General features: G+C 43.7%; 1 protein-coding gene, 1 long non-coding RNA gene and 4 other non-coding genes across 6 annotated transcripts; 2 read left to right on the top strand and 4 right to left on the bottom strand.

The window, feature by feature from the left end:
* Nucleotides 1–263: 263 nt before the first annotated feature.
* LOC140717535 (histone H2B-like) lies at nucleotides 264–841 on the bottom strand. The gene has a single exon (XM_073031108.1). It carries the CDS (start codon nucleotides 839–841, stop codon nucleotides 467–469), a length of 375 nt encoding a protein of 124 aa, XP_072887209.1. The 3' UTR covers nucleotides 264–466.
* Nucleotides 842–12,618: 11,777 nt separating this feature from the next.
* Nucleotides 12,619–31,705, bottom strand: LOC140717782 (uncharacterized). Its single transcript, XR_012096607.1, has 3 exons — nucleotides 31,573–31,705; nucleotides 13,390–13,501; nucleotides 12,619–13,165 (listed from the first exon to the last, which is right to left on the bottom strand). It is a non-coding gene; the product is annotated as an uncharacterized lncRNA (long non-coding RNA).
* An 18,173-nt stretch (nucleotides 31,706–49,878) lies between these two features.
* Nucleotides 49,879–49,950, top strand: trnag-ccc (transfer RNA glycine (anticodon CCC)). The gene has a single exon. It is a non-coding gene; the product is annotated as a tRNA-Gly (tRNA).
* Nucleotides 49,951–51,591: 1,641 nt separating this feature from the next.
* Nucleotides 51,592–51,665, bottom strand: trnan-guu (transfer RNA asparagine (anticodon GUU)). The gene has a single exon. It is a non-coding gene; the product is annotated as a tRNA-Asn (tRNA).
* Nucleotides 51,666–51,782: 117 nt separating this feature from the next.
* Nucleotides 51,783–51,854, bottom strand: trnam-cau (transfer RNA methionine (anticodon CAU)). Its single transcript has one exon. It is a non-coding gene; the product is annotated as a tRNA-Met (tRNA).
* A 13,319-nt stretch (nucleotides 51,855–65,173) lies between these two features.
* On the top strand, nucleotides 65,174–65,245 carry trnad-guc (transfer RNA aspartic acid (anticodon GUC)). Its single transcript has one exon. It is a non-coding gene; the product is annotated as a tRNA-Asp (tRNA).
* Nucleotides 65,246–72,089: the final 6,844 nt, after the last annotated feature.

Below are 72,089 nucleotides of genomic sequence, written 5' to 3'. Positions count from 1 at the left end.
AAATTATTAGAATAAATCCGATTGTCAGCGTCTGTTCGCGGTCGGTCATTGTGTAAACTCAAGTCAGTTTACCAGTGAACGAACCGTGACAGTGTTCGGCACTCGCGTTGGAATGGGGTCAAGAGAAGTCACCAAAATGGAACAAAACTTAATGAACCGCATTCCCCGCAGTAACTAAACCAGAAACAATTAGTGTTCGGGAAATTTGATGACCTAGCAGTAACAACGGGGAAGGGGTGCGTAACGATTCCGTGTCTGTGCAGAGGGCAGGAATTAACAGAGAAATCGGGATTACACTGAAGAGTGGACAGCAATTTCTGAGTAACGGAAATAAGATTCTGAATGAGCCAATCAACAAGAAATTTACAAATTTACCTCAATTCCATGTCTCAACATTGAATAACTCTTTTAATGAAACCGTGAGTGGCTCTTAAAAGAGCCTTTGATTTTCGGGTTTGTTTTGTCTTTACTTGGAGCTGGTGTACTTGGTCACCGCCTTTGTTCCTTCGGACACGGCGTGCTTGGCCAGCTCCCCGGGCAGCAGTAGGCGCACGGCGGTCTGGATCTCCCGGGAGCTGATGGTGGACCGCTTGTTGTAATGGGCCAGGCGGGAAGCCTCACCCCCGATGCGCTCGAAGATATCGTTGACGAACGAGTTCATGATGCTCATGGCCTTGGAGGAGATGCCGGTGTCGGGGTGAACCTGCTTCATCACTTTGTAGATGTAGATGGCGTAACTCTCCTTCCTCGACCTCTTGCGCTTCTTGCCAGACTTGCTCGCCGGTTTGGACAGAGCTTTCTTGGCGCCCTTCTTGGGAGCGGGTTTCGGTGCATCAGGCATTTCCCCGTCAGTTTCAAACACAACAATAGGCAGAAGTTGTTTGGAGCGCGGATTAAATAGGCAGCGCCCAAAGTGGTATGTTAATGAGGATGGGAATGCTAAGCATTTCCATTGGCTGTTTGGAGAAAGGAATCACCAATCAGAACGCTGGGGGATGGGAAACGGCGCCAATGTGTGGTGGTTGCCGCTGTCGTTTAATGCGGGAGGAAGTACAGAGAGGGCAGAGACAGGCGGGGGTGCGGGCTGACATTGAAAAGGGAAACGCAAATTTCAAAAGCAGAATGAAAATAAAATCAGATGAAATGTTGTAAAATTAAACACCAAGACATTCAGTTCATGACACAGGGCAGCAGGAGAGCGAAGGATAGATTTGGACATTTCAATGTAAAGTTCAAATCGAGTTTATTTATGCACAGGTGAGAGGAACAACGGATTTGTAGCAGCATCACAGACACATTGCATCAGACACAACATTGACCAGAAACACTGGAATTAAATATGAATTATACCAACATATTCAAATAGACAGAGGACTATCAGAACAAAATCAAAATAACAAAGAGATTATGCGGGCAGTGGGAGAATCATCCCTCTTGTGCTTCTTCATCTTGTCACTCTAGATTCACAGTCACGCAACGCTGCCACTTTGATCTGGCCCATGCCTTCATTCACCAGGTCCAACATTTGCCTTTACTGGATCTTCCTCCTCCTTACACTAGTCATCGGGTTTGTGGGTGTGTGGCCAGGGTTAGAATGAGTGGGTGCCCCTTCTTAGGATTAGGTTTGAGGGTAGGGCTGGTGGATGTATATGTGGGGCTGGGAGAGATAAGGCTGTGGAGTTTAGTATGGTGAAATATGTTGGGCTATGGTGGATAGGGTAGTTCAGTGGAGCCACTTTAATCTAGCCGATGCCTTTCATTAACGTGGCCTGACCCCCACTTGGCTTAAAGAACCGGGTGTGCAAAGGGACACATCATCAGTACTGCAACCTGGGGTCATTGGGGGTTTCCGGTCGTTAATCATGAGATCTCTTGCCCAGGTGACCGAGCCAGGGTTGATCAGGCCCAGCTTGTGTTTATCCCATCGACCAAGATAATGAGAGGCATGTAATTCTGCATGTTGTGGGTATTTTAGACCTTGTTACTTGGGTGTATTTTGACCATTTGGGTAGTACAATGTTCTGAGGCCTAGTAATCAGGCTTTACCTCCAAGTAAGGTTCAACTTCCCTACTTTAAATTTACATCTGTCTTTATTTTGCATCTGTGTGCCTGGGATTGCATGGGTTAAATTAACAGTGTTTACTGCAGTACAAACTAGTGATTAAGGTGTGCAGATTCGTCCATAATTCAGAAATACAAAGATCTCTGAAATCCAGATCTTTTTCTGCTGACATGACGTCACAAATGGAGAATTTTACCAGGATTAAATGGCTTGTCATATGAAGAGTGTTTCATGGCTCTGGGCCACTCTTCCCTGTAACATCAAAGAAAGAAGGGTTACTGAATTGAAACCTATCAAATAGTGTAAGGGCTTGATTGAGTGGATGTGGAGAGGATTTTTCCTGTGGTGGGAATGTCTAAAACCAGACCACACAGCTTCAAAATAGAGGGGCATCCTTTTAGAATGGAGATGAGGAAGAATTCCTTCAGCCAGAGAGTGGTGAATCTGTGAAATTTTTTGCCACAGGCAGCAGTAGAGGCCAAATCACTGTTTATTCTTTGCCATACAGGCTGCCTGTACTGATGAGTTCCTCCAGCATCTTGTGTTGCTTTGGATTTCCAACATCAGCAGATTCTCTTGTGTTTGTGATTTACGCCTCATTCTGAGGGTATTTTCCTCAGTTATGGAGATCTCATTCAGGGGAAAGATCCTCCTTGCCTACCGCCTGTCACATCCTAAAATAATCTAACAGATTTCCTCATTTTCTCATTAACTGCAGGGAATACAGACCCAGGCCACTCACATAACCAATCCTCCATCCCTGGAACCAGCCCGGTCAGTGTGGGGAACAGTCACTGCACTCACTCTATTGCAGGGATATCATTCCTGAGGAAGTGTGATGAAACCCGGACACTATATTCAAGGTGTGCTCTCACCAGGGCCCTATAGAATCCCAGTGAGACATCTGTACCCCTCTTCTCCACTCCTCCTGGATCACAGGACAAAACACTGTTTGCCTCTCTCATTACTTGCTGTATCTGCATGTTAACTCAAGTGAGTTGTTTACAAGGACGCCCAGGTCTCTCTGACCATCTCCATGTGGAAATAACTTACAGTTTGATCCTGGGAATAGGTGATCTCACATTTCCCCACATTCTGTTCCATCCGCCCCATCCTCAACCATTCACTCTCCTGTCTACATCCCCCAAACCTTCTCACTACTGACACTGTCCGTCCCGCTCTGCCACAGCAGCAGACATAGTCACTGAGTTATGCTGCACAGAAACAGGCTCTTCAGCCCAACACATCCATGCTGACCAAGTGGACAAACAAAACCATTGTCAGTTATCTACATTTGGCCCATGTCCCTGTGAAACTTCCCTCTCCACAGTGCAAGAGATATTGCAATGGTGCCCACCTATACCATCACTGGAGGTAGTTTGTTCCATGTAAATAGCGCATTCTGTGTACAAACCTGCTCCTCATGGTCCCATTTAAATCTTCCCTCTCTCACTTTATACCTGTAATCTCTGGCTTCCAACTCCATGAGCCTGGAGATAACAGATTCACTACTGACCATATCAATGCCTGCCATTATTTTATCAACCTCTCTAATGTCACATACACTCTGATGAAAATGTTCCAGCCTATCCAGCCTCCTGTTAAATCCCTTTTGCACCCTCTCCAGTTTAATGTCACCCTCTCATCACAGGGCAACTATAACTGTACGCCGTGCTCCAAGAGTAGTTTCCCCAAGGCTGGTAGAGCTGTAATGTGACGTTACGGTACAGGGTCCAATACTCTCCCGATGAATGCAAGTGTGGCAAACACCTTCTTCACCGTCCTGCCTACCTGTGTTTACACTTTGAAGGAATTCGATATTTGCACCCCGATATCTCTCTGTTTTACAGCACTCCCAGGGACCGACCATTCCCCACGGCAGTTCTGCCCTGGTTCGTCAATGACAATGGAACATCTCACATTTATCTGTCATTCCTCAAATCACTGACCTCATTCATCATCGTCCTGATGCATTGCCAGTTACATTTTTTCCCACAATCCACGATATCACCAACTTTAGTGGCATCGGTAAATTTGCAAAGCCGGTCATTGATATTGTCAGCCGCGTCTTTAATAAATGAATTGCCGCAGCAAACTTGACTCGATCCCTGAGTCACTCTATTGATCACAGGACTCCAGTCTAAACAATGACTTTGTCTCCTACCACCAGGCCAACATTGTAGCCAGTGCCCTGGATCACGTGATTTCTCCTTCCAGACACAAGCCTCACCAGTCTGAAGCTCGCAGGCTTTTCCTTGCAGCAATACACACAATGCCGGAGGAACTCAGCAGGTCAAGCAGCGAGAAAACAGCCGACGTTTCGGGCCTGGACCCTTCACCAGCATCTGCAGTTTCCTGTGTTCGGTTTTCCTTCGATCCCAAGTTATTGCATAACATAACCCATCCTCCAATCCTCTGCCTCTACTCCTGCCCGAGAAACGCGCAGAGAGACAGGAGGGGAGGAGACAGAGTCAGAGTGACAGACAGAGTGGAGACCGGCCTCTCATCTTCTACACCCGCCAATTTCCAACGGTTTATCCGAAACACAGAGCTCCTGAGAGTGGAAAAACTCCCTCACACACCACGTACATACTGAAGGAATTCTAGGAATTTACTGGCGGTCGGACTTCATCCAAATGGAATACAGCGTTTTTGGTGCAGGATTAATTTCAAATCGCCCGCCAATTTCAGCGCACCCAGCAACGGTGCTTGATTACATTTCTTTAAAATGATTTACCATTAATTGTATTACGGATTATACAATGTCGGTTTCATTTAATATCTAATTCCCTCAATTAAGATTTTAAATGCATAATTACGGAATCCGTTCTCTAAACGAGTGAACTGCTTTCTGTCCGAGACGGATAAAAGGATTTAGATCGATCTTAATACATTCAGGATTTACGGTAATCACTGACTGGAAAGGCAGAATCACAGGAATATTTCAAGCGGAACAGATTAATTTGTTTCAAATGTAACTCAGCTGACTGTATCGATAAAAATAATTAAAGGGTTGTGGACACGGCTCCCTCTGTGAGGTGGTGGGTGGCTCTTAGAAGAGCCTTTGTGTTCTCGGGAGGAAGTGGGAGTTTTTCAGCCGCCGAAGCCATAGAGAGTGCGGCCCTGGCGTTTCAGAGCGTACACCACATCCATGGCAGTGACCGTCTTGCGCTTGGCGTGTTCAGTGTAGGTGACCGCATCTCGGATCACATTCTCCAGGAAAACCTTCAGCACCCCGCGGGTCTCCTCGTAGATCAGACCCGATATCCGCTTGACGCCGCCACGGCGAGCCAGACGGCGGATGGCCGGTTTGGTGATACCCTGGATGTTATCACGGAGCACTTTACGGTGCCGCTTGGCTCCGCCTTTGCCCAGTCCTTTGCCTCCTTTCCCTCTACCAGACATGATGCTGCTTCACTCAGGTACCTGCTCAGTGACAAACCGACTGCTGCTGTCTCCTTTTATACACAGCGCCCCGACCTGCCCGAGAAACGCGCAGAGAGACAGAGGCGGGGAGGGGAGGAGACAGAGTCAGAGTGACGGACAGACCCGAGAGCGGCCTCTCATCTTCCAGCTCCGCCTTCACTTTATTACGCCCGCCATTATCCAATGGTCTATCCGCAACACGGCGCTCGAGCGGAAAAAGAAACTCACTCACACACCAAGATACACACTGAAGGATTTCTGGAAATTTGTTGATTCTCCTGCTTTAAATTATAGGAAGTGCTTTTCCATTCCGCAAATCCCCGAGGACCTCGGTCTGTCCCTCCCCGGGCCCATGACCAGTGCACACACAGCAGTTGGTGGACGAGGGTGCAGTCACTTCCAGTGATGAGAGGGTTAATTCATCAGAACAATTGTTCCTCTGGGTCGCGAGGGAAATGAAAGTCCGGTCAGATAAAGGAACAGGATACATAGGCAGATAGAAGGATATATAGACCGCGCTTCTGGCGCCTTCTAAAGCCCAGGTAAAGTGGTGGCTGAGGAGCTGGTGCGTGGTGGGTGGGGCTTCTGCTACAAGGCCTCTCGAAGGGAAGGTGGAACGGGTACATTGAGGAGAGAGCTTTCTTCCTGCTACACGGAAGGGGTTAAACGAGCAGGCATGAGGTCCTATAAAGTGATTTTCGGTAACTCGGAAAAAAGCAGGACTTCCAGGATTGCAATCTCGGAATTATGCCCCAAACCATGTGCTGGTGTGGTGAGAATTCGATAATGCCTGCACTTTAATATGTTGATGATGATCTGATGCAGGAGTGAGGGCTTCAGATTCATGGATCAATGGGCTCCCTTCCAGGCAGGTGGGAGAGTGGGACTAACAAGGCCATTTGCATCTGAACCAGAGGGGAACCAACATCCTCACCAGGAGGTTTGATGGTGTCACTTGACAGTCTGAAAAGAACTAGAGCTAATAAACATGCTGGGAGTGATGGGCTGAAATGAGTTTATTTCAACATTAGGAGTATTCTGTTGATGGAAGGATAGGGCTGGTAGCTCAACATTCCTGGGTTTCATTGTTTTACACGTGAGTTGGGGTAGGGTGGGTTTAACAGGAGCAGAGGTTACCCCACTGGGAATGTCACAACAAACTGGAGGGCTGATTTACAGAGGCAATCTGCAGTTACACTGATAGGATTATCATACTGGCCCCCAATGACCAGTGCGGGGACTTTATCTTCCCTAGAATTGATTGGAACTTGCTTAATACTCAGATGCACAAGATTTCTTCATTGAATCTGAAGAGTGTTTGAAACATTATGTACAGAGCCCAACCAGAGGAGAGAACAGACAGGAGGAATTAGTTTTGGGAAACGAGCCAGGCCAGCTGACAGCTAAGAGCAAGTGAATATTCTGCGATCTTATTTTTTTTCTTGGTGATGAGGAAGAATAAAATCAGATCTTGTATGAAGGTACTGAGTTGCAGGAGGGCAGGTTAGTACGGAGTAAGACAGAAGCCAAGGGTCATTGATTTGGAGCAGCCACTGTCAGACAAGTCCACATCTGACGTGCGGGAGTTGTTTAAAGACCAGCAGATCCAAGTTTGAAATTGAGGTACAGGGTTTATGCTCATTTGGAAAGGCATGGCCTGCTTAGGGACAATAAGCATGGTTTTGTGTGGGCAGATCACGCTTGACAAAATTGATCGAGGTTTTGGTGGTGGTGATACAGATTATAAGATACAGGAGTAGAATTAAGCCATTTGGCATATCGAGTCTGCTCTGTCATTTCATCTTGGCTGATACATTTTTCATCTCAGCCCCAATCTCCTGCCTTCTCCCTGTATCCCTTCATGCACTGACCAATCAAGAACCAATCAACCTCCACCTTAAATACCTAAAGTCTTGGCCTCCACAGCTGCCGCCTGTGGCAATGAATTCCACAGATTCACCACTCTCTCTGAAGAAATTCATCCTCGTCTCCAATCTGAAAGGAAGCCCCTCTCTTCTGAGGCTGTGTCCTCTGGTCTTAGACACTCCCGTGCTCTCCATATCAACTTTATCAAAGCCTTTCACCATTCGATAGGTTTCAATTAGTCATCCCTCATTGTTCTAACTTCCAGGGAATAAAGGCCCAGAGCCATCAAACACTCTTCATATGACAAGCTGTTTAATCCTGGAATCATTTTTGAGAATCTCGTTTGAAACCCATCCAGTTCAGCTCATCCTTAAAGGGCCCAAAACTGCTCCCAATACTCCAAGTGAGACCCCAGTACTTTATAAAGTCTCAACACTACATCCATGCTTTTATATTCTAGTCCTCTTGAAATGAATGCTAACTTCCTTACTTCCTTAGAAGTAACTGTACTTCCTTAGAAGGTTGGCGTCATTCAATGTCTGTAGTGAGATGCTGAAGATGTTCTATAGGTCAGTTGTGGAGAGCGCCCTCTTCTTTGTGGTGGCGTGTTGGGGAGGAAGCATTAAGAAGAGGGACGCCTGACGTCTTAATAAGCTGGTAAGGAAGACGGGCTCTGTCTTGGGCAAAGTGCTGGAGAGTTTAACATCGGTAGCTGAGCGAAGGGAGCTGAGTAGGCTACGGTCAATTATGGAAAACTCTGAACATCCTCTACATAGCACCATCCAGAGACAGAGAAGCAGTTTCAGCGACAGGTTACTATCGATGCAATGCTCCTCAGACAGGATGAAGAGGTCAATACTCCCCAATGCCATTAGGCTTTACAATTCAACCGCCAGGACTTAAGAACTTTTTAAAAGCTATTACCGTAGATTCCGGACTACAGAGCGCACATGATTAAAAGCCGCTGGCTCTAATTTTAGAAAGAAAATCAATTTTGTACTTGTACAGGCCGCACTGGATTTTCGGCCGCAGGTGTCCCACGTTGTAATATGAGATATTTACACAGAAAGATATTACACGTGAGGATTTTTTAACTTTTAATTAAATCCATATGGTAACATAAACAAATACATATTGCAAATGCTTTTTTTCGAACCGTGCCTGTAACGCGGCTACTTTTAAATATACGTTGCGTATACTTTTTTACTGAACAACATTCCAATATCTCCTAACGACTGGTAAAAAATATATATACTGCAGCCTACCAGGAAAAGTTATTGCCTTTAACTTAAAAGCAGCGTTTTCGCTCCGCCACTCGCCCCCCGCCTTCCCGTTTATCGCAAACCGGCATTTTTCCCACAAGACGCGGCGAAACCGGGTGTGACGTCATAGCATCCCGGGATGTAGTACAGAAAACAAATATAGTTAAAACAGTTCTAACTTTAACTAACAAATGAATTACTAAGCGAAAATATTATAAACTAAATAACTGCCATAAAGGCAGCACAATGCTTTTCTTCGAGTGTTTTCCATGTTGATGAGGATGAGTACAAATGACTGATTTACAATAATTTAATTGTGAAAGTGCGCTTGATTTATCGTACAATTTCATTGGACCTCTGTGAACTACTCATCAATTTTATTGGTCAACTGTTACGAGGCAAAATGTTTTTGGCGGCATGAAAAAAAACCATGTATTAGCCGCTCCGTATTAAAGGCCGCAGAGTTCAAAGCTGTTCAAAATGTGGGAAAAAAGTAGCGGCTTAAAATCCGGAATCTACGGTATTAATGCTTTTTGAGATAGTGATTTAGATGCATATCATATTTTTTACTGAGTTAAGTATTGTATGTAATTAGTTTTGCTACAACAAGTGTATGGGACATTGGAAAAAAAAAGTTGAATTTCCCCATGGGGATGAATAAAGTATCTATCTATCTAACATCATATTTGCCTTCCTCACCACAGACTCAACCTGTAAATTAACCCTTACAGAACCAGCACACTGATTCCCAAATCCCTCTGCACCTCATTTTTTTGTATCTTGTCTCCATTTAGAAAATAGTCAACCCTAATATCTCTTCAACCGAAGTGCATGACCATACACTTCCCAGTTCTGTATTCCATCTGCCACTTCTTTGCCCATTCTCTTCATCCGTCTGTCCTTCCCTATTTCCTCAAAAATACCTGCACCTCCACCTGTCTCTTCATATCATCTGCATATTTTGCAACAAATCCATCAAATCCATCATCAATTTGGATAGGTATATGGACAGGAAGGGTTATGGGCTGAGTGCAGGTCGGTGGGACTAGGTGAGAGTAAGTGTTTGGCACGGTCTAAAAGGGCCGAGATGGCCTGTTTCCGTGCTGTAATTGTTATACGGTTATAAGAGACAGGTGGAGTCACAGGTGTTTTTGAGGAAATAGGGAAGGACAGGCAGATGAAGAGAATGGGTAAAGAAATCATTGACATATAACGTAAAAAGAATCAGTCCCAACATCTTGGTGCTTGATGAAGGCAAGACTGTGGACATGATCTCTATAGACCTTAGTAAAGCATTTGTAAAAGACCCGTGGGATTCAATATAAATTGCAATTTCAATTCAGAAATGGATTCCTCATAGAAGGCTATGTAGGGCTGGAAGTCCGTGTGCAAAGGTGATCCACAAGGATTGATGCTGGGAATTATGTTGTTTCTGATATATATCAATGTTTGGATGAAAATGTTGACGGGTGGTTTACAAGTTTACATGTGCCAGCAAGATTGGTGGAATTGTGGACAGTGTAAATATTGATCAATGCACACAGTGGGACACAGATCACAAACATATGCAGAGAAATTGCAGAAGGAACTTAATCTGGGAGGGAATGTGGTACTGCACTTTGGGAGATCAAATGAAAGAAGAAAGTATAATGTTAATGATTGACCCCTTCACAGCATTGGTGAAAAGAGTGATCTTGGGGATCATGGGATCCAGGCACATAGTTCACAGAATGTGGCTACACAACGGGATAAGGTGTACAGAATGCTGGTCCCCAATGGTAAGGGTGTTGAGTATAAGAGTAAGGGAGTCCTGTATTAAGACAGGCAAACAAACGTACAGGGAATGGACCATGTCCAGGTATGTCAACTTTTGGCAGTGTGAAGGATAAGAGGGATCTTGGGGTCCGAGTCCATAGGATGCTCAAAGCAGCTGCACAGGTTGACTCCGCGGTTAAGAAGGCGTATGGTGTATTGGCCTTCCTGAGAGGTAATGTTGGAGCTATACCCGACCCTGGTCAGATCCCACTTGGAGTACTGTGCTCACTTCTGGTTGCCTCACTACAGGAAGTATATGCAAGCCATAGAAAGGGTGCAGAGGAGATTTACAAGGATGTTGCCTGGATTGGGAAGCATGCCTTATGAGAATAGGTAGAGTGAACTTGGCCTTTTCTTCTTGGAGCGAAGGAGGATGAGAGCTGACCTGATAGAGGTTGTCAAGATGATGAGAGGCATTGATCATGTGGATAGTCAGAGACTTTTTCCCAGGGCTGAAATGGTTGCCACAAGAGGATACAGGTTTAAGGTGCTGGGGAGTAGGTACACAGGAAATGCCAGGGGTAAGTTTTTTTACTCAGAGAGTGGTGAGTGCGTGGAATGGGCTGCCGGCAATGGTGGTGGAGACAGATATGATAGGGTCTTTTAAGAGGCTTTTAGATAGGTACATGGAGCTTAGTAAAATAGAGGGCGATAGGTAAGCCTGGTAATTTCTGAGGTAGGGACATGTTTGGCACAACGTTGTGGGCTGAAGGGCCTCTGTTGTGCTGTAGGTTTTTTTGTTTCTATGACTGAACTGAACTCCAAGGGTATTCAGTGACTTGGAAATTTTCTTGTATGAATCTCCTAATGTACTCTTCAATAAGCTTTTTGCAGAGCTGCTAGGAGTGTTCTTTTGTCTTCATGGTGTAGTTTTTGCCGGGATACTGACTACCAACAGTAGTGTAATTTTATTACAATCAATTGAAACACCTTGACTGCACATGGTGATCTCCATTTAACTGATAATGTAACTCCTAAAACCAATTGGCTGCACCAGTGATGATTTGGTGTGTTATATTAAAGGGGGTGAATACGTATAGAGACAATTATTTTGTGTTTTATATCTGTAATTAATTTAGAGCACTTTGTAGAGATCTGTTTTCACTTTGACACAAGAGACTTCTTCTGTTGATCAGTAAAAAAAAGCCAAATTTAATCCACTGTGATTCAATATCGTAAAACAATAAAACATGAAAACTTCCAAGGGGCATGAATACTTTTCATAGGCACCTTACATGTAGGGAGAGTGATGAGAAAGGGGGAGGGAAAGAAGACACAGGAAGGACTGGTCTCAAGATCCTCAGGTGTTCCTCGCGATGGGATAAAACACAAAAGGGGAAATATCGAAGAGAGATGAGAATGGAGCTGTGATTGTCATGAGAGATTTAATCAGAAGCAGATTGGAGTACTGCTGCATCAAGTAACTTTGCTCTGAGAGCTGCAACAACCACGATCTACTGGTGGCAGCTCATTCCAACTGAGTTTCCCATTCACATACCGACATATTGGTGCCTTACAGCTGTCTTAACCGGTGATGGGGTGGTAATGGGACAAGCTGTCACTTGCTATTAAATGCTGTCAATGGTGTGCGACTCAAATTGCCTCCGTCAGCTAAATACAGCTCCTGACTTTAACATATGGCTTAGCTACTAAGCCTGACGGAACTGTTACTAGTGTCGGGGGAAGGTGCAAATAGGTTTACCAGCATCATATAACCAACTGCTATGAGCAGATGGGCTCGTCAACCATGCTTGGCAGCTCATCTAGTGGAAGGAAAACCCTGACCTCAAACCTGGACCCTGGTGTTCACCTTCAATCTGTGGTCTGGAGTTCTCCCTCATTCTGATCACTTCATCAGGGATCCTTCACCACAAGATCTCTCTATAATCCCACCTCATTCCACAGATTACATCTGAAATGGCCTGTTCCTGGGTAAGATCCTGCTGTAAGAAACTGTCTCTGACCACTCCACAAATTCCTCTTCCACTGTACCAGTTTGATTAGTTTAATCAATACACAGACTGAAGCAAACACACATAAAATGCTGGAGGAACTCAGCAAACAGTCGACATTTTGGGCTGAGAACCTTCATCGGGATGAGACAGAAAGGGACAAAAGCCAGAATAAGGTGGTGGGGGAGGGGGAGGAGGACCAGTGAGTGGGGGGGGGGGGGTGGGTGTGGTTTGTGGAGGGATAAGGATGTAAGGAGCTGGGTGACAGGCAGAAAAGGCAAAGAGAGGAAGAGAAAGTAATCTAATAGGTCAGAATGTTGGACCATGGGATGACATGAAGGAGCTGGAGAACATAGGAGAGATGATGGGCAGGTCATAAGGGCATGTGAGGAGAAGTGAAGGGGTTAACTGGCAACAGAATGGGGGAAAAGAAGTGGAATTGGGGTAAACAGAGTGCAGTGATATCCGGAATTTGGAGAAATCAATGTTCATGTCATCAGGATTGGAGGCTACACAGTCAGAATATGAGGTGTTGTTTGGCTAGCCTGTATTTGGCCTCATCGTGGGAAGAGAGAAGGCTACAGACAGACATGTTGGTGATGGCCCTCTGCTGGTCAGAGTCGACCATGGATATTGTACCCTCACTGCGAAAGTCAATATGCAAGCCAGGGTAGTACGATACGTAAAGCAAGTGGCTCCTGCTCTCCATGCAGCTGATGAATCCAGAGCAACAGCAAAGACCGATGGGGTCAGGCACCAGAGTGGTCGCATGATTACCAGCCTGCATTGAACATAGGACCGACAGGGAATTAGTGATCACAGTGGGGACACAGCAAACATCCCACAGATATCTGATGGTGACATTTCAATATTGTGCAATAATGTGTAACAACCGCCATCACGAGGCAGAAGCTAATGGGACTAAAAGCAAACATTACCAGGTCCCAATAACCGGCACTGAAGTCTGGAGAGAAAGTAGAGACACTGAAGTCTGTCAAAACTCACTGTTACAGTAAGGTCCCAGTGGAGTTGAAAACCATTGTTGAAGAAGGGTGGAAGATAAAAAGCAGGTGACTGTAGTCCAGTTAACTTCACTTCAGCCACTGGAGTCTATAATCTGTGAAGAAATGACACGTCATTTGGAAAAGTCCAATGCATTGAACTAAGTCAACAGGGTTCACAGTCAGATTCACACGGCACAGATACAAACCCCTCAACTCAAATGGTCCACGCTGACCAAAGTTCCCATCTGAGCTTGTGGTCAGTAACTCCCCTCACCACCACATTATGAACAAGGCTATCCTCCTCCTTGTCCCATTTCCCTGCATTTGGCCCATATCCTTCAAAACCTTTCCTTCCCATCTACCTGTCCAAGTACCTTTTTAATGTACCTGACTCAACCACTCCCCCTGACAGCTCATTCCATTTACTGATCAGCCTGTGTGTGGAAAAGTTGCCCTTCAGGTTCCTATTAAATCTCATCTCAAACCAATGCCCGCAGTTCTTGATTCCCCAACCCTGGCAAAAAGTTTGTTATCCTTGACCCAACCCAGGCGCCTTATAATTTTATACACCTCTGCAATATTGCTACTCATTCTCCAACATTCTAGGGAAAATTGTCCAAAACGGTTTCCACAAATCAGTCCTTTGAGATCCAGTAACATCCCCATAAATCTCCTCTGCACTCTTTCCAGCTCAATGGTGCCTGTCATATAGCACGGTCACAAAAACTAAACACTATTTATGAAATGCGGCCAAACCAACGTGTTGTACAACTGCACCATTTCATCCCAGCTTCTATATTCGGTGCCCTGACTGAAGGCCGGTGTTCCAAAAGCCTCTTCACCACCCTGTCCATCTGGAACCTGGTTTTTGTCCCTGTAACCTGGGTTACTGAATGTTAAGTCATGTTTGACAAACATACCAGAGATTTGAGACTTTACAGGGGAAGTTGGAGAAGTTGTGATTTTGGATTGTCAGGAGCCATTTGCCAAGGTGCCACATGAAAGGCTGGTGCACAAGACCAGATCTCAGTACTGGGAAGGAAGTGTGTTCATACTGACTGAAGACTGGTTATCATACTGAGACAGAATAACAGGTCTGTTTCAGGCTGGGATGACATAACTACTGGAGTGCCTCGCGACCTGTTCTGGACTCTCCATTATTTACTATTGATATTAATGACCTGAAGGAGTGGCAGAGAGTGAGGAATCCATGATTGTCAATGACGGGGAATGTGGTATGGGCATGTTCTGATTGGACATTTGGTCTCTACAACAGGATATGGGGAAGCTGGTGAGTAGAATACTTGGTAAATGGAGTTTAATGTATTAAGTGTGATGACGTGGTAGGAGGAATCAAAATTCACTACTATTTATGTGGAGATAAATTGTAAATGAGAGAAACAGAGAGGGGTCAAGGTGTTGCCTGCACAACAAAATAGAGACAGGTGCAGTGAGGGGTTCATAAGACCATATATGACCAAGGTTCAGAGGTGAATGGTTCATTGACATTTATTGCTGGGGCATTAGTGCAGAGAAACAGAGAAGTGTTGTTACAGTGTCAAACAAATGCACAATGATGGATTTTGGGAAGTTAAAGCAGGTCGGACATACCCAGTGAATGGCAGGGTCCTGCGGAGTGTTATTGAAAAGATAAACCTGAGGCACAGGTACATAGTTCCCGGAAAGTGCCAACACAGGTAGACAAGGTGGTGAAGAAGGTGCACAACATGCTTACCTTCATCGGCAAAGGCTCTGAGAGGAGTTGGGACATCACATTACAGTTGTACAAATCAGTAATTACACCACACCGGGAGTACCCTGTGCAGTTCTGGTCACCATGAAAGGAAGGATGTGATTAAGCTGGAAAGGTGCAGAAATGATTCACAGGAATGTTACCTGGACTGGGAGATTGAGTTACAAGGAAAGATCAGACCGACTGGGACTGTTTTCCCTGGAGTGAAGGAGGCTGAGGGGAGACCTGACAGAAGTTTTTAAAACTATGAGAGGTGCAGACAAGGTAGACAGTCAGAATCACTTCCCCAGGGTAGAAATATCAAATATGAGAAGGCACAGCTTTAAAATGCCAAGGTGAGAACTTAAAGGTGGATTTCAGGGCAGATAAGATTTCTGTTTCTGTACAGAGAGTGGTGAGGGCTGGGTTTGGGCTGCCATGGGGAGTAGTGGAAGCAGATACGATAATGACATTTAACAGGGTTTTAGATAAACACATGAATATTCAGAGAATTGAAGCACAAGAATTATACACAGGCTGAAGAGATTTAGTTTGATTTGGCATCGTGTTCAGCACAGACAGAAGAAGGGCCTGTTCCTGTGCTGTACTGTTCTGTGTTCTCGGTGAGCCTCAGTGACGGGGGATTCTTTAGCCGGGGTCACAGACAGGTGTATCTGTGGCAAGGAGAGAGACTGCAGGATGGTGCATTACCTCCCTGGTACCAGAGCCAAGGATGTAACTGAACAAGTACAGGCCATTCTGAAAGGGCAGGGTGAACAGCCAGAGGACGTGTCCATATTGGTTCTAACAAATGAGACAAAGTCCTGCAAAGAGACTTAGGGAGTTGGGGAAAAAGTTAAGTAGAGTCTCTTGGGGGGGGGGGGGGTGACAGAGGTAATCCCAGTGTCACCTGCTAGTATTGGAGTATAAAAGTATAAATTTACCAAAACTATGAAGTCAGTTTTGAAGCTTGCTATTTGCTGTGCATGTATCCTAAAAATGTAGAAGACAATGGTGTGTTAATGAGAAGTAGCTAAGTGATATAGATTAGAACATAATTAAGTCACCAAGTATTAAGAATGTAAACTATGCTATTTGCTAGAGAATGAAATCTTAAGAATGTAGAAGACAATGGTATGTTAATGAGAGGTAGCTAAGAGATGTAGATTAGAACATGATTAAGTCAATTGATAGAAACAATAGGGACATAATGTACGTGAGGTACGTGTAATACGCAACTATAGATCGATTACGTATGCTAATGCAACTGGACCAGGAGATTGCTATAAAGAATGCTGTGTCCGGGGATCAGTGGGCAATCAGCGACTAGCTCAATGACTGTCTCAGCTTTGATTTGCAAATTAAAGTTTAACCCTTCTTGAAGAATCTTCTGCGTCTCCTGGTCATTTGTGAGCCACGAAAAACCACATCAAAATTGGCGACCGCGGCAGGACCGGATAGAGACCCGCGGAAAGGAAACAGCAGATTGTGGATGCTTCCCAGTCCTCTAGGGACCCCCACAAGGCTAACAGAATTAAGGGTGCACCCAAACAAATGGTAAGCGCTTTTTGCGACAGTTTGGACCAAGAATTCTGTTGGCTTTGGGGAGATCTTGGAGTCTCAGAAGTGTGGAACCACTGCCGAAGGGTCTCTCCGGTCCAAAGAATCTGGCAGAATTGGGGGTTAACAGAGGAGGCTCAGAGGATTGCTCAAGAACACTGCAGTGAGGGTAAGTACAAATAAGTTAATAAGACGTTAAGAAAAAGTCCACGTGGTGTTGGTAAATCCCTGTGGGTACCGCTTCGTATGAAACGAAGGGCTGAACGGGCAGGGAAAGGAAAATAGAATAGAATTAGAGTAGAAAATCCTCATGGATACCGCCTTAAGAGATAAGGGTCTGAACGGGCGAGGTGTTGTAAATCCCTGTGGGTACCGCTTCATATGAAACGAAGGGCTGAATGGGCAGGGAAAGGAAAATAGACTAGGCGTAGAATTAGAGTAAGTTTAGTTAAGAAAAAGTCCACGTGGTGTTAGACTAGGAAGAAAAAGTCCACGTGGTGTTAGACTAGGAAGAAAAAGTCCACGTGGTGTTAGACTAGAACTAGGTGTAGAATTAGAGTAAATAATATTATCCAGTAAACAAACTGTGAATCTCTGAAATACCTTAAAAAGAGAGAATAACATGACAGGTAAAGGAACAGCAGTAGAGATTCTGAGCAAAAAATTCCCGTTAGTTAAAAATGAGATCACAAAAACTTCAGAAAAATGGGAAAAAAGAACCAAAAACCTGGTCACAAAGTGGCCAAGAGAAGGAACGTTTGATGAAAGTTTGTGCGAAGAAATGGAGGGACTAATTAAAAATTACAAACCAAAAGATAAATCTAAGAAAAGAGGGCAAAAAGTGCTAAAACTCTTCAGAACGGAGGGAGAAAGGCTGAGGAGGGCAGGTAGAATATTGATTACAAGCGAGGAAAACACTAAGGTGCTGGAGAAACAGCCTGTTAGAGAGAGAGAAGGGTACGGTGAGAAGTTGGCTTCGGCTCCGTACCCGGATGCGAAAGAAACAGAAAAACCCCCTCCCTATAATGAGGAAGGAACCCCCAAGCAGTGCCCCCTGCTGACGGGAACAGTAAACATACAGGGAGAAGTACAGGTTTGGGATAATGAGGAGGAAAAAAAAACAATACGAGAAGGAAAAAGCGGTGATATGGAAGGAGATACAGGCAGAAAGGATAAAGATAGAACAGGTACAGAGAGAAATGGGAGAAGAGATTGAACGGATGAAATACTTGAGAGAGGGAAAGGAATATGAGGAGTATTGGTTATACCATAGAAATAAACAGACTAGAAAAGAAAGTGACTCATTGGAGGAGCAACAGTTAAGTGGAAAGAGAGAGGATACAAGAATTTGTGGGGAAGAGGTAGGAGGCAGAAACCTAGAAGAGGAGAAGGAGGCAGTAGGGGAGTGACTTGCGGAAGTAGAGAGAGAGCTAGATAAGTTACTGAAAGGGGATTGCCTGGAGAGATGCGAAAAATACTCCAGGGGCCAACCAAGTATTGAATCAAGACAGAAAGGAAGGACTCCACAGGGAGACTGAGGGAAGAAGAGGACCCCGGAGATATTTGTGTGGGAGGCAGTAAAGATATACCCTGAGACAGATGGGGAGTCAGGTGAGGAGAAGAGCCAGGGCAGGTGGGAAGAAGGAGGAAGAATGATGCCGTTGTTAGTTAAAGGATCAGGACAAGTGCAGTATAACCCTTGGGGATCCCAGGACCTAGAAGGGCTGAAAAACACTCTGCCCAATTTACATGAAGGAGCAGGGAAATGGATTAGAGCCTTTGAAGAAGAAACAGCCTGAAGATTATTGGCTATGGGAGATTTGAAGGCACTGTTGATAAGGTTGATGGGAACCTCCAAATTTAACGAACTAATGGAAATGGCTGGCATAGTAAACTCAAACGACCCAAGAACTGATGGAGATGGGTTTGACAGAGTGAGGCAGAGGGTATGGCAGGCCCTCAGAAAGCTTTATCCACCCAAAGTGGACCCCAAAGCCTTAAAAGGGGATCCACTGGGAGACACTGAAAACCCAGCAGCCTACGTAGAAAATCAGTTGAAAAGGTGGAGACTGGAGACTGAGCAAGAGGTGGAGAATAGCTTATTTATGACCTCACTGTTCCGACATAGCTTTTTGGATGCAATGCCTCCACAAGTAAAATCCAAACTGGAGGAAGTGGTTGGGCTGACGTCAATGACCCCACAAGAATTTAGCGACCATGTAGTCCATGCGGTTGAAAAATACCGGAAAGACAAATGAAGGTTGGCTGAGCAGCAGGAAGAGGTGCAAAGAAAGTTAATACAAATGCAGCTCGAAGAACTCAAAAAGAAGGAAAAAGAGAAAAACAAAAAGATGCTGCCAGCAACCACCAGTTCGAGTAGAGCCATCGAGCTGGACAAAGCACTGCTATATGAAGGGACCGATCATACTGTAAGACAAGGGCTGGAAAACCCCATGCAAATAATTGTCTTTGAGGGAGCATTCCCACAAATGCCCTATCAGGAACAGACTAAATTCAAACAGCCCAGACAGGACTGGAAGTCCCAAGGAGGGGGACAGAGGAGCTATGTGCAAAGGGGACCAGTGAGGAAACAGTGGGAAAGAGAGGTAGAGAGATTGTGCTGGGAATGTCATCAGCCAGGTCACATGAGAAGAGATTGTCCGTTTATAATATGGCCTGTCACACACCAGCAGGAACCGATAAGAAGGGAACTAAAGTTTAGTCAAGGACCAGCCCCCACAGGCCCAAGCGGACCTGTGAACCCCTATGTGAGGTATTAGGGGTGCCCCGAGAACTTGAGTGGGAAGGGACATTACCCAATGATAACAAGGGAGGCAGATGAGGAACCCATTGTTCAAGTTATGTTAGAAGGGCAACTGACACCAATGATGATAGATACTGGAGCCACGTACACTTGCGTACAGCCACAGTATGCCCTTCACCTTCCCAGGTCAGGAAAGTTTATTAAGACGGTAGGGTTCTCAGGGAAAACACAGTTGACACAGTGCATGGCTCCAGTGCGGTTGAGAATGGGAAATAAAGAAATTGTTTTGCCGGTGCTAGTATTTAAAGGAACTCCGATTAATTTGTTTGGCAGAGATGCCTTATTGAAACTGGAATTAAAATTAGAATGCACCAGAAATGGGCTGAGTGTGAAAGGAGCAGGGGCTCAATTGATAGTGCGAGAAGACAAGAAGGCTAATGTCTTTTGGATAGGAGACATCGCAGATCAGATTCAGGAAACCTGGGAAAAATGAAAAAAGGGCATGTAGGCTATATTACCCAGGGCTGTAATGCCCAGATCTGAGCTACATTGTACAGTGATTTTTGACGAGACTCAGAACAGGGAGTTAGAAGAGAAATGGCACCTGGAGGTATGTACCCAACAGCACCTGGAAGGGGAGGCTGTGATAATTGGAAAGCAAGGGGCAGCTTTACAAGTTAATTGGAACACCTTTTTAGAAAAATGGTACAAGATACCGGAGGCTGCGCCCCACGTAACATTATTGGTAAATAAGGGATATCAGTCTAAAGACTTAGGACCCTTCGTTAAGAGTGCTGAAACCGTAACAGTGTGGAGGGAAATCACGTCAGAGGTGTGGATATCAGAAGACAACAATTGTATTAAAATAATGGTAAGTGTAGATATGGTAGGGACAGTGAGAGAGGTCGAAATAACTCCCCAACCACACATGCCCTTGCTGGGAAAGGAAAGAGGCCAGCAGAAAGATAAAAGGTTAGATGAGTTGCCGTCTATTCTGTGGTCACAGCATGACACGGACGTAGGGAAAATAAAAACAGCTAGTCCGGTGGAAATAAGGCTGAAAAAAGGAGCAATTCCACCCAGGAGACCACAATACCCACTAAGACCAGAAGCAGAAGAGGGAATAGCGTCAACAGTGCAGGGGTTGCTTGAAATAGGAGTGCTTAAAAGAACAAACAGTCCATGCAATACCCCGTTGCTGCCGGTCTTAAAAGCAGATAAATCTAAATGGAGATTGGTGCATGATTTGCGAGAGGTAAATGATGTGGTAGAGGACAGGCCAGCGGTAGTCCCCAACCCACACACGCTTTTGACTAATGTTCCACCAGAAGCAAGTTACTTTTCAGTGATTGATTTGTGTTCGGCTTTCTTCAGCATTCCTCTAGCCGATCAGTGTCAGTATTTGTTTGCATTTACTTACAGAGGTGCTCAGTATACCTATACCAGAATGCCGCAAGGATTTAAACATTCACCACATGTTTTTAATCAGGTATTGAAGGCAGACCTAGAGGGCATGCCGTTGGAAAGTACATTGTTACAGTATGTGGATGACTTGTTGATTTGCTCCCACAGTAAGGAACAGTGTGAGCAGGACACTATAACTCTGTTAGAGAAATTAGCGCGCGGAGGACATAAAGTATCCAAAAAGAAACTGCAATTTTGCACGCAGCAAGTGGAGTACTTAGGCAGGGTAATATCCAAGGGAGTGAAGGCGATAGCACCAGATCAGATTGAGGCAATAACTAAGGCCCCCAAACCCCAGACTGTAGGGCAGATGATGACGTTTTTGGGAATGGCAGGGTACAGCTCAGATTGGATAGGAGAAAATGCTGAGATGTCGCACCTTTGAGAAAGATAATGAAAGAAGCAGGACATACAAATTTGAAGAACGGCTTACAGTGGAATGGAGAGGCGGAGATAGCTTTCAATACTATTATGCAGGAATTGCAGTCAGCACCAGCATTAGCTTTGCCTGACTACGAGAAGGTTTTTTATTTGTATGTATCCAACCGACAGGAGGGTTATGTCACAGCGGTTCTAACACAGGAGACAGGCACAGGAAAAACAAAGCAGCCGATAGCATACTACAGTACGAGACTAGGTGAGGTGGCTCAGGGGTATCCACCCTGTTATCAGGGATTGGCGGCGCTGTACTATGCATATGAAAAGGCATCATCGGTAACCCTGGGCTATCCTGTGACTCTGTACACACACCACAAAGTAGCAGAATTGCTGGAAAGAGGGAAATTTGTGCTGATGCCAGCCAGGGTAGCAGCGTATCAGATGCTATTGACATTTCCTGACATAACTATACAGAGATGCACTACCAGTAATATAGCCGATTTTGTCCCTTTAGACTATGAAGGAGAACCCCATGATTGTGTAGGGAAGACGATGGCATTAGCCAAATTGAGAGCAGATTTACGGTCAGAACCACTAGAGGATATAGATAAAAAGGTTCTGTTCGTAGATGGCTCTTGTTATAAGGATTATGATGGAAATCACGCAGGATTCTCAGTGGTGCAGCAGGATCTGTCGAGCTATAAGTTTATTAGGATGGAGTCTTGCCCCCAACCATGTTCCGCCCAACTAGCAGAAATCAAAGCCCTGACAGGTGCGTGTGAAATGATGGAAGGTGAGAAAGTAGATATCTATACTGATTCAGCATCTGCTCATGGAATATGCCATTTGTTTGGGGCAGTGTGGAAGCAGAGAGGTTTTAAAAAAGGTAATGGAGATCCCATACAACATTGTCAGCAAATTCTAGACTTAATAAAAGCCATAATGAAACCTAAAGCATTGGCTATAGTAAAATGCCAGGCACACAAAAAGGGAAATGATGTAATAACAAAGGGAAATCAAGCTGCGGACGAGGCAGCCAGAAAAGCGTCTGGGTGTACATCAGCTGTCATTGCCCCCCCCAGGTAAGCCTAACTCCAGAACCTGACGTAGAGGACCTAATTGAAATACAAGGTAAGGCAACTTTGGCAGAACAGACAATGTGGAGAACAAGGGAGGCCAAGCAGAACCTGGAAGGCTTGTGGAGCACGGAAGACGGTTTGTTGGTAGCGCCCACCCCTCTACTGACGATTCTGATTTCAGAAGCGCATGGGATGGACCATTGTGCAAGGGGGGAAGTGATAAGGAAAATAAAGAAGGATAGTTTTTGGTCACCTTATTTACAGGCTTCAGTGGACTTTGTCTTGTCACAGTGCGAGGTATGCGCACAAAATAATGTTCAGAAGGGAATTACAACCCCAATAGGTCACATTCCTGTACCTGAAGGACCATTTAAACATCTAGTGATCGATTACGTAGACATGATAAAGCCAGTGAGAGGGAAAAGATACATGCTGGTAGTAATTGATCGATTTAGCAGATGGGTGAAGGCGGTACCTTCAAGAGATCAAGGGGCAAAGACAGTGGTAAAATTCCTGACAAATGAAGTGATCCCAAGGTTTGGAATACCTACAGAAGCTAGCACAGACAATGGTTCAGCTTTTATCCAGAAAGTGGTCAAACTGGTACTACAGGCACTGACGATAAAGCAAAGATTTGGATGTGTATACCACCCTCAGTCGCGGGGCATGGGAGAGAGAATTAATGGAACCCTGAAAGCCAAACTAAACAAAATTTGTGCAGACACTAAACTTAATTGGGTCGATGCTTTACCGTTAGCATTGATGAGTTACTGCATGCAAACTAATCGAATGACATGCCTGACACCGCATGAGATGCTCACTGGGAAGCTATCATACCTGTGATAGGGGTAAGCAAAAATGTTGAATGGATAAACTATATATACTACAATCAACAGAGGTTCATCAACTACACCGATGATGCACTGGAGGCCTTAGGGCAACAGCTAGATGCAACTAGCAGGGTGGCGTGGCAAAACAGACAGGTACTGGATTGGCTTTTGGCAGAAAAAGGGGGTGTGTGTGTAATGTTTGGAGAACAATGCTGCACTTTCATACCGAACAATACTACCCCAGAAGGGTCTTTCACCAGAGCAATGAATAAGTTAAAGAATCTGCGGACGGAGGTCAAACAGAATGCAGGGTTCGGACATCAGTTCTTTGATTGGTTAGAAAGTAGACTCGGAGGATGGGGAGCATGGCTGACTAAAATAGCAATAACTGTCAGTACTATATTGTTGAGCTGTGCGTTTGTGCAGTGCTGTTTTCTTCCTTGTCTCAAATCTCTTATAGTGCGTGCTGCAACCAAACAATTTCCAATGCTCGTGGCAATTACTGAAGCAAGCTTAGTGGAGAAAGAAACACCGAAAATGTATCATTACAGCCTACAACACCTGCAGGATGAACAGGAGCAAAACGACAGTGTGGGAGTAGATTGTAAGGGCTGCTGAGTCTTTTTCCCTGTCTCAGATACATAGGGACAGTTTTTTGGCTCAGCGGCCCAGGGTAACAGGGAGAGAAATCTTTGAGGTCTTGGCGCAGAAAATTTTAGTTAAACCCGAGATTTGGGAATAAGTGCTTGAGTTTATTGGGGCTTTTGTGCGCGAACTCTTGGTCTTCCTTCTCTGTGTGAGACTCTCTGGGTCTCAAAGGGGGGATATATTGGAGTATAAAAGTATAAATTTACCAAAACTATGAAGTCAGTTTTGAAGCTTGCTATTTGCTATGCATGTATCCTAAAAATGTAGAAGACAATGGTGTGTTAATGAGAAGTAGCTAAGTGATATAGATTAGAACATAATTAAGTCACGAAGTATTAAGAATGTAAACTTGCTATTTGCTAGAGAATGAAATCTTAAGAATGTAGAAGACAATGGTATGTTAATGAGAGGTAGCTAAGAGATGTAGATTAGAACATGATAGATCGATTACATATGCTAATGCAACTGGACCAGGAGATTGCTATAAAATATGCTGTGTCCGGGGATCAGTGGGCAATCAGCGACTAGCTCAATGACTGTCTCAGCTTTGATTTGCAAATTAAAGTTTAACCCTTCTTGAAGAATCTTCTGCGTCTCCAGGTCATTTGTGAGGCACGAAAAACCACGACACTAGCGAGGGAAGAAATAAAAAGGTGGTACAGTTTTATGTGTGGCTAACAAGCTGGTGCAGGTTAGTTACATGGATCATTGAGTTTTTTTTCAGGAGAGGAGATGGGAAGTGAAAGGTCAGTAGTGGTGTTGACGGATGTGGATTAACACAGAAAGTAAGTCCAAATAGACAAATTACCGTGTCTCAGTAGCACTACAAGTGCACAGATAAACAAATATTAGAAATAAGAGAAAGAAAAAAAAGTTACCACAAACAGTCTAACATGAGGGGCGTCATCACTTCCCCGGCTATGGGTTGACTCATTACGGAGACGAGGGTCGGAATGACTTCATACAGCGCTCCTTGGAGCAGCGCAGTGGTGTTAGTCTGTTACTGAAGATGCTCCTCTGTTCAGCCAAGGAGGCACGCAGAGGGTCAGAAACATTATCCAGAATTGTCAGGATTTTCCGTCGGGTCCTTTGTTCCACCACAGCCTCCAGTGTGTCTGGTTTCACTCCAATAACAGAGCCAGCCTTTCTAATCGGTTTATTCTCAGATGGCATCACCCGTGTTGATGCCATTGACCCAGTACACCACTGCATAGTTAGGCCCAGTTAATGAGCACAGTGGCACAGAGGGGCTGAAGTTTGTTTGTATCAGTGCTGGGTGTGGAACAGTTAATGCAGATGTACTTAGAGTCTGAATTAGTACATGGCATGGAGATTCAGCCATTACAGAGAAGGGTAGGACTGGTAGCTAAACATTCCAGGATTCAGATTCAGACAGTCCAGAGGGAGGTGAATGAGGCTGGGGGAGCTGTACTGCTGATTAGGCAGAATGTCACAAATTCAAGGTCATCCAGTGAGACAATGCAGGTAGAACTCAGGAATGAGAAAGGTGAAATCACTGTGATGGGATTATACTGTAGGGCTCTCGATAACCAGTAAGAGCGAGGAACAAATATTTTGGCAGGTTATGGACTGATGTAAAAACAACAGAGTATCTATAGTGAATAATCACCCCAGAGTGACTGGGACTCCCTTATCACCTGAGACTTGGATGGGGCATTATTTGTTGAGTGTTTTCAGCAAGGTTTCCTGAAATAGTATGTAGATGGTCCACCAGGAGGGAGACTTTCTTGACTTTGCCTTGGGAAATATGGGACTCACCAGTTTGTGGTAGGAACAACCAGTGTTCAAAGAGGAATTAGACATGTCCTTCAGGGAAAATAACCTGCAGAGCTGTGGGGACAGAGTGGGGAATGGGACTGTGGAAATGTTGTAGCAGGAGCTGGTATAAACTTGATGGGTCAAATAGTCCAGATCATCCCAGAATGATCCTGTGACCTGTAATAGTCTGAAAAAAGTACTCTAGTCTCCAGTGAACCTTCTAAGCTCCTGGTTGGACAAGATCAATTGTGTAATAAGGACACACTTCTGTAAAATCACTGACACCATATTCCAAGCACACTGCGCTGCCAGAGCACAGCACCGGCCAGTGAGGACACAGACCAGAACAACACCCGGCGCTCTACTACAAAGTTCAAAGCTGAAAGTAAATGTATTATCAAAATACATTTCTGTCATCATATGCAACTCCAGGATTTATTTTCTTTTGGGCATACTGCTGGTTTGTTAGAGCTGTTGGACAGGGTATAAACTAATTTTGATGGGCGTGAGAACTGGTGTGAAAGGACTCAGGATCGGACAGATGGTAAAGAAAGAAAAGATAGCATGCAGTCACACTGTCAGGAAGAGTGAGCAGATGATAGGACACAACTGCAGCCAGCAGAGGGATGCAGAATCAATAAGGGTAGCAAATCCAATACTTGAAGTGTTATACATCAATGCACAGAGTATAAAAAATAAGGTGGATAATCTTATTGCCCTGTTACGGATTGTCATGTATAATGTGATCATCACGGAATCACAGATGAAAAATATGTATAGTTGAGAGCTAAATGCCCAATTTCACATATCAGAAGTGACAGGAAGGTAGGCAATGGGGTTAGCACGGTTCTGCTGGTAAAGAATGGTATCAAATCAGTAGGAAGATGTGCCATAGGATCGGAAGATGTTGAATCATTGTGAGTAGAGTTTAAAAAACACTGCAAGTGTAAAAGGACGTTGATGCAGATAAACAGGCCATCAACAGTTGTTTGGATGTGGACCACAGATTACAACAGGAAATAAAAAAGGCACGTCAAACGGGCAATGTTATTGGAGATTTCATGGGAGATTTCAACATGCAAGTTGACTGGGAAAATCAGGTTGGAAATAGATCTCAAGAGAGTAAGTTTGTTGAATGCCTAAGAGATGTCTTTTTAGAGCAGTTTGTCATTGAGCCTACTAGGGAATCAGCTATACTGGATTGTGTGTTATTTAATGAACAGGAGGCAATTAGGGAACTTAAGGTAAAAGAACCCTCAGGAGGCAGCGATCACAGTATCATTGAGTTCAACTTGAAATTGGATAGGGAGAGAGTACAGTCTGACATAGCAGTGTTTCAGTGGAGTAAAGGTAGTAACAGTGGTATGAGAGAGGAGTTGGCTAAAGTAAATTGGAAAGAGATGCTGGCAGAGATGGCAGCAGAGCAGCAATGGTGAGAGTTTCTGAGAAAAATGAAGGAGGTACAGGATAAATGTACTCCAGAAACAAATAAATACTCAAATGGCAAAATAGTACAACTGGTTCAGCTCGCTTCTCCACTCTGCACTGAACTAAGCATCTGTGCACAGACTCTCTTTGAGCATTTCAGTTCAAAACGCTACAGAATTTGCTTGTGTTTATTGTTTGCAGGATTTGTCTTTCTTTCTGCACGTTGGGTGTTTGATGGTCTTCTTATTTTATTAGTGGGTTCTTTTCGCTTCCTTTGTTTTATGGCAACCTGTTTGAAACAAAGCTCAGTTGTAGAATGTATATGTACTTTGATAATAAATTTACTTTGAACTTTGATTCAAAAACCTGATGCTTGAGGGATAAAATAAGGACAAAAAATTAACAAAACTTAAAACTGATGCTCCTTTAGTTACAGGCCAGGATGCAGAAGAGTGGAAAATGATAAATATTCTTCCTCTTTTTAAGAACTGCAATAGGGACAAGACAGGAAACTATACCCTGGTGACTCTTACATTAGTGGGAGGGATATTATTGGAAAAGATATTTAACGATAGGATCAGCTGAGACTTTATAAGGCATTGGTCCGATCACACTTGGAGTATTGTGAACTGTTTTGGGTCCCTTATCTAAAAAACTACATGCTCACATCGGAGAGGGTCTAGAGGAGTTTCACAAAAATGATCCTGGCAATAAGTGTTAAGGAACAAGGATTGTTTGATGGCTTTGGGCCTGTACTCTCTGGACTTTAGAAGAATGACGGAATCTCACTGAAACCGATCAAATATTGAAAGGCCTAGAATAGAGTGGGGAGGGTATTTCTGATAATGGGGCAGTCTAGGACCACAGGGCACAGCTTCAGAATACTAGCACATACCATTAGAACGAAGATATGGAGTAATTTCCTTAGTAAAGAGCAGTGAATTTGTGCTGCCTATGTCAGGATGTTGTTCATTGACCAAAGTTCAGCGATTAACACCATCATTCCCACAGTCCTGATCAATAAGTTACGGAACCTGGTCTCTCTGCAATTGGATCCTCAACGTCCTAACCGGGAGACCACAGTCTGTGCAGATTGCTGATAAAATGGGCTAACCCCTATTGACATCAATGGATCTGGGGTTGAGAGGGTAAACACCTTTAAGTTCCTTGGCATCAACATACCCGAGGATCTCACGTGGTCTGTACGTACCTGCTGAGTGGTGAAAAAGGCATAACAGCATCTCTTTCACTTCAGATGACTCAGGAAGTTTGCTATGGGCCCCCAAATCCTAAGAACTTTCTACAAGGGCTCAATTGGGAGCATCCCAACAGGCTGCATCACTGCCTGATATGGGAATTGTATCTCCGTTAATCGCAGGACAGACCAGCGCATTTGTAGTTGTGAACTTCCCATGATTCAGGACATTTACAAAGACCGGTGTGAGAAAAGGGCCTGTGGGATCATTGTGGACCCGAGTCACTTCAAGCACAATCTATTCCAGCAGCAACCATCCGGGAAGCGGTACTGCTGCATAAAAGACAGGAGCAACAGGCTGCTGGACAGCTCCTTCCACCAGGCCATCAGACTGATTAACTCACGCTGATTTGAGGGAACCTCTATGTACATTGGCTGTTCTATTTATTATCAATTATTATAAATTACTATGATTGCACATTGCATATTTAGATGGAGACATAACATAGATTTTTACTCCTCAAGTACGTGAAAGATGCAAGAAATAAAGTCAATTCAAATATCTCCTCTTCACTGATGAACAACACTGGCCCTGATGCACCTCAAGGATGTGTGTTTAGCCAACTGCTCCACTCCCTCTATACTCATGACTATGTGACTAAATATAGCTCAAATGCAATCTATAAATACGCTGCATACAACCATTGTCGTTAGAATCTCAGATGGAGATGATTGAACATACAGGAGTGGGATATACCAGCTAGTTGACTGGTGTCGCAGCAACAACCTTGTGCTTAATGTCAGTGAGACAAAACAGCTGATCGAAGGAAGGGTAAGACGAGGGAACACAAACCAATCCTCAGAGGGATCAGAAGTGGACAGTGAACAATTTCAAGTTCCTGGGTGTCAATATCTCTGAGGATCTATCGATGCAGCTACAGTATAAAGAAGGCAAGACAGCAGATATATTTCATCAGGAGTTTGAAGATATTTGGTTTATCATTTTAAAACACCCAAAAACTGCTGTAGATGTATTCTATATATATTATTTATAATATATTATTTCAGTTTTTGCACTATATTAATCTAATTAATATACATATCCACATATTCACACATACTGTAATTTATTCTTTCTATATTATCATGTCCTGCATTGAACTGCTGCTGCTAAATTATCAAATTCCCTGACACCTGCCGGTGATAATAAACCTGATTCTGGTTCTGACTCTGAATTCATCCCCAAAGACGGATGTGGCCAATTCATTGGGTACATTGAATGTGGAGGTTCTCGATTTTTGGGGGGGGGGGGTATAAGAGTGTTCGAGAGGGTTAAGAGATCTATCATGATCTCTTATTCCTGGCAGAATGGGGCAGCAGACAGGATGGGCCAAATGGCCTAATTCTGCTCCTGTGTCTCGGAGCAGCTGCAGGACATTTCAAAGGGAAGGCTGAGCAGCCGGACATCGTGGTGCACGGTGCATGTTGGTAATAGCAACGTAGGGAGGAGGAGGGATGTGGTCCTGTGCCGAGAATTTAGAGAGATAAGATAGACAGACATATTTTATTGATCCGGAGGGAAACTGGGTTTCGTTACAGCCGCACCAACCAAGAATAGTGAAGAAATATAACAATATAAATCCATAAATAATTAAATAATAAGTTAATAATGCCAAGTGGAAATAAGTCCAGGACCAGCCTATTGGCACAGGGTGTCTGACACTCCGAGGGAGGAGTTGTAAAATTTGATGGCCACAGGTCGGAATGACTTCCTATGACGCTCAGTGTTACATCTCGGTGGCTGAATGTACTCCTGTTCCTAACCAGTACATTATGGAGTGGATGGGAGTCATTGTCCAAGATGGCATGCAACTTGGACAGCATCCTCTTTTCAGACACCACCGTCAGAGAGTCCAGTTGCACCCCCACAACATCACTGGCCTTACAAATAAGTTTGTTGATTCTGTTGGTGTCTGCTACCCTCAGCCTGCTGCCCCAGCACACAAAAGCAAACATGATAGCACTGGCCACCACAGCCTCGTAGAACATCCTCAGCATCGCCCGGCAGATGTTCAAGGACCTCAGCCTCCTCAGGAAATAGAGACTGCTCTGTCCCTTCCTGTAGACAGCCTCATGATACTTTGACCAGTCCAGTTTATTGTCCATTCGTATCCCCAAGTATTTGTAATCCTCCACCATGTCCACACTGACTAGAAAGTAGTAAACTCTGTATCACTCCCAGTGACACTTGTTAATGGGGTGAGATATTGAGAGATACCACTAATGAATGTGTGGCTGAGGAGCTGGTGCAGGGGGCAGAGTGCCAGTTTCATGGATCAATGGGACATCTTCTAGGGATGGGGAGGCAGAAACTGTTCACTACCTAGGGTCTGCTAGGGAAAGAACAGTTTTCTCCATCCTAAAACTGCACGGAATAGTTTTGTTGTGACAGGGCGGAGGTTGAAAGTAAATCTGAAGGGTGAGTTGATGGATGTGCATAAAATTACGTGAGGCATACAAAGGTTAGAGAGACAGAGACTGTTTCCAGTGGTGTGGCTGTCTAAAGCTAAAGGGAATAGTTGTAAGGTGAGAGGGGGTGGTGTAACGGGGATTGGCAGGGTAAATATTTGACACAGAGAATAGCTGGTATCCCAAATGAGCTGCCAGAGGAGGGGGTGGAGGCAAAAACACACAAAGTCTCTGTTGATGAACACTTCCCAGGAACCTGTCATTACTGTGTTCATCCTGCCCTGGTTTAACTCCCCGATGCTGGGTCCATTGTTGTTTTCCATCTGTATGAACGATCTGGATGAGAATGTGGTAAACTGGATCAGCAAGTTTGCAGATGACACCAAGATTAGGGGGTATGATAGACAGCAAAGGCGGCTAGAAAATCTTGATGTGGGATGTGGAGCAGCTGGAAGAATAAAGCAGGTTACAATCTGGAACACACTGTCTGAGGGGTGATGCAGGCTGGTATTTCAGAACCATCAGGATGAGCATTTGAATCACCAGGGCAGGGTAGGAGACAGACCAAGGGCTGAGTTAGTGGAGACAGAACCTGGAACACTGAACTTCAGGAGGACTAAGTCTCTGTTCATTAAAACTGACCAGGAACCTGTCGTTCACTGTGTACATCCTGCCCTGGTTTAACCTCCCAAAATAGAGTCAGTGATTTATACAGAACTGAAACCGTCCCTTCGGTAAAACTCATCCACGCCGACCAAGTTGTCGACCTGAACTCGTCCCATCCGCCTGCATTAGGCCCGTGTCCCTCTCAACCTTTCCTATCCATGTAACTGTGCAAATATGGTTGAAATATTGTACCTGAGGCAGAGAGCCGGTGCGGTGAGGCGCTGACAGACACTCACTGTTCCGTGGGCAGGAAGAGGAGAGGCCGATTCCCACAGTGGAGCCGAAACCCAAAGTAGAGACCGACTCCACTTTACTACATCCCCGTGCCCACCATCCCGGACCGTTCCCCAGGAAACGACGTCGGTGAGGTGGGACCGCTATGACGTCAGCTCGTCACAGAACGGCAATCGCGCGGTATCAACATCCCGGGAGGCGGGGCAGAAAGAGCTGTCAATCAGTGGAGCCGCTGAGAAATTGCGAGCATTGTAACAGAATGGGTACAGAGGGGGATTTCCGGGAACGGTGACCCAACCCACTGGAATTGAGTGTTATAGACAGTAGTATTCACATTTTAATTTGACTCTTCGGTCTTATAAATATTTAATATTTGTATTTCGTATATTTTTGTGTGGATAATCTTTTATAATTTGGGGTAAAAAAAATCCATAGAACCATAGAACATTACAGCACAAAAACAGGCCTTTTGGCCCATCTTGACTGTGCTGAACCATTTTTCTGCCGGGTCCCACTGCCCTGCACCTGGGCCATATCCCTCCATACACCTCTCATCCATGTACCTGTCCAGGTTTTTCTTAAATGTTAAAAGTGAGCCCGCATCTACCACTTCATTTGGTAGCTCATTCCACACTCCCACCACTCTCTGTGTGAAGAAGCCCCCTCCTAATGTTCCCTTTAAACTTTTCCCCCTTCACCCTTAAGCCATGTCCTCTGTTTTTTTCTCTCCCCTAACCTCTGTGGAAAAAGCCTGTTTGCATTCACTCTATCTATGCCAATCATAATTTTATATACCTCTATCAAATCTCCCCTCATTCTTCTACGCTCCAGGGAATAAAGTACCAACAACATCCTTGTAACCCTTCTCTGCACTCTTTCAACCTTATTGATATTCTTCCTGTAATTCAGTGACCAAAACTGCACACAATACTTCAAATTTGGCCTCTCCAATGCCTTATACAACCTCACCATAACATTCCAACTCTCATACGCAACACTTTGATTTATAAAGGCCAATGTACCAAAAGCTCTCTTTAAAAACCTATCTACCTGTGAAGCCACTTTTAGGGAATTTTGTATCCATATTCCCAGATCCTTCTGTTCTACTGAACTCCGCAGTGTCCTACCATTTGTCTTGTATGTTCTACCTTAGTTTTTCCTTCCAAAGTGCAATACCTCACACTAGTCTGTATTAAACTTCATCTGCCATTTTTCAGACCATTTTTCCAGCTGGTCCAGATCCCTCTGCAAGCTTTGAAAACCTTCCTCACTGTCTACCACACCTCCAATCTTTGTATCATCAGCAAATTTGTTGATCCAATATACCACATTATTATCCAGATCATTGATATACATGACAAATAACAATGGACCCAGTACTGATCCCTGTGGCACACCACTAGTCACAGGCCTCCACTCAGAGAAGCAATCCTCCACTACCACTCTCTGGCTTCTCCCAATGAGCCAATATCTAATCCAATTTACTATCTCACCATGTATACCTAGCGACTGAATCTTCCTGACTAACCTTCTGTGTGGACCTTGTCAAAGGCCTTAATGAAGTCCATGTAGACAAAATCCACTGCCTTCCCTTCATCCATTTTCCTTGTAACCTCCTTGAAAAACTCTAATAGATTTGTTAAACATGACCTACCATGCACAAAGCCATGTTGACTCTCCCTAATAAGTCCCTGTCCATCTAAATACTTGTAGATCATATCTCTTAGTACTCCTTCCAATAATTTACCTACTACTGACGTCAACCTTACCAGCCTATAATTTCCCAGATTACTTTTTGAGCCTTTTTTAAACAACGGAACAACATGAGCTATCCTCCAATCCTCCGGCACCTCACCGTAGATACTGACATTTTAAATATATCTGCCAGGCCCCTGCAATTTCAACACTAGTCTCCTTCAAGGTCCGAGGGAATACCCTGTCAGGTTCTGGGGATTTATCTACTCTGATTTGCCTCAAGATAGCAAGCACCTAATCCTCTTCAATCTGTATAGGTTCAGTGGCTTCACTACTTGTTTGCCTTATTTCCATTGACTCCATGCCAGTTTCTTTAGTAAATACAGACACAAAATACCCATTTAAGATCTCCCGCATTTCTTTTGGTTCCATACATAGCCGACTACACTGATCTTCAAGAGGACCAATTTTATCCCTTACTATCCTCTTGCTCTTAATATACCTGTAGAAACTCTTTGGATTATCCTTCACCTTGACTGCCAAAGCTACCTCATGTGTTCTTTTTTCCCTCCTGATTTCTTTAAGTATTTTTTGTACTTTTTATGCTCCTCAAGTACCTGATTTGCTCCCTGTTTCCTATACATGTCATACATCTCTCTCTTCTTCTTTATTAGAGTTCCAATATCCCTAGAGAACCAAGGTTCTGTATCCTTATTCACTTTGCCTTTAATCCTGACAGGAACATACAAACTCTGCACTCTCAAAATTTCTCCATTGAAAGCCTCCCTCTTACCAATCACACCCTTGCCAGAGAACAACCTGTTTTTTTAGATCCTTTCTCATTTCTTCAAATCTGGCTTTTTTTCCAGTTTAGAACATAAACCCAAGGACCAGATCTATCTTTATCCATGATCAAGTTGAAACTAATAGTGTTATGATCACTGGAACCAAAGTTTCCCCTACACACACTTCCGTCATCTGTCCTAACTTGTTTCCTAATAGGAGATCTAATATTGCATCCTCTCTAATCGGTACCTCTATATATTGATTTAGAAAACTTTCCTGAACACACTTTACAAACGAAAACTTGTCTAGACCTTTAACAGTATGGGAGTCCCAATCAATATGTGGAAAATTAAAATCCCCTACTGTCACAACTTTATGTTTCCTGCAGTTGTCTGTTATCTCTCCGCAGTTTGCTCCTCCAATTCTCACTGACTATTGGGTGGACTACAAAACAACCCCATTAATGTGGTGATACATTTCCTATTTCTCAGCTCTACCCATATGACCTCAGTAGAGAAGCCCTCCAATCTGTCCTGCCTGAGCACCACTGTATCATTTTCCCTGACTAGCAATGCCAACAACCCCCCCCCCCCCCAACCTTCATCCCTCTGCCTCTATCACATCTGAAACATCGGAACTCTGGAACCTTAAGCTGCCAGTCCTGCCCCTCTTGTAGCCAAGTTTCACAATTGGCTACAATGTCATAATTCCACGTCATTTCACACTCTCAGCTCGTCAGCCTTCCCCACAATACTCCTCGCATTGAAATAGACACACCTCAGAAGATTACCGCTGCTCCACTATCTACTCTGGCATTCTGGTTCCCATCCCCCTGCAAATCTAGTTTAACACCTCCCCCCCCCCCCCATAACACTAACAAACCTCCCTGCAAGGATATTGGTCCCCCTGTAGTTTAGGTGTAACCTGTCTCTCTTGTATAGGTCCCAATGATCCTGCAATGTGAAACCCTGCCCCCTACACCAGTTCCACAGCCACGTGTTCATCCTCCAGAGCATCCTATTCTTACCCTCACAGGCATGTGAAACAGGTAGGAATCCTAAGATTACTACCCTTGAGGCCCTGCTTTTTGACTTCCTACCAAGCTCTCTATACTCATTCTTCAGGACCTCCTCACTCTTTCTTCCTATGTCATAACATCATAAAACATTGTAACTAGACCACTGACCCCTTGCTGAGAAAAGAAAGCTACAGAAAAATATTGTCAAAGCCAAAATTTTAATCTAAAGTCAGTTAATAGAAACATAGAAAACCTACAGCACAACACAAGCCCTTTGGCCCACAAATTTGTGCCGAACATGTCCCTACCTTAGAAATTACTAAGCTTACCCATAGCCCTCTATTTTACTAAGCTTCATGTACTTATCCAAAAGTCACTTAAAAGACCCTATCGTATCCGCCTCCACCACCGTTGCCAGCAGCCCATTCCACTCACTTACCACTCTCTGAGTAAAAACTTACCCCTGACGTCTCCTCTGTACCTTCTCCCCAGCAGCTTAAACCTGTGTCCTCTTGTGGCAACCATTTCAGCCCTGGGAAAACACCTCTGAGTATTCACACAATCAAGGCCTCTCATCATCTTATAAACCTCTACCAGGTTACCGCTCATCCTCTGTCGCTCCAAGGAGAAAAGTCCCTTGCATCCTTTCTATGGCTTCCACATCCTTCCTGTAAGTGAGGAAACCAGACCTGAGCACAATACTCCAAATGGGGTCTGACCAGGTTCCTATACAGCTGCAGCATTACCTCTCGGCACCTTAATTCAATTCCATGGTTGATGAAGGCCAATACACCGTACGCATTCTTAGCCACAGAGCCAAACTGTGCAGCTGCTTTGAGTGTCCTATGGACTCAGATCCCAAGATACCTCAGATCCTCCACACTGCCTAGATTCCTAACATTAATACTATATTCTAACATCATACTTTACCTACCAAAATTAACCACTTCACACTTATCTGGGTTGAACTCCATCTGCCACTTCTCAGCCTAGTTTTGCATCGTATCAATGTCCCGTTGTAATCTCTGACAGCCCTCCAGACTATTCACAACAACTCCAACCTTTGTGTCATCAGCAAGCTTACTAACCCATCCCTCCACTTCCTCATCGAAGGTCATTTATAAAAATCACAAAGAGTAAAAGTCCCAGAACAGATCCCTGAGGCACACCACTGGTCACTGAGCCCCATGCGGAATATGACCCGTCTACAACCACTCTTTGCCTTCTGTGGGGAAGCCAGTTCTCGATCCACAAAGCAATGTCCCCTTGGATCCCTTGCCTCCTTACTTTCTCAATAAGCCTTGCATGGTGTACCTTATCAAATTCCTTGCTCAGTTCTGGTTTCCTCACTACAGGAAGGATGTGGAAGCCATAGAAATCCTTGCACCCTATATCTACTGCTCTTCCTTCAACAATGTGTTTAGTCACATCCTCAAAAAATTCAATCAGGATCATAAGCACGACCTGCCCTTGACCAAGCCATGCTGACTATGACTACTCCTAGTTATTATACCTTTCCAAATGTTCATAAATCCTGACTCTCAGGATCTTCTCCATCAACTTACAAACACTGAGATAAGACTCACTGGACTATAATTTCCTGGGTTATATCTACTCCTTTTCTTGAATAAAGGAACAACATCCACAATCCCACAATCCTCTAGAATCTATCCCGTCCCCATTGATGCTGTGAAGATCATTGCCAGCGGCTCAGCAATCTCCTCCCTTGACTCCTACTCTACCCTGTGTTACATCTCATCTCGTCCCGGTGACTTAAAGAACTTGATGTTTTCCAAAATCTCCAGCACATTCTCTTTCTTAATATCTACATGCTCGAGTTTTTCAGTCTGCTTCACGTCATCACTACAATCACCAAGATCCTTTTCCATAGTGAATACTGAAGTAAAGTATTCATTAAAGAACCTCCACTATTTCCTTCGGTTCCATACACACTTTCCCACTGTTACACTTGATAGGTCCTACTCTTTCACATCTTATCCTCTTGATCTTCACATACTTGTAGAAGGCCTTGGGGCTTTCTTTAATCCTGTCTACCAAGGCCTTCTCATGGCCCCTTCTGGCTCTCCTAATTTCCCTCTGAAGTTCCTTCCTGGTAGCCTTATAATCTTCTAGATCTCTATTATTGCCTTGCTCTCTGAACCTTTTGTAAGCTTTTATTTTCTTCTTGACTAGATTTATTACAGCCTTTGTACACCACGGTTCCTGTACCCTACCATAAGTTCCCTGTCTAATTGGAATGTACCTATCCAGAGCTGCACCCAAATATGCCCTGAACATTTGCCACATTTCATCCGTACTTTTCCCTGAGAACATATCTTTCCAATTTAAGCTTCCAATTTCCTGCCTGATAGACTCATAATTCCCACTTACTCCAATTAAATGCTTTTCTAACTTGTCTGTTCCTATCTCTCTCCAATGCTATTGTAAAGGAGATAGAATTATGATCACTATCTCCAAAATGCTCTCCCACTGAGAGATCCGACACCTGACGAGGGTCATTTCACATTTGTTATCACAGTGCGTATATTTCACCATATAGTTCAAAGTTCAATGTAAAGTTTATTCTCACAGTGCATACACGTCACCACATTCAACCCTGAGATTCATTTTCTGCAGGCATTCTTTGCAAATCTATAGAACAGTAACTGTGAACTGCCAATATGAAGAACTATAAACTGTAAACAAACAGTGCAAATGCAGAAAAACATATAGCAATAAATAATGAGCATGAAATAACAATATAACAGAGCCCCTAAATGAGTCCTCGCATGAGTGCCGCTGTCCCCTTTACTTCAGGCCCCTGATGTTTGAGGGGTGGTAACTGTTCTTGAATCTGGTGGTGCAAGTCCGAAGGTACCTGTACCTTCTACCTGATGACAGCAGTGAGAAAAGAGCATTGCCTGGGTGGTGAGGATCTTTGATGATGGATGTTGCTTTTCTACGGCTATGTGTCATGTAGATGTGCTCAGTGGTTATGAATGTTTTACCCGTGATGTACCTCGGCTGAATCCAATACCTTTTGTACGATTTTCTACTCAAAGGCATTGATGATCCTAAACCAGGCCGTAATGCAGCCAGTCAGCACACTTTCCACCTCACACTTATAGAAGTTTGGCAAAGTTTTCGATGTCATGCTGAATCTCTGAGAACCCTGAGGAAGTAACGGTGCAGTTGAGCTTTCTTCACAATAATATTTATATGATGGGTCCAGGACAGATCCTCTGACAGTGACACACTGGAATTTAAAGTTATTGACTCTCTTCACTTCTGATTGTCCAATGATTACTGGCTCATGGATGTCTAGTTTCCCTCTCCTGAAGTCTGAAATCTGTCCCTTGGTCATACTGACACTGAGTGAGAGGTTGTTATTATGCCACTCAGACAAGCTTGATCTCTGGAGTCTTGCTCTTTAGGCTCTGTCTGTATGCAGGTAGGACGAGTACAGTCAAATGATCTGACTTAACAAAATACGGTCTTGGGAGCGAACAATAGACATTCCTTATCATAGTGCAGTGGAGGTCTAGTGTGTTAGAAACTCTGGCACAATAGGGTACTACTTTCAGATTCACTTTTGTCAGGTATTTACAGGAAAATAAATACAATGGAATTTATGAAAACTATAAACAGCAAAGACTGACAGAAAACCAACATGCAAAGGACAGATCATGCAAACAATAAAAAATAAATTTTACTGTAAAATTCAATTGTAGAATACTTGTAAGTGAGTCTGCAGATTATGGAATCAGTTCAGTGCAGATACCTGTGTCATTTCAAGACCATGACTGCTGTAGGGTAATAACTCTTCCTGAAGCTGGTGGTGTGGGACCTAAGGCTCCTGTACATCCTTCCCGATGGCAGCTGTGAGAAGAGTTCATGAGGTGGATGAAGGATTTTGTTGATGATGGATGCTGTTTACTTGTAGAAGTGCATCTTGTAAATGTACTGAATGATGGGGAGGGCTTTGCCTGTGACGAACTAGGATGCATCCACTAGTTAGAAACATAGAAACGCTACAGCACAATACAGGTCCTTCGGCCCACGATGCACTGCCAAACCTGTACTTATTTTTAAAATTACCTGTTGTTATCCATAGCCCTCTATTTTTCTAAGCCTCACATACCTATCCAGGAGTCTCTTAAAAGACTCTATTGTATCCGCCTCCACCACCTTTGCCAGCAACACATTCCATGCACTCACCATGCTCTGTGTAAAAAACTTGCCCCTGACATCTCCACAAAGTTCTTGTAGACCTTTCCTTTCCAGTCCTGATCATTGTGTTTCCATATCAGGCCATGATGAAACCAGTCAGGTTTCTCTCCACTGTGAATCTATATATGTCAAAGTTTTAGATGTCATGCTGACTATACGCAGGTAGAGTCGCTGCCTTCTTTATAATGGCACTTACTGCTAGTCCCAGGACAGACATTCTGAAATGACAATGCTGAGAAATTTAATGTTACTGACTCTCTCCATCTCCAGTCCCTGATGATGACTGGCTCATGGATCTGCGGTTTCCTCCTCCTGTCGTCCGTGATCAGCGCTTCAGTTTTGCTGATATTGAGTGAGAGGTTGTCGTTGTGGCATCATTCAACCAGATCGTCCATCTCCCTCCTGAGGGCAAATGTTTCACCACCTTTGATTCATCCAACAACAGTGGTGTCATCTGCAAACTTAAATATGGCATTGAAGTTGTACTTAGCCACACAATCACAGGTGTAAAGTGAGTAGAGTAGTGGACAAAGCACACAGCCTTGTGATACACCAGTGCTGATGGTGATTGTGGAGGAGATGTTGTTGACATCTGAGAGAGAAGATTACATGAAAATCAGCAAAATATAATAATGAAAATTAGTTACTTTTTCCACAAAAATGTGAAAAATGGGGGCCCATTTGTCCATGCTGGAATTTGTCCATCCGCAAGGAGTATTGTGAGCAATGCTGGACTCTTTATCCAAGGAATGATGCGTTTTCATTGGAGAGGGTACAGAGCAGGTTCACGAGAATAACACCGGGAATGAAAGGGTTAACATAAGAGGCGCATTTGATGCCTCTGGGCCTGTACTTGCTACAGTTTACAAGAATGAGGAGAGAGTCATATTATAAGCAAGAATGACCGCAGGAGTGAGTGATCCCTGCTGAAAGTGGAGAGTGGGGTGAATGGAAGGATGTGCTTAGTACTAGAATCCCTTTGAAGACGGTGGACTTCATGTAGAATGTTGTGCTGAATACGAACACTCATGAGGTAGTATGTAAGGACAAGGGGAACTGTAACCCTGTTATGGCAATGAGAAGATGGGGCAAGGGCAAATGTCTGGGAAATGGGGGGATATCTGAGGGTGAAAGCTGCAGCAATGAGAGAGGAAGGGAAAGCCTGTTCTTTGAAGAAGGAAGTCATCGCTGTTATTCTGGCAAGGAAAGCCTCATCCTGGGAACAGATGTGGTGGCGATGAATAAAAGGATGACATTTGTACAGTAGACAGGGTGGGAAGAGCGATAGTCAAGATAGCTGTGAGAGTCAGTTGGTTTATAGAAAGATATCACCAGCCTGTCTGTCTCCAGAGACCAACTGCTGCTGTCTCCTTTTATACACAGTGTCCCGCCCTTCCCGAAAAATGCGCAGAGAGAGGCGAGGAGGGGAGGAGACAGTCAGAGTGACAGACAGAGATGAAAGCGGCCTCTCGTTGTCCAGCTCCACGTTCACTATCCCTCAACTACCAATTTCCAATGGTTTATCCACAACAGAACAGAAACACAGCGCTCGGATAAACCTTCAGACGCATGGTGTTGGTATTGGTCAGTCTGTAAAGTTAACACCTAACACTCTGGATACCTGACACATAAACTCTCTAAATTTCTGCTGAAATCTCCTAAAACTTAACAATGATAATCTGGAACAATGATTGACTCAAAGATGGGAATTCTGACATTCCAGTAAAACCCAGAGACAGCTGGAAACACACAGCAGGTCAGGCAGCGCCCATGGACAGAGAAACAGAGTTAACGTTTCAGGCCGAAGCCCCTTCATCAGATACATTCTGTTCACATTCCGAATTTCATCTGGAGCTGCGAATGGACTTCAGTGGTTGATGCAGCAGGTCTCCAAGTTCCCTCTGCACCGCCAGACCCTGTTGCCTTTGAACAATTAGAGAATGCCCTGTATTAGTTATTTTTCCTGTCAAACTGTACAAGTTCACACCCTCCCTCCTCCACAGTATCCCAGCTGCCAGACCTGTGTCTGATCACGTCATCCTTTGTAGACTCCTCACCGCTCTTCACAACTCAGTTCCCATCTCTGCTTGTCATCAGCAAGTTCAGAAATCACGGTCAGCTCACAATTTCCCAATCCCCTGTGATGGTGCAGCTTATCAAACGTGTCCTGGACATTTCAGTTCAGAGTGTCCCTGGGTCCCTTTATCCACAGTTGGTGTTACTGCTCCAACCACTCGATTGTACTTGTTAAATGTGGAATCACTTTCACCAAACCTTGTTGATTTTGCCTGATGGTTTGAAGTTTTGTAGGTTTGCAATAATTTCCTGCTTTGCTGCAGCTCCAAAAGTTTTCCCGGTACAGGTGGTGATCTGACAGGTCTGGAGTTTCCTGTTTTCTGTTTTTGCTTCAGACTACAGAATCTGCAGCTTTTATTGTAATTTTTATTTCTTTTCTATTTGCTTATTTTTCTCCTATTTGGAGTGAAGGAGTTACTCAATGTGGTCTCCCTATGGACATGGACTAGTTTATTGGTCCTGACCATCCTCACCCAGGTCTGCCGTCACAGATGAAGTTTATTGATACGGTTCATATGGTCCTCAGTCAGGCCATTTAGTAAATTAGATCCAGAATTGTCTTTGCAATAGGAGACAGAGTGATGGCAGAGAGCAATTTTATGATCAGATGCTGGTGACGTGCTGTTTCACTTGGATCTGTTCTGGGACCTTTGCTGTTTGTGATACGGCGAGTGATTTGGGAGTGGATGTAGGGACCGTGAGCTGTAAGTTCACACTGAGTGTGAGATGGATGGAGTTATCACTGTGTGGAGGGTGCTCTTAGGCTAAAGGGCGACATCGATGTGGTGGTGAAATAGGCTGCGAGCAAAACAAGTAGGTCAGTTTGTGTGAGAGCTGGGATTCCCCATTAAACAATCCCACAGCCCCCACAGGGAGAGGTCAGGGGGATAATATGTGTCAACTCTGCAATAGTGTAATGAACAGGAAGTGACAGCCCTTTCATCTGTCACATTAGTGGCACTTAAATGAGCCTTTTGTCCTGTTTGGTGCCGAGGCCAGGCTTAGGCTCACTTCCTGCAGATGCAGTGGGCCATCTGAAAGTCTTTGGGCACAGGGGTAACTCGCCTGGTGTGGATGGTGCAAAGAGCCTCTCCAGGTAAGCCTCACTGGCCTCCTGCAGGCCTTTGATGGCCGAGCTCTGGAAGCGTGGATCGGTTTTGAAGTCCTGTGTGATCTTCTGCACCAAATGCTGGAAGGGAAGTTTGTGGATAAGCAGCTCGGTGGATTTCTGGTAGCATCGGTTCCCCCCACCCCTCAGAGTCACGGTGATGGGCTAGTAGTGCCCCAAGAATACGTACACAGACACCCAAGGATATGCAGTGCTCCTTTACATTTAGCAATTATTTTACAGGGTGCTTCATTAACCAGCCACATGCCACAAAATCATAACACTGACACATAGTCAAGAGTTTGACCATAACATTTCAAATCAATTGATATTCAGGATGATATGGATCAATAATATGGATCAATGGTCTATTGATCCTCTTTGTAAAACACATAAAGTATTTTAGCTACTGAAAGCTTAAAACTACATCTATTCGCTCGCTGTTCAACATTATTAATCACAAATCACATTCCATTTACAATTAAACTGAATTTTTTACCTCTAATCCATTAAGATCCATTCATCTGCAAAAAGTGATTTTCCCACCCCAGTACCTTTCTCAGAGAAAATATCAGTAGTCATAATATTAAACAATAAGGGCTACAATCTGGGGTCTCATTCTCCAGCACATAGAAGCCCAAGTATACCTTAACCACCCTTACCTGCCTGGAACATACATAAAAAAACGTTGGAAAAATGTACATCCTTCCCCTCACTCTGAATTTCCATAATTTAATCCTCTCATAACATATCATATGATTTTTCAATATCAAAATATTGCATTTTGCAACCTCCTTATTTACCTGTGCTTTCCTAATACCATCTTCCAAACATAATGTCATTCAGCCCTTTTGAAATCCACACTGATAAAATGCTATATCACCTCTCTCTCCCAAAATAAAATTCAATCATTCTATTACCATACATTCCATAAGTTTACCCAAATGATGTTGGGCTATAACTAGAAGGTTCTTATGGGCCTTTCCAGGTTTTGGACAATTTTCTATGAGGAGCCAAGATGGCCTAAGCTCCAAATATGATCCAAAAATGGTAATATTATCTCAAGAGTTGTAAGCCATCTGCTGAAACATACAATAACATATATCACCCTTTCCTGCAACCGTCTGACCTGTACTATCAAAAGCTTTCTGAAATTCGCACAAAGAAAACTTTACATCACTATCACTGCTACAGATTGCTTCCAACACATCAGCGTATTCACTTAAAACCTCATCCTTACATCATTTAGGCTCTTAAAATTAAATTATATTGATTATGAATTGCAGAAAATTACTAAGTCACTGACTCAGTCTTCTCTTGATCAATACGGGAATGTTAACTCTATGAGTTAATAACCCCCCCCCCCAATTTTCTTAATCATTCCCCAAACATCTCTAAGTTTAATATCGTGTCAACACTATCACAAGATGACCTCCAGTAAACCTCATTCAGAACCTACAACAATTTCCTCACCACAGCCTGTGGCCTTTCATACTTAAAAAGATCACTTGGAGAGTGATGATTCTCAACTCTCACAACCACCTTATTTCGCTCCCTAATTGCCTCTGCACACTCCTCCGTCCTCTATGGTACTGTATTCCTCCTACTGATGCCATTTTTAACAGGAGACATTTCCACAGCAGTTTGATGAATAATATGACATAACCATTCATTGCAGAAATCCATATAATCTTCAATGTTCAGCCCTGACAGACATTCATCACATAAAAACTCTCCCAGTTTGTTTTACCAAAATTCCAACTCCCAAAAGCAGATTCCGGTCCACTATATAACTCCAAACACAAGCTTAAAAATATAGGATAATGATCACTCCCCAATGTTTCATCACCCATGACATCACACACTCCAGCCAGAATGCTTGAAACTGGAGTTAAATCTACAGCAGTTTTCAGACTATTATAAACATTACATCTCATAGCCCTCCCATAACTAAGGCACAAAGATTAGAAATAACTAAAAATTCTTCTTCCAACAAACCATTCCATGAATGGCCCCACAGTGAACTATGTGCACAAAAATCCCCACACCATACCACCCTTAGTGAGCTGGAGCTAGAACTGAATTGAAAATACACTTGGACTAAGATGTTAACTGGCCTGTGCTATCACCAGTGGGATCATCAGTTGATCTGCAGCCTGTCCTCAGGAGTTTCAGCCAGCTTATGATCAAGATTCCCTCAAGGTGGAGGGCCAGCAGTGCTAAAGCATCACCTCCCACTGGTAAGCTTAAAAACTTGGCAGCTGTCTCTATCAGAATTGTTGGTCACTTCCATCCAACAGATAGTCTACTCTTCAGGTGTCTATGCAACTACTGAAGGGTTTGCAAAAGATGGATACACTGTCCGATTATCTGCCACTCTGGACGTACTTGGTCCACTCCCATGATGATGCTGTCTCTTCTGCCTCTGTGACAGCCCTGCTGGTTGACTTGATCTCTCTTCTAGTGAAGCCAAGGTCACGCAGCCACTTCTGGAAAGTGAACACAATAATGCCATGGCAACCGACTTTGAATGGATAGCTTGAGACCTTCCACCCTCTGTCTCTACATATACCTTCCAACAAATCAATCCAAAGCTTTCCACAAGAGATTTACCACTTTAAAGCCCCTACGTGTTGAATCAAATACATCTACTACAAGTGCCTCACACTTTATTTACATCCAAATCTCTATATCCGATCCCTTTCCTTATTAAACTTGCAACACCACCCCCTCTACCGATTAACCTAACACATCTAATTACAATATAATCCTGCAAAGGGAAACATAAACGTGGTAATAGCCAGGTTTCCTGAATAGATATGATATTGGGTGAATTTGATAAATCCGAAATAAATGTCTTAATGTCTTGACAATCAGACTTCTCGCATTCCACTGCAATATTCTTAATCCCATTATTTATCCGCAGAAGGAGACTGAAATAGAGATACACCACCCATTAAAGCATCATTTACAGTTTCCCACATAACGCCAGTTATGAATAGATACTTTTCAGCAGCTTTCACAATAACTTTAATTTTCTCAGTAAGATAACTGGGCAGTACAAATCACCACACCTTTTATAAACATCACAAGCTTCAGTTTATCAACAAGTAAAATATGTTTAGTAATGGAACTTTAGTAATGCGACATATAGTCACTGAATTCACATTCTGTTTTCCGACTGGTAATACTTGATCAAAATCTGGTTTAACTTTTTGCAAGGCATCTGCATAAGACACACTTAACTTTACTTTAACCTGATCAACCAGCTGCCTTCTTAAGCACCTCACATCCTTATAAACTGCACTATGTTCTCATCGCAATTACAATAATTTAACTTTCCAGCTTCACCTTCTTCATACTTATGTTTCCTCCACACTCCCTACAACTTAGTTTCCCATGATATACTGCCACAACATGCCCAAACCTTTGGCATTGGTAACATCGAAGCAGAGGTGGAATATAAGCTTGTACATTATAACCAATATATCAATACAGTTAAACACTCCATCCTTTCTTCATTTCTGACAACTTGTGATTTCTTTACCTTCTCTACCTTGCCTCCCAGTAAATGAGATTTAATGATTTCATCTCCTCTATCGAAATCTCCACCAGAACACCGGTTTTAACACCCCTAATACCTCTATTTTCATTAGGCAACATAGATTCTAACTTACTTTTACCCAAATAAAGCATTCAAATGCAATGCCTTCTCACACTTTCTTCCCTTGACTCATGATTAGCACATCACCTCCTCTTCCTTTCTTTTTCAATCCTTTTATTACATTTCAAATTAATAAGCTTATTAATATTGATAATAGTACATAGAGATCAGGATTACATTAATAATGCTTGACATGCAAAAACACTATATCTTTAAAATAGCAAATAGTGTTTTGCCTCCTAATCTCTTAGTAATTAACCATGAAAAAAAGATATTTATAAAAAGGGGAAAAAAACCTAGACTAAGAAAAACTAACTTAAAAAAACAAACGAATGGGCTGCCATGTTTCATTGGTTAAAATTTTAATTTTCTGTTAACTCTGCTCCTATATACATGAACAAAAACAATCTAAAAAGAGGATACAGAAAGAGTCGAATTACATCATATGAAAATATTGAATAAATGGCCTCCAAGTTTCTTCAAATTCAACCGAAGGGTCCATAATACCACTGCTAATTTTCCCCAAATTTAGACATCTTATCGTTTGGGAAAACCATTGAGGAGTGGTAGGGCGGATTGGAAGCTTTCCATTTAAGTAAAATGGATCTTCTGGCTATTAATGTCACAAATGCAATTAAACGACAAGCTGATGAGGATATGTGACTGGAGTTTATCACTGGTAGTCCAACAATTGCCGTAATAGGATGAGGTTGTAAATCAACGCGCAGAACTACTGAAATAATATCAAAAATATCTTTCCAATATTTTCCTAGAAGCGGACAAGACCAGAACATATGTTTCAAGGAAGCTACTTCAGAATTACATCTATCACAAACAGGATTTATATGTGAGTAAAAACGAGCTAACTTATCTTTGGACATATGAGCTCTATGAAGCACCATCAATTGTATCAAAGTGTCTCTGACACACATTGAAGAAGTATTAACTGGTTTAAGAATTTTCTCCCATTTCTCTGTAGATAAAGATATTTGAAATTCTTTTTCAGGTTCAGATTCAGATTCAGATTCAGTTTATTGTCATTTAGAAACAACAAATGCAATGCAGTTAAAAGATGAGACAACGTTCCCCCAGAATGATATCACAAAAACATATGACAAAACAGACTGCACCAGAAAATCCACATAACGTTTGGCAATCCCCAATCCAGAGTCCGGAGAGGCTGCTGCGTATTAATATCGCGCTAGTGCGTTCCCCAGAAAGGAGCTCTGAAATCCACCAGACAAAAACAAGACCAAAAACTAAAGCTACAAGACCTGAACAAAACCACATAATTATAACATATAGATACAACAGTGCAAACATAGCATAATTGATAAAAAAAACAGACTATGGGCACAGCAAAAATAGTCCAAGATGTTAAAGGACTGTAAGTTCAAAAGAAATCATCACAGTTTCCACAAGTCTCCAGGGTCCCGACAGACTCGCCATCCCACTCATTCTTAGTTTTATCAGATGTACCTAGACGTATTTTCGTAATCAAATCAGAAGTAATTGCTATTAAACTCTTCTTAAGGGTTGAGCACAATCTATATTCCCTAGAGTAGATTTCAACTCTGTGGTTAAATTGCTGGAGGAAATTGGGGCTGATGAATGGTCTCGGCCTGAAATGTCGACTGAACTCTTTTCCATAGATGCTGTCTGGTCTGTTGGGTGCCTACAGCATTTTGCGTGTTGCTACAGTTAATTTAATGGGATTGATAAAAGAAGGTTGTTCCGTGTCAAATTTAAACAATACTGTACCTTGAAGTGGAATTTCTTTTTTTTTTCAAAATACTTCCTTAGAAGGTTGGCGTCATTCAATGTCTGCAGTGAGATGCTGATGATGTTCTATAGGTCAGTTGTTGAGAGCGCCCTCTTCTTTGTGGTGGCGTGTTGGGGAGGAAGCATTAAGAAGAAGGACGCCTCACGTCTTAATAAGCTGGTAAGGAAGGCGGGCTCTGTCGTGGGCAAAGTACTGGAGAGTTTAACATCGGTAGCTGAGCGAAGGGCGCTGAGTAGGCTACGGTCAATTATGGAAAAACCCTGAACATCCTCTACATAGCACCATCCAGAGACAGAGAAGCAGTTTCAGCGACAGGTTACTGTCGATGCAATGCTCCTCAGACAGGATGAAGAGGTCAATACTCCCCAATGCCATTAGGCTTTACAATTCAACTGCCAGGACTTAAGAACTTTTTTTTTTTAAAGCTATTATTAATGCTTTTTGAGTTAGTGATTTAGATGCATATCATATTATTACTGAGTTAAGTATTGTATGTAATGAGTTTTTGCTACAACAAGTGTATGGGACATTGGAAAAAATGTTGAATTTCCCCATGGGGATGAATAAAGTATCTATCTATCTATCTATCTATCTATCCAGCCCTTCCTCTCGATCAGTTGAAATCATTCCCAGATTATGTTACTTTCTTCCGTTTTCAAGATCTAGATTCAACTTCATTCCAACTTTCACCCCCACTCACCAGACTCTTCATTTCCGGATCCTTTTCTAGACACTCGCCCCCCACCTGAACCTACATTATTTCCCAACATTCCCACACATTCACAACCAGCATCATCAACCGCCACTGTCATCAACTCGAACCCTCTTCATGTGCTCTGCTATGAATCAAGTCTAGGGGCGGAGCCACGCAACCTGTGTTGTATTATCGTCACAAAATTCAAGCGTACATTCCTCCAGTGCACTTTCTAAGCGTCTGTTCGGAGGGTCCTGTGTTGCAGGAGGGGCTGCGTGGCTTTAAACCCGGCGGTAAACACGTCGGCATGGTATCGTACTCTCCAAAGTGTTTCACCTGTTCCTTTGTCTGTCTTCTCCACACAGTCACCCAGACAAACTGAGAGAGTCGGCAGGAGTGCTGGGAAAGTGCGGGAGTTCATATCTCACAGCAACAGCCCCTGTTTAATGTTTCGGAGTGAAGGATTCGGTCTCCGAGTGTAACGCCGAACAGCGTTGAGATACAGTCACGATGATGGATGACTGAAAAAAAAACGCTGAACAGAACGTCCCTTGTTCTCGGGAAACTCTCCAGTTCCGGGCTATTTGCACACCAGATTGTCCCATCTTCTAATACCGGTTTCATTTGAAGCAGGAAAATGGTATCCCCATCGGTAAATTAAACCCCGGTCTCCTGCGTGACAGGCGGGGATTGAACTAACGAGGAATAAACAAGAGTGTGGAATCTCATACGGATGTCAGGGTTTAGGAGAGTTCATAAAGTCACTCTGATTTTTGGTCGTTGAGTGTCGAGCTGGCGCTTTTTACTCATCTCCTCCTCACTGTGTGACCGGAGGAGTCTCAGCATTCTTCAGCGATTCAGTCATTTACTGAGTTCAAGGACTGGCCAAAGGAAGGGTTCCCATTATCGTCCAACTGCGTGTTGTTTGAACGGATATTTATAATCAGCAGTTGTTTCCCACTTTCTGATACGTGAAGCAGGAAACCATTTGCAGCCCTTCGAATCTCTCGGGTCGATTCTCCCTTCACTCGGATCCCAGGTGCTGTGTTCCTCCAGTCTTCGGAATGTCGCGGCCTCTACTGGTCAGAGTAGGAACTGTAACGGAGAGAGGAATGATCCTTCAGAAAACAGCTCAGAAAATGATAATCGAGTTACAGAATCTTGTAGCACAAGAGAACATTCAGTAGCCGAATCTCGTTTGTATCACGGTGCGATGGTGGTATAGTGGTGAGCATAGCTGCTTCCCAAGCAGTTGACCCGGGTTCGATTCCCGGCCATCGCAGTTTGTACACTTTTAGCACTATGAACGCAGAATTCATGGGCAATTTGCTGTGAATGAAATTCACTCCAATGGATCAGATGGATCCCTCATGTACGATGGTGGTGATCCCTCATGTTGGATGATCCAGGACCCCAAACTGAATGAAAAACACAACATTAGACCCGGGAAGTCCGTTAGTTCCAAGTACTCGGCTCGAGGAAACGCACACTTTCTGGTCAAATCGAACAGGCAGAATCCTGATCAAAGACACAACGCGCCCCGGATATTCTCTCGTTCCCCTCGTTCATCTGGCAGAAGGTACAAAAGCCCGAAAGCACAATTCACAGTCTCAGGGATAGTTTCAGTCCCAATGCTGTGTCTATTGAATGGTTTCCCGTAAGATAGGATGGACGTTTGACCTCACAATCCACCTCGGTATGAAGCTGCACCTTATTATTTACCTGCCCCGTGCTTTCCCTGTCGCTGTTACACTTTATTCTGCATTTTGTTATGGCTTCACCTTGTTCTCTCCCAATACACTGTGTAATGATTTGATCTCTATGAACAGTGAGGATGAGTAGCGTTTCACTGTATTTCGGTATATGTGACTGAAACACGTAGAACAGATTCAATTCCCACTGAGCCCGTTGCGGCAACAGTAGGGAGCGCCGGCCTCCGGACAGCGCAGAGTTTCCCAGCTGGTAATGAAACGCAGCAGAAAAAAAGAGCTGAGATCACAGAGGGGGAACAGTGAGAGAGGGTTTCACTGAACTCTCATCGATGGGAAGATTCACACTTCTTCAGAGTAGGCATCCCCTATTGACATCAATGGATCTGTGTTGTGAGGGTGAACGGCTTTCAGTTCCTCGGTACAAACATCAGCGAGGATCTCACGATCGCCTCTTTCACCTCAGACGGTTGAAAAAATTTAATATGGATCTCCAAATCCTAAAGACTTTCTACAGGGGACCATCATGACTGGATGCATCACTGCCCGGGATGCGAACTGTAACTCCCTCATTCGTAGGAATCTGCAAAGAGCGGTGCGGGCAGCCGAGCGTGTCTGTTGATGTGATCTTCACAGTATTCAGGACATTTACAGAGACAGGTGTGTAAATAGGACCTGAAGGATCGTTGGGGACCCGAGTCACCCCAATCTCAAACTGTTCCCGCTGCCGCCATCCGGGAAAGAGTACGGCAGCGTAAAAGCCGGGACCAACAGGCTCCGGGACAGCTTCTTCCACCAGGCCATCAGACCGATTCATTCACGCTGATACAATCGTATTTCTATGCTATATTGACTGTTTTGTTGTACATACTATTTATTACATATGGCCATAAGTTGTACATTGCACATTTAGACGGAGACGTAACGTAAAATGTTTACTCTTCATGTATGTGAAGGACGTAATTAATAAAGTCCATTGAATTCAATTCCACGGAAGAAACTTCGCAGTGTAGCAGTCGAATCACAGACGGGAATATGTGCAGATGCTGGAAATCCAAGCAACATACACAAAATGCTGGAGGAACTCAGCACCCAGGCTGCTTCGTGATCCTGCAGAAGGGTTTCGGCCTGAAAAATCGACCGTGTACTTTATTCCATAGATGCTGCTGCACATTTTCTCTTGTACGAGAGAAAATAAACTACTGGAGCACCAGCGTCCCTGGGTGGGCTCGAACCACCAACCTTTCGGTTAACAGCCGAACGCGCTGACCGATTGCGCCACAGAGACGACTATTTAAAAGAGTACGAATAAATGATAAATTCCAATTGAAATGCGATTTCTTGCTAATGGTGTATAGTGTTTTAAAAAACAAAGTTGAATACCTGCTGCCGCCAACAGAGAATATAGCAGAGGATGGTTTCGATCCATCGACCTCTGGGTTATGGGCCCAGCACGCTTCCGCTGCGCCACTCTGCTACAGGAAGTGTAATCAATTGTTGAACTGTGAATGCTGTGCTTTTTTATGTGTATGTATGCATGCGTTTATGTCTGTGCCTGTATCTGTACATGTCAAAGTCTGGGTCTGTGCCTGTGTCTGTACATGACTGTGTCTGGTTCTGTGTCTGTATCTGTACATGTCAAAGTCTGGGTCTGTGCCTGTGTCTGTACATGACTGTGTCTGGTTCTGTGTCTGTATCTGTACATGTCAAAGTCTGGGTCTGTGCCTGTGTCTGTACATGACTGTGTCTGGATCTGTGTCTGTATCTGTCTGGATCCATTCCGTCTTTTTCCCGTTTCATACTCACGTTCTTCACTTTCCTTTGTTGATTCCCTGTTTCTCCTCTTTCTCGTTTTCTCCACCTTCCCTACTCTCTGACCCACCCAGTTATTCTCTCTCTGCCGTTTATGCTCTATCCGTCTTGCACCTCGTTCCCGATATTTCGCCACTGAAATGCGTTTTACATTATTTTACAGGACAATTAAATAATGTAAAACGTATTCATGGGTCAGACTCGGCTTCGTTTATCAGTCATTGGAAGGTACCACACGCTGTCTCAACGAAAAGGCATTAGTCACATGCATTGCACTGGCACAATGGGAATTGCAGGTTTACCAGCTCACTGTAACTGACATCAGGTGTTCACGTTCCAGGAATATTTCTCCAGCTGTCACAGATATCCCTGGAACAATCGACAATCCTGTGAATGGGAATAGAATTTTACCATTGTAAGAAAAATCAGACTGGCTTCACATAATTAGTTGACCCATATTCCGATATTAAAGGGAGGTTCTGAATACAGTTTTTGCTAATGTAACTATCATATGAGCTCCTCTTAATTCGTAGGTACGAGACCCATTTAATTACACTAACTATGCTGACTTCACTAGGAAAGGAAAACTACTGGCATTCGCTCACTTGGCGCCACGAGTATGGACGCGTTTACCAGACATATAAGCTATGTATAACTTTGTTTGAACTCCCGTCAAAGCTTTCAATTCGATTTGCATTTTATCTACAGAACCGGCCATCCAACGTAAACAGATGTTTGACTCCACTCTTCAACTCCTCCCTGAAAATCCTCTGTGACAGAGTGTAGATACACGTGTTGGTGCAGGTACTGAGAAACTGCAACATGATCCCACACTATTGCAGGATGTACCTCGGGGTATTCAAATATTTGTCTGTGTAGAAGTAATTCTGAATTTGTCAGTTAGAAGTAATTTCAATAAAGGGGATCCGCAACAATACCATGTGCAGAAGTTCGCTGATGACACGGCCATAGTGGGGTGTGTCAGGAATGGACAGGAGGAGGAGTATAGGAAACTGATACAGGACTTTGTGATATGGTGCAACTCAAACTACCTGCGTCTCAATATCACCAAGACCAAGGAGATGGTGGTGGACTTTAGGAGATCTAGGCCCCATATGGAGCCAGTGATCATTAATGGAGAACGTGTGGAGCAGGTTAAGACCTACAAGTATCTGGGAGTACAGTTAGACGAGAAGCTAGACTGGACTGCCAACACAGATGCCTTGTGCAGGAAGGCACAGAGTCGAATGTACTTCCTAAGAAGGTTGGCGTCATTCAATGTCTGTAGTGAGATGCTGAAGATGTTCTATAGGTCAGTTGTGGAGAGCGCCCTCTTCTTTGTGGTGGCGTGTTGGGGAGGAAGCATTAAGAAGAGGGATGTCCCACGTCTTAATAAGCTGGTAAGGAAGCCGGGCTCTGTCGTGGGCAAAGTACTGGAGAGTTTAACATCGGTAGCTGAGCGAAGGGCGCTGAGTAGGCTACGGTCAATTATGGGTAACTCTGAACATCCTCTACATAGCACCATCCAGAGACAGAGAAGCAGTTTCAGTGACAGGTTACTATCGATGCAATGCTCCTCAGACAGGATGAAGAGGTCAATACTCCTCAATGCCATTAGGCTTTACAATTCTACCGCCAGGACTTAAGAACTTTTTAAAAGCTATTAATGCTTTTTGAGACGGTGATTTAGATGTATATCATTTTTTTTTACTGAGTTAAGTATTGTATGTAATTAGTTTTGCTACAACAAGTGTATGGGACATTGGAAAAAAAAAAGTTGAATTTCCCCATGGGGATGAATAAAGTATCTATCTATCTCTATCTATCAATATAACATTGGCTGACAGAGCGAACAACAAAATCATCGACCTTCGCCGGTTCCCTCCCTCTGTACCCTTCTTATTCTCTCTGCTGATCCTGAGACCCCGGCGGACTCGGTTTGACGCTATAATATGCCAGACTGTTAAAGCATTAAACAACAGAATCAAGCCGATTGGCAATAAAGGTGTAGTGATGGTGTTAAACAACCGGTATGATTTTCACACCGGTAAATTAAGGTAATCCGCTTTCAAAAGGCATCGCCGAAAGTACAATGGAACACGCCTCGCACAACTCCCCAAACCCACAATTACTATCATCACGGTCGCTGTCCTCTCGGTGCAGTATCGTTCCCGCTGCTTCTGACTACAAACTGCAATACAGCCATCGAATGTGAAAGACACGGTGAGCCGAACAGAACAGTCCGTGGTTGCGACGCTCAGGACAAATGTCACGGAGCAAATCGATGGAATGAACAAAGGACCGGCATAAAAAATAAATATTATTGATCTGATCGAGTACAACACCAATGATAGGGCAGATTAAATCAGCTGCTGCCATTCCCACCAGGTAACAGGAGACGCATTTGGAAAGACCATATTTTCCTCGAGACAGGATCGAAATCGCCATTAAATTAACTGCAGGAAAGCAGAGTTATTTTCAGGAGCATAAACACTGATCCGTTTCACTTGAGAGCCATGCGGAGAAAAGCATTGAAGCGGATTGAGTGAACCTCATTTTCTGATCCTATGCCGGGACGGGCTGGTCTCAATTTGGATAGAGGAAATATAGTTCGCACGGGCTCCGTCACTGCCCTTCGATTGAAGGATAATGGCGGAACAGACCAATAGTTGTGCTGCAAATTTCCCGAAGTTGAAAGCAGAGATACCAGTGGGCGGTTTATCGACCGACTCATTTAAACCGGACCCACCGTTGTAGCTGAGAACGCTGAAGGTTGTACTTATAGCGGGAATAAAATGGACACAGGGAGATTGCTTCTTCCGACACAACATATCTCAGTTCACGAAACTTAGAGTTAAAGGTATATTTCGATGCACAGCTGCAACAAACTGTAATCTTGAATATTAACATTAAAACCAGCCAAAGAAGGAGAAGGGGTAAATCGGAAGAGATCTGTGCGTTATTATGGAGTTTTAAAGGACATTTAGACAAATGGAAAAATAAGTTTCTTTTTTTTTTGCTTTCAAATAGAAGAGAACGACCGTGGGTCGCCTAAAACCAGTGAGCTGGATGATAATGGTGCACCGATGGAAAATATTTCTTTTTTGTTTATGTAAAGTTTTGAGTTTTTATGTTGATACCGAATCAGATTTGGAGCAGATCATCCTGTTAATGCTTTGGAAAGTCGAGTGAAGTAAACACTGGAACAGTATCAATATTAACACTCATTCAATTGCTAAAGTTGGATATAAGAAACGATAGAAAAAGAAACAACGTATGCTTAGTCCTGAACAGGCTAAAAACACTGATCACGTGAGGCACCATCTGTAACAGATTTTGTATCGCCATTATGCCGTGCAACAGATACAGTATGAAGAACAACAGACGCAAACAACAGCCAGCTCCTGTTTCTTACCAGGGATACCAAACGCTGCCAGTACAGGATAGTAAATACTAGCTATGTAGTAAATTGCTGCATATCCCATTCTCCGTGCGATGCAGTGATCTGTTCAAAATGTTCCAACTACCGAAATCTACTGTTGATTGTTTTGTAAGTTCTTATACAGGAGATGAAAGTGCATCTGATAATTAATCATTCCACCTCGTTAGTCACATCAGTGGCAGTCTATTGCACAAAATCCTCAGGTAAATAATTCATATTAGTCGTGCAATGAAAGTCGTTCCCAGGAACAATAAAAAAAAACAATTGTTTATTCTCCCTTTTAAAAACAATATTGTATATTCCTTGTCTGACGCAAATTTTGCAGGTATCAAATGTGTTCATATTTTTACAGTGGGCACTATCCACCTCAAATAATTATCATTTGTAACAGTAGGCTGAACGCATTAAGATACTCAAATTTTTTTAAAAAGGTATATTTAGTTTGGCTGTTAAAATCGATTATCTTTTTTCTGCTTGGGGAATCTTCACACCTGTTTGTTTTTAGTTTGATTTGGTTCCACAGTACTAGTCAATTTGGATGAGAAATTACTTCCTAAACGATTAGATTAGTTAAACGTATATCTCGAAGGACATCACCACACCCACGCTGATATGTGGGTCATCTGTGATTACTGCAGACTGACTGATTCATGAAACTAGCTGTAACATATGGACAGATTAAATATCTATATCTACTAGCAGAAAATAGAACAGTTTAGCCCAAGGAAACGCGATTTTCCCACTAACAGTGCAACCCATCTCTGATCTCACCATTCGCGTTGTGTGAAATTTCTTGCAAGTGGTTTATTTTCATGTATTACTCGCCGTGCTTTTTTTTTTCCTTACCTTTTCAAGATTTTACAAGGTTCAGAATCCACAACATTTTTCATCAAGTCTGAAGGAAACAACGTCTAAAAGTGTTGATCTATCCATAGATGACGTTAGTTGCGATATTCGCCCTACTGGATTTAAGACACTTGTATTTAAGCCAGATTACATTGATAATTGTGAATGGAAAGCGACATAAAATGGCAGTAACTTATACTCGCGCTGTGTTTGTGTTTGGGAAATCTCATTTCTTCATTAAATCTCCATAAATCACAGCCAGGCCAGTCTTTTTCTTTCTAAGTAGCAATCCCACGTTATTTTATTGTAGAATCTGTGCCTGATAAACACATTTTGTGGGAATTCCCACGCCTTGTTCTATCACTATGAAACACTGCACGGCCAGTCCTTGTTGCCTAGCGAAATAATCAATACTGAAATATTGGAATACTGAAATACTTGAAATATTCAAGTCAGACAGGATCTGTACTTTGTCGGTTCCTTGTGGAGGATCCCATTCCTTTTTTTCCAAACGCATCCACCTCCTTGCTGATTATAAAATTTCATTCTGAAATTATCTGTGGCAGACTACAACGCCAGCACCGGAACAAGGGGGATTATGGGCCAGTTGGCCAGTTATAAATCGATGATTGGGGAAGTGTTCGAGTCCATCATTCAGGACTAGGTTTCGGGATACCTGGAGACTAATGATAAAATAAATCAAAGTCAGCAAAGCTTCTGTGCAGGAAATTCTTGCCTGAAAAATCTATTAGAAATCTATTAGAAATCTTAGAGGAAGTACGAAGCAGGGTGGACAAAGGTGAAGCGCTGGATGTCATTTACTTCAATATTCAGATGGCATTTGATAAGGTGACACACATAGGGCTGCTTAACAAGATAAAACCCTTTGGTGTTACAGGAAAAATACTGGCTGTCAGGCAGGAGGCAGCGTGTGGGAATAAAGGGGACGGTTTCTGGTTGGCTGCCAATGAATAGTGGCTTTCCTCAGGGGTCAGGATTGGGACCGCTACTTTTCACGTTGATTGTGAATGATTTAAAAGTGGAGTTGATGGGGTTGTGGCAAAGTTTGCGGATGATACGAAGATAAATGGAGGAGTGGGTCCTGCAGAGGAAGCACTGTGATTGCTACAGGACCGGAAATTGGAAGAATTGGAAAAAAACGTGGCAGATGGAAAACAGTGTTCGGAAATGTATGATATTGTATTTTAGTAAAAGGAGTAATAGTGCAACCGAATATCTAAATGGAAATAAAATTCAAACATCATTGAAGAGTGCCCAGAGGAGGTTCCTAGGTATGATTTCAGGGGTTAACATATCAGGTGTGTTTGGCAACTTTGGGCCTGTACCCACTGGAATTTAGAAAAATGTGGTGACTCTCATTGAGCCCTGCCGAATCTTGAAAGGACTAGATAAGGTAGATATGGAGAAAATGTTTCCTCTAGTGGGGTTATCTTGACTGGGGGGCACAGACTCAGAAGTGAGGGGCGAGCGTTTAGAACAAGGTTAAGGAGAATTATGTTTAGCCACAGCGCGGTGAATCTGTGAGAACATAGTAATTATGAATGGTTAAGGTGATTGACTGGAAATCCATTGGGTTGTCTCCGTGTAGGTTAAAAATCCCGTGCACTGTAATGCATGGTGGAGCGCACTCGAAAGGCCGAATCACCCACTCCAACTTCTGTGTCCTATGTTTCAACGTCCAGCCTTTGTGATTTGCTACTAAGGATGAAGTTATGTAGCAACATAGGTCACGATCGGACAAAGTCAGCATGCGAAATCTTGCCCTACGAACCTGCTGAAATTCTTTAAGGAGATTGCACTTAGGACAGGTAAAGGGGATCTAATGGATGCTGTATATTCGTACTTTCAGAAAGACTTTGAGAAGGTGCCACACATGAGGCTGCTTACCAAGTTAAGAGCCCATGGTATTAATGGTAAGCAAGTGGGACAGTTAGAGCACTGGTTGATTGGTAGGAGCCAGCAAGTAGGGATGAAAGTATCCTTTCGTGGTTGGCTGCCACTGACTAGTGATGTTCCGCAGGGTTTGTGTTGGGACCACTTCATTTTATGCTGTATATATCACTGATTTAGATGATGGAATAGATGGCTTTGCTGCAAAGTTCGCAGATGATATGAAGATTAGTGAAGGGGCAGGTAGCGTTGATGCAATAGGTAGGCTGCCAAAGGACTTAGACAGATGAGGACTATGGGCAAGAGAGTGGTAAATGAAATACACGTTATATTAGAAATAAAAGTGGAATATTTTCTAAATGGAGAGATAATTTTAAAAAATGAGATGCAAAGAGATTTGGGAGCCCTTGTACGGAACACTCTGAAGTTAACTTGCAGGCAGAGCTGGTGGTGTGTAAGACAAATGCTCTGTTAGCATTGCTTTCAAGAGGTCCAGAATACAAGAGCAGCGATGTGATGCTGAGGCTTTTTAAGGCGCTGGAGAGGTTCACCTTCAGTATTGCAAACAGTCTTGGGCTCCTCATCCAAGAGAATATGACCTCACCCTTTTCTTTCTTCCATGACCTTCTAGCCCTAACATCAGACTTCCCCTTCTCCAGCCCATATCTCACTCTTTGCACTTCTCCACCTTTAAAATCTGCTCATCTTTTCTTTTTGTCCTGACTTGCCGAATGGTCTCGGCCCGAAACATCGACTGTTTTTTTTTCCATGGATACTGACTGGTCTGCTGAATTCATCAAGCATTGGTGTGCGTGTTGCTTGGAATTCCAGCATTTGCTGATTCGCTCTTGTTTCTGGAGTCATTGAAAGCGGCTTCGTGCTGGATGACGGATTCTGGGCCCAGAGCGAATCAGCGGAGCTGACTTAAAACCACGAAACCATAAGATATAAGAGCAGGAGTAGAACATTCGGCCCATCCTGTCTGCTCCGCCATTCAATCATGGCAGACCCAATTCTTCCAGTCATCCCAAGACCCCTGTCTTTTCCCCATACCCTTTGATGCCCTGGCTAAGCACGAACCTATCTGTCTCTGTCTTAAATACACCCAATGACTTGGCCTCCATAGCCGTTCGTGGCAACAAATTCCACAGATTTGCCACCCTTGAATAAAGTAATTACTCCCCATCACTGTTCTAAATGGATGTTTTTGAATTCTGAAGTCGTGCCCTCTTGTCCTAGGTTCCACTACCACGGGGAATAGCTCAGCCATATCTAATCTGTTCAATCTTTTTATCATTCAGAATGTTTCTATGAGATACCACCCCTCCCCCTTCATTCTCCTGTACACCAGGGAATACAAGCCAAGAGCTGCAGACATTCCTCAGATGGCAACCTGTTGATTCCTGGAATAATTCTCGTGAATCTTCTCTGAACCCTCTCCAATGTCAGTATACCCTGTCTAAAATAAGGAGTCCAAAACTAAATAGAATAATCTGTGTGGTCTCGTGAGTGCCTTATACAGACTCAACGTCAAATCTCTGCTGTTATATTCTATACCTCTACAAAGAATTCCATCATCACATTCGCCTTCTTCAATCTGGAGGTTATCCTTTAGTCAAGTCAAATCAAGTCAAGTCACTTTTATTGTAATTTCGACCATTACTGCATATGTACGATACATAGTAAAAATGAAACAGCGTTTTTCAGGATCATGGTGTTACAAGACACAGTAAAAAACTAGACTGAACTACGTAGAAAACAACACAGAGAAAAATAAACAACTACACTAGACTAAAGACCTACCCAGGACTGCATAAAGTGCACAAAATAGTGCAGGCATAACAATAAATAATAAACAGGACAACAGGACAGTAAGATGTCAGTATAGGCTCTGGGTATTGAGGAGTCTGATAACTTGGGGGAAGAAACTGTTACATAGTCTGGTCGTGAGAGCCCGAAGGCTTCGGTGCCTTTGCCAAGTTGGCAGGAAGGAGAAGAGTTTGTATGAGGGTTGCGTGGGGTCCTTCATAATGCTGTTTCCTTTGTGGATGAAGCGTGTAGTGTAAATATCCGCGATGACGGGAAGAGAACCCCCGATGATCTTCTCAGCTGACCTCACTATCCGCTGCAGTGTCTTGCGATCCGATATGGTGCAGTTTCCGAAACAGGTAGTGATGCAGCTGCTCAGGATGCTCTCAATACAACCCCTGTAGAATGTGATGAGGATGGGGGTTGGGAGATGGACTTTCCTCAGCCTTCGCAGAAAGTAGAGATGCTGTTGGGTATTCTTTGCTATGCAGCTGGTGTTGAGGGACCAGGTGAGATTCTCTGCCAGGTGAACACCAAGAAATTTGGTGCTCTTAGCGATCTCTACCGAGGAGCTGCCGATGTTCAGCGGGGAGTGGTCGCTCCGTGCCCTCCTGAAGTCAACAACCTTTTGTTTTGTTCACATTCAGAGACAGACTGTTGGCTCTGCACCAGTCCGTTAGCCGCTACACCTCCACTCTGTAAGCTGACTCGTCATTCTTGCTGATGAGACCCACCACGGTCGTCTCATCGACGAAGTTGATGATGTGGTTCGAGCTGTGTGTTGCAGCACAGTCGTGGGTCAGCAGAGTGAACAGCAGTGGACTGAGAACACAGCTCTGGGGGGCCCCCGTGCTCAGTGTGATGGTGTTGGAGATGTTGCTCCCGATCCGGACTGACTGAGGTCTCCCAGTCAGAGAGTCTAGGTTCCAGTTGCAGGGGGAGGTGGTCAGGCCCAGTAGGCTCAGCTTTCCAGTTTCTGGGGGATGATTGTGTTCAATGCTGAAGTCTATGAACAACATCCGAACAAATGTGTCTTTTTTGTCCAGGTGGAATGTGATTGGCAATGTCATCGTCTGTTGAGCAGTTCGGACGGTACGCAAACTGCAGCGGGTCCAGTGAGGGGGGCAGCTGGGTCTTGATATGCCTCATGACGAGCCTCTCGCAACACTTCATGATGATGGACGTGAGTCATTCGGGCAGGACACTGAAGACTTCTTCGGCACGAGGACGATGGTGGCGGCAGGGTATCCTGAACAAGGACTCCCGATTCCCTGTGCATCTCTGCATCTTTGAATTATCTCACCAGCTAAATAGTTTTCTGTCCATCTATTTCTTCCTCCAAAGTGCATGACCATACACTTTCCAATATGTTATTTCATTTGCCACTTCTTTGCCCATTCCTTTAAACTATCTCTCTGCAGGGTCTCTGTTTTCTCAACATCACCCACTCCTTCACCTATCTTCGCATTATCGGCAGGTTTAGCCATTAATTGATTAATCCCATAGTCCAAGTCATTGACATACATCATAAGAAGCAACTGTTCCAACAACGACCCCTGTGGAACTCCAACAGTAACCGGCAGCCAGCCAGAATAGTATGCATTTATTCCACACTCTGCTTTCTGCGGATCAAGCAATGCTCCACCCATACTAGTAACCTGCCTGTTATTCCAGGGCTCTTATCTCTCTAAACAATCTCCTGTGCTGCACCTGGTCAGGTGCCTTCTGAAAATCCAAGGGCACCACATCCTCTGCATCCCCTTTGTTACCCTGCTTGTAATTTCCTCAAAGAATTGCAGTAAGTTAGCCAGGCAGTATTTTCCTTTCAGGAAGCCATGCTGGCTTTGGCCTATCTTGTCATGTTTCTCCAGCTACTCCGGAATATCATCCCTAACTATCGACTCCAGCAACTTTCCACCCACTGATGTCAGGCAAATCGTTCTCTAGCTTCCTTTCTGCTGCCTCGTGCCCTTCTTAAATAGCAGAGTAGCATTTCCAATTTTCCAGTCATCCAGTACAATGCCAGAATTGATCAATTCTTGAAAGATCATTGTTAATACCTCCACAATCTCTCCAGCTACTTCCTTGAGAACCCGAGGTTGCATTCCATCAGGTCGAGGAGATTTATCCACCATCAGACCATTAAGCATACTGAGCACCTTCTCGGTCGTAATTTTCACTGTACGTACTTCACTTCCCTGACACTCTAGAATGGCCGGTATACTGCAGCTGATTTCCACTGTGAAGAATGATGCAAAATACTCATTCAGTTCCTCGGCCATCTCTGAGTCTCTCATTAATATATATCCAGCGTCATTTTGTATTGGTCCTATATCTACCCTCAACTCTCTTGTATCCTTTATATACTTAAAAAAGCTTTCAGTATCGTCTTTGATATTAGTCGCCAGCTTCCTTTCATAATTCATCTTTATTTTGCTTTCCTATTGAGGCATACATCTACAGAATTGGCTCCAACTCCTGAACTTGTGGCTCAGTGAGTATGTAAAGGAATGAGATTATATCAGAGAGTATCTGCCGACACTGATTAAGCTCTCCTGACTGGACACATCTTATGCACGTTGCCACAGCCTCTTGTTAGAAAAAGTTATCCTTCCTCAGACCGGCAGGAGAGCGGGGTTGTTTGGATTTACCTTTCTCAGGTGATGATAGAGGCAAAATCTATTCAGGAGAGAGGTTTCAAAGATTTAAAGCGCATTTCTTATCAACGCATTTATAAATTATGCACCTTGAGATTTGTCTGCTTATAGGCAGTCGCAAAGAAAGAAAATGGAAGAACACTATATAAAAAAAACAAAAGTGACTGCGCAGAGAAAGAGAGAGAAAGAAAAACACATTGTGCAAAGAATTGAATCGATCCAACAGCATCCTTTTTCGGACTGACATACGTTCCCGCAGCACCCGGAGCAGGCCCAAAGCCTCGGTCAACAGTTTTCACACCAGCAGAGCAGCAAAACACATCAGCCGTTATGTTATTTATTTAATTACATTAACGGGGCCGAGAAGTTCACGAGATATCGGGATTGAATAAATTATCACAACTAGGTGAGAGTGAAGTTATCGTAAGGTGCAAAATACGCCATCAGAGGAAATTAGTGTCATTCGGGTCATCTGGCCTGCAGCTCAGCCGCTGTCCTTTGTGAGACTCGTTAATGTTTATCTGGAAGAACAGCCCGGTGGTAAAAGAGAATGTGGAAGAGAGAAGGTGGAAGATAAACAATACGTGACAGTAGGGTCTCTGAAAATGGGTTATTGAAATAATGTAAAACACATTCATTGCTGACGTGTCGCGTTAGAGGCCTCCGAATGGGTCGGAACAAAGAAATAATAACAAGATGCGGCAGGAGACGGCAACACGGAAAGAAAAGCAGAGGGACACGGGCAGAGAGAAAGGTGTGAAATAAATCAATAAAGAGCGGTTAGCAAGGGAAACGATGTGATGTCAGCAAGGAATCGACAGATAAAAACAATGAAAGAAAAGAATGAGCAACGTCCACAGCGGAGCAGCGCAACACCACGTTCAGCCGAGAGCAGAGTGGCGCAGCGGGAGCGGGCTGGGCCCGGGGTCACCCGTTCGGTCGCTGGATTGACGGTTGTTCCCAAGGAGAGCTCTGGACGTGTCAGAGGTCAAATTAAATTAACGGACCCTATCAGGACAGTAGAAAACTGTCCTGACGTGTGTAAACTTAGAGAGCATCGGATGAAGAACTTCATGCGGATGGTGTTTGGAAACTGGAACCCATGCTGAGTGGCTGGTGGAGGCAGGTACACTCACAATATTAGAGAATTGTCTGGACGAGCACTGGAATCCTCAAGACACTGGAGGCAATAGCTGGTAAGCGAGCTCTTTTCTGGTGTGATCGGTAGTTGATTGCCAACACGGACACTGTGGGCCGAAAGGCCTGTGTCAGGGTTGCTTGATACTCTGATTCTATATTATATTTGTTAATGACAATAAAATGTTTAATTTATTGTCGTAATGAGGGGGCCGGGGAATGAGGAGAGAGATCCCACAGGGTATAATTACACAGAGTGGGTGATGAGAGGACTGACACACTCAGTGTGAACACATCATCCGACATGTTTTGATGTGTCCTGGTTTGTTGTGGGAATCTGGATTAGAGAGAGAGCAGGGAGCTGTACTGATCGGTTCACCGGGGAAAATGTGAGGGACAGCAAATCCATCCGTGATCCACCGGCCAGCCTAGGGTGAATAGTAATTTTACACCCACTCATCTATTTAAATAATTTCGGGAGTTCGTACGCGAGTTGGCAGGGTTAGACCACCCGGACGCTAGAAGTCTGTACGGATCGCATTCTGTGAGTGGTTTACATCTGATCGTTTCGATGGAAGAAGATCAAAAGTCTACTTACTACGATCGTCGGAAATCGAACCTGCGTCGGTTACCTGGAAGACAGCTATGTTCAGCATTATATCACCATCGTTCTATTATTCTGCAGGGGACTCGGGTGCTGAACCGTCTCCAGTGGTGTATGATAGTGGCTGGGACTGCTTTCAAACTCTGGTGACTCTGATGCCTCAGTCTCTGCAGTTCCTGATATGTCCAGTTGAGGTCGCCTTTCTCCGACAGCCCGGAGATACACAACAGCCAGTTTTCAGTGAAGTGTTTGGTTGAAGTGGATTCGATGAGCGACAAATCGTTTCCCTCCTGAACCATAACAAAATCTGATTAAAATACTGTGATTAAAAATGATATTTCCAACAACACGGAGTTGGGCTCGAAAGAGAACGCTACGTTTCACTAATCTTTGAACACAAAAAAGTGACTACATCGCTGGAGAAATAGCGATGATAGCGAGATAGCGAGAAAACTGAGACAGTGTTGTGGGAAGGACACGAGTGAAAGGCTCCAGTATTGCAATCAATAAACATCAGGACAAATCTATTTACACTCGTGTACTCTTTAATATGCATGCCAAGAGGTATCGTTTGCAGTTCCTCGTTAGTATAGTGGTTAGTATCCCCGCCTGTCACGCGGGAGACCGGGGTTCAATTCCCCGACGGGGAGATGCTAAACTTTTGCGGCATTCTTCAAGAAGAATATTGTCTTAAAACGACAAATAAAAGTGGACAAAGAACATGTGTTTACGCGATCAATTCATTGGGCATTGGGAAGGTGGAATAACTCGGGCTGCTGTGAGCCCGGGACGGTGGAGTCTTCCGAGAAGAAAGGGGCGTTCACTCTCTTTCCTCTTATGTCCCCTGAGAATCTATATCTCATCACCGTTCGTTGTTAAACTCAGTGATAGATTCCGTCACTCCGAGCACATTAAACCGGGGCTTTGTTGTCAGCTATTAACTCCCGCAAAGTCCCACCGAGGAGTAAGTTAACTGACCAATATCAGTCCTGTTCAAGGGTGCCGGTCCGAAACGTCGACAGTTTACTCTTTTCCATCGATGTTTCCTGGTCTGCTAAGTTCCTTTAGCATTTTGTGGGTGTTCCTCGGATTTCCAGCATCTGCACATTTCTCTTGCTTGTAACCAACATTAACTGTCACCCTGGAACTCTTCGTGTGCATCCTCATCTTGTTTTGGTGCTCAAAATGGCTCCAGTCCCCTGCTGTGCACAGGGACACTAAGCTCTCAAAGATCATTCTTGTCTGGGTTGTCTGACACTCTCTGTAAACTTTCCTTGCCAAATTCTACATTCACTTGACTTGCTGTAACTTCCACACTCCCCGCATCCCTTTTGTCTTGCAAAGGAAAACATGGATTGTGGCTGCTGTTGAATTGCATAGAAAATTCGGCTCCCCACAGTGATCCTGTCATCATCTATCTGAAGAGGAGGACTGCTGAAAGATAGGAGGCAGCTGTTCTTTGGGCCATCACTCCACACAGTGCTCCCAGTAAGAAATTTAAACAAGTTTCAACACGGTCTAGAGTATAAACCCCCTTGCCCACTGTACACTGGAGTGACACAAACATCCTTGCAGGGAATGAGGCTAATCAAGTAATGGCCGCGCCGCCGTGTTTGGCTGCTTGTCGTCGTCTTTTGCCGTTCCTGGAAATCCCCCCACCCCATACCGATTCTATTTACAATTCTCGCATGTTTTCTGGTGGCTCCACTGATTGACAGCTCCTTTGCCCCACCCAGTCACGTGATGCTATCGTCACAGAACACAACGAGCTGACGTCACATCGTCAACGACGTCGTTTCCCTGGAAACATTCCAGGGCGGGGACGGGGCGAAAAGTCCAAGATGTTGGAGTTGGTCTCTCATCTTCCTGCCCACGGAACAGTGAGTGTCTGTCAGGGCCTCACCGCACCGGCTCTCTGCCTCAGGTACAATATTTAAACCATATTTGCACAGTTACATGGATAGGAAAGGTTGACAGGGACACGGGCCACACAACTTGGTCGGCGTGGATGAGTTTTTCTGAAGGGACGGTTTCAGTTCTGTATAAATCACTGATTATATTTTGGGAGTTAATTCCGGATTCCAGCTATTCTCTGTGTGAAGTGTGTACCCTTCAGATCCCCTTTAAATCTGTCTTTAATCAGTTTTGTCTAATTCTAATGAGAGGCAGTTATTTGGCTGATAAGGCAGGTAGAACACACAACCCTGTCTACCTGTGATGCCAGGGTCAGGGAACTGTGTAACAATATTAGAGACAGATGCACAGGTACTTCAGTGAGCAAGGCTTGGAGGGATATGAAATTAATGCAGGAAAGTGCGATTAGTATAGCTGTGCGTGATGAGGAGCATAAATGTGATGGGCCAGAGGGTTTGTTTCTGTTCTGTACAACCCTGACCACAGCAGTCCTCCACTGCAGTGGATTTGTTACGTTCATTCTCAGCTATGAGCCTGTTCCAGTGAAACCCTTATCCTCTGAGAAGATATCTGTACCCTCCCACTGTGACGAAGCTGTCAGCCATCTCTCCTAATATTAACCAGAGTACTTCACCAATTTCCCATATAAAGCACTGTTACTGGTGCACAGAGAATGGGAGCATTTTGGTCACCGTTTGAGGGGTTTGGTTTACTGTGTGACCATTAATACTTTTGTTTAGTAACAAAAGTATTGTCCCTTGTCCTGGGTTCTGAGTGTTTTAGGTAAGTCCATACTGAAGTCTGCGTTCCAGGTTCCCACTGCACTTTTCACAGTCAGTGGATTCTGCATGACTAAACCGACCATCAAGAATCTGTCTCCACTAACTCAGCCCTGGGTCTGTCTTCTACCCTGCCCTGGTGATTCAAATGCTCATCCAGATGGTCCTTAAATACCAGCCTACACCACCCCCACAGGCTGTGTGTTCCAGATTGTAACCCTCAGATCCTCTTTAAACCACACATTTCTCACGTTAAGCCTGTGTTCAAAAGCACCTTACTTGTGTGCATTAAGTTCCATCTGCTGCTTTTCCAGCTTGTCCACATCCCATGTCAACATTTGTTTCCATTCCTCACTGTCCACTGCATCCCTAATCTGGGTGTCTCCTACCCTGCCCTGGTGATTCAAATGCTCATCCAGATGGTCCTTAAATACCTGCCTACACCACCCGTCAGGAAGTGTGTTCCAGATTGTAACCTCTTTCATTTTGCCACCTGCTCCACATCCTACATCAAGATTTGCTAGCTGCCTTTGCTGTCCATCACACCCCTAACCTTGGTTTTGTCGTGGTTTCTCGTGCCCCACAAATGACCAGGAGACGCAGAAGATTCTTCAAGAAGTATTAAACTTTAATTTGCAAATCAAAGCTGAGACAGTAATTGAGCTAGTCGCTGATTGCCCACCGATCCTTGGACATAGCATTTTTTATAGCAATCTCCTGGTTTAGTTGCATTAGCATATCCAATCGGTCTACAGTTGCGTATCACAAGTACATCCGCCACTATTGTTTCTACCCATTGACTTAATCATGTTCTAATCTACATCTCTTAGCTACCTCTCATTAACACACCATTGTCTTCTACATTCTTAAGATTTCATTCTCCTACTAAATTGGGTACATGCATAGCAAATAGCAAACTCAAACTACATAATCTACATCTTTTAGCTTCCTCTTATTAACACACCATTGTCTTCTACATTCTTAAGATTTCATTTTGGATACATGCATAGCAAATAGCAAGTTTCAAAGCTGACTACATTGTTTTGGTTACACAGCAAACAATTTCAACTTTTATACTCCAATATATCCCCCCAGAGAAAGAAGACTAAGAGTCTGCACACAAAAGCCCCAAAAAACTCAAGCACTTATTCCCAAATCTCGGGTTAAACTATAATTTTCTGCGCCAAGACCTCAAAGTATTCTCTCCCTGTTACCTTGGGCCGCTGAGCCAAAAACCTGTCCCTCTGTACCTGAGACAGGTAAAAAGACTCAGCAGCCCTTACAATCTACTTCCACACTGTCGTTTTGCTCTTGTTCATCCTGCAGGTGTTGTAGGCTGTAACGATACATTTTCGGTGTTTCTTTCTCCACTAAGCTTGCTTCAGTAATTGCCAGGAGCATCGGAAATTGTTTGGTTGCAGCAGGCACTGCAAGAGATTTGAGACAAGGAAGAAAACAGCACAGCACAAGCGCACAGCTCAACAATATAATACTGACAGTTATTGCTATTTTAGTCAGCCATGCTCCCCATCCTCCAAGTCTACTTTCCAACCAATCAAAGAACTGATGTTCAAATCCTGCATTCTGTTTGACCTCCGTCCGCAGATTCTTTAATTTATTCATTGCTCAGGTGAAAGACCCTTCTGGGCTAGTATTGTTTGGTATGAAAGTGAAGCATTGTTCTCCAAACATTACACACACACCCCCTTTTTCTGCCAAAAGCCAATCCAGTACCTGTCTGTTTTGCCATGCCACCCTGCCAGTTGCATCTAGCTGTTGCCCTAAGGCCTCCAGTGCATCATCGGTGTAGTTGATGAATCTGTTGATTGTAGTATACATAGTTTATCCATTCAACATTTTTGCTTACCCCTATCACAGGTATGATAGCTTCCCAGTGAGCATCTCATGCGGTGTCAGGCATGTCATTTGATTAGTTTGCATGCGGTAACTCATCAATGCTAACGGTAAAGCATCGACCCAATTAAGTTTAGTGTCTGCACAAATTTTGTTTAGTTTGGCTTTCAGGGTTCCATTAATTCTCTCTACCATGCCCTGCGACTGAGGGTGGTATACACATCCAAATCTTTGCTTTATCCTCAGCGCCTGTAGTACCAGTTTGACCACTTTCTGGATAAAAGCTGAACCATTGTCTGAGCTAACTTCTGTAGGTATTCCAAACCTTGGGATCACTTCATTTGTCAGGAATTTTACCACTGTCTTTGTCCCTTGATCTCTTGAAGGTACCACCTCCACTCATCTGCTAAATTGATCAATTACTACCAGCATGTATCTTTTCCCTCTCACTGTCTTTATCATGTCTACGTAATCGATCACTGGATGTTTAAATGGTCCTTCAGGTACAGGAATGTGACCTATTGGGGTTGTAATTCCCTTCCGAACATTATTCTGTGCGCATACCTCGCACTGTGACAAGACAAAGTCCACTGAAGCCTGTAAATAAGGTGACCAAAAACCATCCTTCTTTATTTGCTTTATCACTTCCCCCCTTGCACAATGGTCAATCCCATGCGCTTCTGAAATCAGAAACGTCAGTAGAGGGGTGGGCGCTACCAACAAACCGTCTTCCATGCTCCACAAACCTTCCGGGTTCTGCTTGGCCCCCCCTTTTCTCCACATTGTCTGTTCTGCCAAAGTTGCCTTACCTTGTATTTCAATTAGGTCCTCTACGTCAGGTTCTTAAAACTCTATGTGCTCTTTCAATTTCAATTCCTTGACTTCCTTCTTCCATTTCCAAAATTTTCGGAATCCAATCTTGAAAGAATTTTATTGGATTTTCTCCCTCTGTACCTTCCTTAAGACCAACAATTTTAATATTATTTCATCTACTAGAGTTCTCAAGCGCATCCATTTTTTCAAGCATCCGTTTTCTTTCTGCTATCCAGACAGAATTATCATTTTCTATTTTTTCTATTCTTTCAGTATTTTCTTCCACTTTTACTTCCATCTCTTTAACTTCCTTCTCCATCTTTTTTTGTTTTTCCACCACATTATCAAGTGTATTCTGTATCCTTTTTATATCTGTTCTTATAGCTTTTAATTCATTCGTCATATCTATTCTTATAGCTTTTAATTCCTTCGTCATATCTGTTCTTGTAACTTTTGATTCTTTCATCATATCTGCTCTTATAGATTTTAATTCATTCGTTATATATCTCAGGATATCTTTTATGTCTCCTTTAATCTCTTTCTTCTTTTCTTTTTCTTCCTCCTCCGAATTTCCCAAAAAGTCTGTGTCTCCTTCCGATTCCGATCCAATTTCACTTCCAGCCATAATTAGGCTTTGTAGTTCTGTTGATATCTTTTCATACAAACTTTCGCGCATGCGTTCCTTCCGTTTCTTCTTAGAGACCGCCGACATTGCTACAGCTTCCTTCCCCTCATCATCAGAAGTACGGTGCACTTCGCTGGGAGGAGATCGAACTTGAGTCCGATGCTTCACCGAAGCGGTTAGGCCTTTTTCCCCACCAATTTGCACAGTCTTCAAAGTAATAACTTTCTTCTGTTTCAGTTTAGGAGCCATATCAAAAGATATTCTGGAGTTGCTTATAAGTAATTTCTAATAGATATTAGTTAACTCTTCTTCATTTAAACCCTATTTCATTACTTTTTACGAGGGAGCTGGATTCCCAATGTCTCGACCCTACGTCATCACGTGACGTCCCCCCTCTACGTCAGGTTCTGGAGTTAGGCTTACCTGGGGGGCAATGACAGTTGAGGTACACCCAGACGCTTTTCTGGCTGCCTCGTCCGCTGCTTGATTTCCCTTTGTTATTACATCATTTCCCTTTTTATGTGCCTGGCATTTTACTATAGCCAATGCTTTAGGTTTCATTATGGCTTTTATTAAGTCTAGAATTTGCTGACAATGTTGTATGGGATCTCCACTACTTTTTTTAAAACCTCTCTGCTTCCACACTGCCCCGAACAAATGGCATACTACATGAGCATTTGCCGAATCAGTATAGATGTCTACTTTCTCACCTTCCATCATTTCACATGCAGCTGTCAGGGCTTTGATTTCCGCTAGTTGGGCGGAACACGGTTGGGGACAGGACTCCATCCTAATAATCTTATAGCTCGACTGATCCTGCTGCACTACTGAGAACCCTGCATGATTTCCATCATAATCCCTATAACAACAGCCATCTACGAACAGAACCTTTTTATCTGCATCTTCTAGTGGTTCTGACCATAAATCTACTCTCAAAATGTCATTGTCTACCCTACACAATCATGGGGTTCTCCCTCATAGCCCAAAGGGACAAAATCGGCGAAATTACTGGTAGTGCATCTCTGTATAGTTATATCTGGAAATGTCAATAGCATCTGATACGCTGCTATCCTGGCTGGCGTCAGCACAAATTTCCCTCTTTCCAGCAATTCTGTTACTTTGTGGTGTGTGTACAGAGTCACAGGATAGCCCAGGGTTACAGATGATGCCTTTCCATATGCATAGTACAGCGCCGCCAATCCCTGATAACAGGGTGGATACCCCCGAGCCACCGCATCTAGTCTCGTCCTGTAGTATGCTATCGGCTGCTTTGCTTTTCCTGTGCCTGTCTCTTGTGTTAGAACCGCTGTGACATAACCCTCCTGTCGGTTGGATACATACAAATGAAAAACCTTCTCGTAGTCAGGCAAAGCTAATGCTGGTGTTGACTGCAATTCCTGCTTGATAGTATTGAAAGCTATCTCCTCCTCTCCATTCCACTGTAAGCCGTTCTTCAAATTGGTATGTCCTGCTTCTTTCATTATCTTTCTCAAAGGTGCCACAATCTCA

The sequence above is a fragment of the Hemitrygon akajei genome, chromosome 28 (genome assembly GCF_048418815.1).
Source record: "Hemitrygon akajei chromosome 28, sHemAka1.3, whole genome shotgun sequence".
NCBI classification, from domain to species: domain Eukaryota; kingdom Metazoa; phylum Chordata; class Chondrichthyes; order Myliobatiformes; family Dasyatidae; genus Hemitrygon; species Hemitrygon akajei.
Note: the sequence above shows the minus strand (reverse complement) of the source record. Positions and strands in the feature narration are given on the sequence as shown.

Bases quoted from the DNA above. Each gene is read 5' to 3' on its own strand.
- LOC140717535 (XM_073031108.1), bottom strand. From the start codon at position 841: ATGCCTGATGCACCGAAACCCGCTCCCAAGAAGGGCGCCAAGAAAGCT.